Genomic DNA, 72,089 nt, shown 5'->3' with positions numbered 1-72,089 from the left:
CAGCATGACTAGTGATCCACATGTCTAGATGTTCAGATTATCCTAGCCTAAAACAGAGACAACATTGACAGACAGCACAGGTTGGCTGATTAGGGACAGGAAAGGAAAACTTAGTCATGGACATTTTATCTAGGATGTAAGTGCAACAGATGTCAAAAGCAGTGAGGAAGATTGTGACCCTCCATGATACCCCTGTAAGGTAACTCTCAGTAGGAAGGGGAAGGAAAACATACTTCTTGGGACATTTTAGCTTGCAGGATATTGCAAAAGAGGTCCTCAGCACCCAGGAAGATTGCCTGTGAGCTTTCCAAAAACCTCAGTGTACAACCTTTAACTGGTTGTCATCCTTTAATCTAATGCTTGAGATGCTGTTAATGCTAGAACCCCCAAGTTACAAGACATACTCACTACTACATGCTCTTTCTCTCACACCACACAATAATGCAATGCTACCCACCATTAGCCAGCCGTCTAACCCAGCACAAGCTCTGTAGGTCTTTGTGGGAATTTGGGAAAAAAAATAAGGAAGGGCATTTGGGTTGTCCCATAGTGGTGGGACAAAACTTAGCCCAAAATATTAATTCTTTCTCCTACCAGCCTTTAATAAACTTGACTTTAACCACTTCCACATCATAGAGACCTATAAACACATTATCTTCATGCATGTCCCTTGTGTCCAAGGTTGTCTCATCCTGTAAGATGGACAGAAGAACTCACAAATAGCACAGGTATGGAATAAAAGTGGAACGTAACTGTTTGTATGTATAAAGTATTAAAGCAGCACAAATGTTTTCTGGTTTGGCACACTGTTCTATGCATGATATGCATACATTGTGAAGGCCGAAATGATGCATATAGTGATATGGGTAGCATTAGACATATAAAATAAATAAATAAAGAAACAGCCTAAGTAGAGGTGCTATTTACATTTTTTTCTTACTGCTCAGATAACTGTGACTATGTATATTTTTCTCTGAATCACACACCATAGATTCTATCTTCCAGAAACACTTACTTGAGACCAACCCACACTACTGCCTGCAATGGGCAGACAACTTCCAGTAGGCATGTTTCTTTCCTAGCCTACCATCCTTTGTCTCTTTCTGCTCTTCTTTGTCCTGCATATGTTCCCACTCATCTTGTAGTGTCTCACAGGTAATAACCTGATATTACTACAGTGAGGATTACTCACCAGTAATAACCTGCTATTACTACAGATATTACTACAGTGAGGATTACTCACCAGTAATAACCTGATATTACTACAGTGAGGATTACTCACCAGCAATAACCTGATATTACTACAGTGAGGATTACTCACCAGCAATAACCTGATATTACTACAGTGAGGATTACTCACCACCAATAATAGGTTCATAGGTTCATAGGTTAGTACTAGGCTATCAGCCCTAGGGCCTATACAAGCCTAGCCATAACAATTCCCTGAATATTTCTTCCCACATTATTTACTTTCCTGGACCCCTGTCTAGCAGGGCGACTGACGTGATCCCTGGGGTGAATTTCCTTTCTCCCATCCAATCGTCAAGGTTCCTCTTGAAAAGGTCCAAAGAGGCACTCTGCTTGACATGTATGGGCAATCTATTCCAGAGTCTGGGGAGTCTCTGGGTCAGGAACCTATCCCTCCTATAACCTGATATTACTACAGTGAGGATTACTCACCAGTAATAACCTGATATTACTACGGTCAGGATTACTCACCAGTAATAACCTGATATTACTACGGTCAGGATTACTCACCAGTAATAACCTGATATTACTACGGTCAGGATTACTCACCAGTAATAACCTGATATTACTACGGTCAGGATTACTCACCAGTAATAACCTGATATTACTACGGTCAGGATTACTCACCAGTAATAACCTATTATTATGAGGATCATAATGGACCTCATAAATAAAGACATAGGGAATTTGCAGACTTTGGATCCATCCCAGTTTGGCTTTGTCAAAGGCAGATCATGCCTTCTAAACTTGGTTGACTTTTTCGAAACAGTCACCAAAGCCATTGATGAGGGAAAGGCAGTCCATACAGCCTACCTCGATCTGGCGAAGGCCTTCGATACAATACCCCACTCGGGTATCATTGAAAACTCATCAGCTTAAATGTTAACCCATACATCACAAGATGGGTTGCAAACTGGCTGAGTGACAGAACCCACAGGGTCAGAGTTGCTGGCGCCATGTCAGACTCAAAGCCTGCCACAAGTGGTGTACCACAGGGCTCAGTCCTGGGCCCACTCTTGTTTGGCATTTACTTTTCCAAGTACAAGCAAACACAGGAGGGTTATGGCTGACAAAGTTTGCAGATGACTGCAAACTGGGCCATAGTAGAAAACACATCTGACACAGATATCCTTCAGAAGGGTCTCACAGAAACGGATAACTGGTGCCAGAGCCATGGCCTAAAGTTAAATGCCAAAAATGCATAGTCATACCTTCGGGAAAAACAAGGTTACCCTAGCTACCAAATAGGTGGCAATCCACTGAGCACAGAAGAAGTTATCAGGGACCTGGGGACCCAGGTTGATAGTAGTCTGTCATTCGACACCCATGTAGCTAAAGTAGTTAGGAAGACCTTCTACATTGCCCACCTTATCATGAAGGGATTCTCATCTAGATCAAGGGAGGTCATAGTCTCCCTATACTCATCACTCATCAGACCAATGATTGAGTACAATGCCCCATTTGGAATGTATCTGACCCGACACTTGCAGCAGCTGGAGAGGCCACAAAAGTTCCTCACCAAAAGGATAAAGGGTCTCAAACATCTGTCCTATGCTGCCCGACTGAAAGAACTCCAGCTCTATTCAGTCGCCACCGCTTGCTCAGAGGTGACCTTTGCCTAACATACAAGGCCATGTCAAACCCAGATTTGATGAATATGCTTCACCTCAAAAATCTAGATCCGTCAGAGCCACAAGGGCGGAGACTTAAACCGACACGGCTATTAATAGGACGTGCTGGAGGGATAGATTCATCACCCAAAGACTCCTATGCTGTGGAATAAAATCCCGGTATATGTGAGGCAGAGCACCTCGCTGGCCTTGTTCAAGAGAAATCTTGACCAATGGATGGGAGATCGCAGATATACCCCAGGGATTACCTCAGTGTCACTGCTCGACAGAGGCACAGCAAAATAATGGGTATAGTTCCACATACTAAAGGGGTAGCGTAAGCCACAAAACTATGGGCTAGGCTTGTAAATGCCCTCGGGCAGATAGCCTAGTATGAACCTATGAACCTATGAACCTATTATGATGGTGAGGGTTACTCACCAGTAATAACCTGATATTACTACGGTGAGGATTACTCACCAGTAATAACCTGATATTACTACGGTCAGGATTACTCACCAGTAATAACCTGATATTACTACGGTCAGGATTACTCACCAGTAATAACCTGATATTACTATGGTCAGGATTACTCACCAGTAATAACCTGGTATTACTACGGTCAGGATTACTCACCAGTAATAACCTATTATGATGGTGAGGGTTACTCACCAGTAATAACCTGATATTACTACAGTGAGGATTACTCACCAGTAATAACCTGATATTACTACAGTGAGGATTACTCACCAGTAATAACCTGATATTACTACAGTGAGGATTACTCACCAGTAATAACCTGATATTACTACGGTGAGGATTATTCACCATAACATCAGTATTGTCTTAGAATCTAATATAATTCTACCACCATACCTGATTTGATATTATAGCAATAACCCATGGCTGAGTGTGATTAAATAAGTATTACCCACACCCTGCCATAGATTATTGCTATTATACAATGACATTATTTAAGAAACAATTACTTACTTTTCTTAAATAATGTCTTTGTATAATGGTGCTGTGGTGTTCTTCCATGCTGTTTCCGGATTCTGCCATTTGAAGATGTACTGTGCATGCATATGAGATTTAACATTCCCTGGCTTACACAGTACATCACTGCTTTAGAAAGCAAGCAATGGAGAAAGAATGATATGTGTTGCTATTTAAAAAAACTGTAACCTCCAGACAGTTTAGTGCTGCAAGAGAGACAGGAAGAAAATACAAGGAAAATCAGGTCTGTTAGTTTTGTTTGCAGAATGTACCTGATTTTCCTTGTATTTTCTCTTCTCATACGTACTTCTCAACATTTTATTTCAAGAATTGTAGACAAACCATAAATAATGAAGGGAGAATAATTGTGCATTCTCTGAAAGAAAGTCTGAAACTGAAATGCCTGTCATTATTTAGTGACTTTGTTCCTCAGTGATTTGTCATAAAAAACACAAATTTTATGAGGAGCAAAGTCACTAAATAATGACCTGCTTTTCAAGTTTCAGACTCTTTCCTTCAGATTAATGCTTGTCTATGACATACCAAAAAAAAAAATTCTGGCCGCTCAATGATACTTTAGTGGCTGGACTTTTGCTGCTGGTATGTGCTTGATTTACAGCAGACATGCTGGTTGGGCTGACCAGTCAGCATGCTTAGGTTCATAGGTTCATGGGTTCATACTAGGCTATCTGCCCTAGGGCATTTATAAGCCTAGCCAGAATGTGTTTGGCTTTCGCCACCCATTTTAAATTTATTTTGCTATGCCCTTTTTCGAGGTTAGTATACTGTGCCTCTGTCTAACAGTGACACAGAAGTGATACCCGGGGTAAACCTACGATCTCCCATCCACTCATCAAGATTCCTCTTGAAAAGAGTCAATGAGGGACTCTGCCTAACCTGGACTGGGATTTTATTCCAGAGTGAAGGGAGCCTCTGAGTTATGAATCTGTCCCTCCAGCATGTCCTATTTATTTCAGTGCTGAGGTTCAAGTCTCGAGCGTAGCTCGATGGGATTTGGATTTTCTGAGGTGCAGCATGTCCATTAATTCCGGGTTGGACATGGCTTTATACGTCAGGCACAGATCGCCTCTGAACAGGTGGTATGCCACTGAGTAGAGCTGGAGTTTCTTTAACCGGGCAGCATATGGCATCTGTTTGAGCCCTTTGATCCTCTTGGTGAGGTACTTTTGGGGTCTTTCCAGTTGCTGCAGGTGTCTGGTAAGGTACATCCCAAAAGGGGCATTGTACTCAATTATGGGCCTGATGAGGGATGAGTAAAGAGGCATGACGACATGCCCTGATCTAGATGTGAATCCCTTCATGATTAGGTGGGCTATATAAAATGTTTTTCTAACCACTTTGGCCACGTGGTTGTCAAATGAGAGATTGCTATCAACTTGGGTCCCAGGTCCCTAATTACTTCTTCTGTACTTAATGGATTACCACCTATGTGGTAATTTGTGGGCACTTTGTTTTTGCCAAAGGGGATGACTATACACTTTTTGGCATTTAGCTTGAGGCCATGGCTCTGGCACCAGTTGTCTGTTTCTATGAGGCCCTTTTGGAGGATGCTTGTGTCGACTGGAGAGTCGATTATGGCACCCAGTTTGCAGTCTCTCAATTCAGTGCCACACTCATGCCTTCTTCAACACTCATGCTTGACTGTCGCAGATCTTCTTTCACACAATCCAGCCACCTCTTTGCTGGATGTACTCACTTCCTCTTACTTTCTTCCTGTCTATCCCAAATCTTCCTCACCAGATTGTCTTCTGCTTTTCTACACATGTGCCCAAACCACCGTAATCTGTTTTCTTTGATCTTTTCTGCAATTGGAGCTACTTTGGCTTCTGCTCTTATGTCCTCATTTCTTCATCTGCCCCACGGTGTGCATCCTATCACCTTTCTCAGGCACTTAATTTCCATCACCTCTAGCTTCTTCAACTGTTCTGCCTTTACTGTCCAGGTTTCTTTACCATACAGTAGTACTGGTCACACCACTGTCTTGTACACCTTACTTTTCAGCTTCTTTGGCATTCTTCTGTCATAGACTACACCCGATACTCTATGCCAGTTGGCTGCAGCCCCTCTGATTCTAGCTTTGACCTCTTCATTCAGAGTACCCTTCTCCTCAACTACTCCTCCCAGATACTTGAAGCTGTTTTACCTGTTCCACTATCTTCCCTTCTATCTCTATTCTCACCTTCTTCAGATTTCTCCAAGTTGCTGCCATTACCACCCTCCTATCTGTGCTTAATTTCATCCCATGTGCCTTCAGATTTGCATTCCATTCTCCTATCCTTGCTGAAGTTCTAGCTCAGAGTCTGCCTGTACTGCTACATCGTCTGCATACAGCAGCTTTGTTGATCCGTCCCCTCCAACCTGTTTGCTAATGTAGTCCATCATCAGTATGAACAGCAGTGGGCTCAGAGCTGAACCCTGATGTACATGCATACCCACTGGGAACCCCTCTGTGAGGCCGAACACTGTCCGTACCTGAGTCATTGGGTCCTTGTACATAGCCTGCACTAATTCTACCAATGTTTCTGGGACTTCAAACCACTGCAGTACTGCCCAGATCAGCTTTCTTGGGACCTTGTTGTATGCTTTCTCCAAGTCTAGGAATGCCCAGTTGGACTCTCTCCTCATCTCCAGCTTCTTCTCAAGTATCTGTCTCAATGCAAACATCGGGTCAATTGTGCTACATCCTGATCTTAATCCAAACTGCTCATCTCCTATCTTACATTCTACTACTCTGCATACCCATTTATCAAGCACCCTTTCCAGAACATGTATGCAATGTGATAGGAGGTTGATGCCTCTGTGCTGAATGTTGAGTCCAAAATGAAAAAAGAAATCACTGGAAACCAGGGCAGAGTGAGCTAAAATTCTTTAATAATTCCAAACAATTTTTCCAGGTGCACAGAGTGAACTGAAGTTCTTTAATGATTCCAGGCAATTTTAAGGTACACAAGTAAAAACTTTCATCCCAAGGGCTTCCTCAGGATTTATGTGCCTGCATGATTTTAGCACCGCAGTTATGCCAGATTTGATAGCTTTGGCTTAGTATGGCCAGCCTTGTAAATGCACTGTTTGCTACTTGTTCCTATACTGTCACAGTAGAGCACATTGCATTCAGCCACTTGGTACATTATTTCTGTTTCTTATAGATGTCTCAGTGTTATAAGAACTAAAGACGGTGAAGCTAATAAGTGTTTTTTGCTGAACTGTTTTAGTATAAATGCTTAACAATAGATGTGTTTCTGCATAACCAATGACATTTCTGTTAAAACACAGTTTACAAAACAGCTGCCTACTGTTTTTTTCCTGATTTTCTCAGAAATCTACACTGTATATCTCTCCATATTTATTTCTGTCTGCTATCCATCCATCTGTGGTCATTTGTTCTCTAGAGCAGCATTATTTATCTTTGCTTTCCTCATTATATTTTTGGTGTGTGTGTGTGTGTGCGTGTGTGTGCGTGTGTGTGTGTGTGTGTGTGTGTGTGTGTGTGTGTGTGTGTGTGTGTGTGTGTGTGTGTGTGTGTGTGTGTGTGTGTGTGTGCGTGTGTGTATGTGTGTGTGTGTGTGTGTGTGTGTGTGTGTGTGTGTGTGTGTGTGTGTGTGTGTGTGTGTGTGTGTGTGTGTGTGTGTGCGTATATGTGTGCTTGTGTGTGTGTTTGTGTGTTGTGTGTGTATGTGTGCATGTGTGTGTGCTTGTGTGTTGTGTGTGTGTGTATGTGTGCGTGTGTGCGTGTGTGTGTGTGTGTATGTGTGCGTGTGTGTGTTTGTGTGTGTGTGTATGTGTGCGTGTGTGTTTGTGTGTGTGCGTGTGTGCGTGTGTGCATGTGTGCGTGTGTGTTGTGTATGTTGTGTGTGTGTGTGTGTATGTGCACGCCCCCGTGCCTGTGTGTCTGGGTGTCTCATTATTTCAGTTGCCGCTGTACTACAGCTTATGCTTCTTTCTTTTTTAATGTCTTCTGTTTATAACTCCATGCATACCTGCTGCTGTCTTCCGTAGTGACACATTCTATTGTTAAGCATTTATACTAAAACTCACTAAGCTAGGCATCAACCCCCTATATCACTAGGTGGGTTGCAAACTGGCTCACAGATAGAACACACAGTGTGAAAGTAGCTGACTCCAAGTCAGAATGCCGACCAGTCATGAGTGGAGTCCCAAATTGGGAGCCATTATTAACTGCCCAAGTGATGTTGACATCCTACAGAAAGGCCTCACTGAGACCAACGACTGGTGTCAGAACCATGGCCTTAAGCTCAATGCCAAAAAATGTGTCATCATCATCCCCTTTGGGAAAAAGCCAATTCTCATGAATTACCACATCACTGGTAGTCCACTGAACACAAAAGGCATTATAAAAGATCTGGGAACATAGGTTGACAGCACCCTCTCTTCTGACCACTACATTGCCACTGTGGTCAGAAAGTCCTTCTATGTGGCACATCTCATTACTAAGGGTTTTGCCTCCAGGAAGAAAGAGGTCATTGTCTCCCTCTACTCTTCCCTCATTAAGCCAGTCATCGAGTACAATGCCCAATTTGGTATGTACCTCACTAGACACCTGCAACAACTGGAGAGGCCGCAAAAATACCTCACATAGAGGATCCTAGACCTTAAACACTTGTCCTATATGAGCAGACACAAAATACTTACACTATTCTCTGTCTCATATCACCTACTTAGAGGCGATTACTGTTTGACTTCCAAAGCCATGTCTGACCCAGCTCTGTTAGAAATGCTACATCTTAATAAATCCCAGTCCCTCCACCACATGCTCCAGTGACCTCAACCTCATGAACACAATCAACAGAACGTGCTGGAGGAACAGGTTCATAACCCAGAGACTGTCCATTCTATGAAACAGACTTCCCATACATGTCAAACAGAGCACCTCAATGGCCCTTTTCAAGAGAAATCTTGATGAGTGGATGGGAAATAGAAACTTCACCCCAGGGATCACTCAACAGAGGCACTGGGGAGTAAGGTCAGGTGGCACAATGCCAGGGTAATCCTATGGGCTAGGCTTGTAAAGGCTCCAGGGCCATTAGCCTCGTGCACACCTATTCCATTCCTACTATGGTAACTGCAGGTGTCATCCTTCTACCTTTGCGTGGCACTCCTTTCTACATCAACACCCCATCACTTACGTGTCTCGCTTCCTTCTTCCAGTCATGTTAAATAACTCTATTGTATACCTTTCTTGGATTATATCTTTCTATCTCTACCTTTACTTTCCTTAACAGTAATTGTATTCCATTGTAGCATTTTTTAGTAACTGAAGCAGAGCTATGACTTTATAAGAATGTATTGACTAGCAGTGTGCTCCTACAACTAGGGCTACATCTAATGAGCCCCTTTTATTTTTTTTTCTTTTTCAGTCGTCCCAGCATCATGGTTTGTCCACCAAAACTTGCACTGAAGCAAGCACTTATCCTTGAACTTTTAACAGAGTCAGCATTCCTGAAAGGAAAGCTTTGCATCTTAATTGAAAGGAATTGCTCTGCTACATCTAAGACATTTCCATTTGTGACTAAGTATTTTTATGTTAATACTCTATTAATAACTTGGGATAGGATTAGATGGTGGGTCCCTCTATCTAGCATCCCCAAATGAACAGTTCTATACTCTGCAACATAACTGTTTAGTATAGCAGTGCTAAATGGCCTTGATAGGACTCCATTACAAAAAGATCCCTTGCAATTCATTACTACACATATGCTAATGTCTACACCTACACAGACACTACCTTAACATACCCAAGCAGCATAAGTAAAGATGCTATTTAGATTTTTTCTTACTGCTTCACTGATTGTAGCTATGTACATTTTGCAATGAATCACACTTCATAAATTGCTTCTTCCAGAAACATGTACTGGCTCAGCTGGATGCAACCCACTCCACCCAGCTTGGCTTCATTCCCTTAACCTACCTCTATCGCCACCCACCCACCACTCTCTACTTTTATATTCAGTAGACTCCGCCCATACTTATCACATCATTGACTGAAACTGCAATATTCTACATCACTTTGCATCACTACCTACCCAGTCATAACATCACCTCATGAAAAGCATAAACCTAAACCTCCACCCACACATATCACAAAGTCGCATAATGATTGTGGAGATACACTGTACTCTTTCACCATAATTAATATGTGGTACACCATCCCTTTCATATAAACAAAAAAAAAATTAATAAAACACCAGACAAATTCCTTCCAAGACAATAGCCTTTAATTAACAAGATTGAGTACATTCATCTATTCAGAATAGAGACTTCTTCAGAATGAATAAATGCAGCAAGGCATATTTCCTTATACTGTGAACAGTCACATGACATTTTATGTAAATGGTACTACTTAATATTCATTAGCTTATATTTCAACATGCAGGTTATAGAGAGATTATCATTAATACCTCAGGGTTGGTTAGCATTCAAAGTTATTTGCTAAAACAACTCCCTCCTCAGTAACAAATTAGTTAAATCTCCACCTCTGGGGTTATATTTAACCTTTTTCAGTAAAATAAAGACAAACTTATTTAAATGAAGGCATATCTCTGCATTTCTAGCTAAGGCATTGTTATCATTCTGCTTTTTATTAGCAGAAATATGCTGGAAATCCTTACTTTGAGACCCTTTACAGTTTTTCCTAAATACAATTTAGAACAGGATAAACAGCTTGCTACATATACAACTTCCTTGGTGATGCAATTGTACTGACCTTTGGAAGACTAGGTAGGTTTGTCTCCAACAGACACAAAAGTGCCTATAATAATAAAGTTATGTTTCTTGCATGTCCCACACATATATATGCCAAGTATTAAAGGGTTCTTTTTTTTTAGTCATGGGTGCCTTTGATTCAAAAAGCTGTTTCAAATTACAACTAAATTCAAAAACTAACTGGGGTCCTAAGCCAAGTCTGTTACCTGTGTCTCCACTCAATGTTATAATAGGCCCGTGTTGTCTAATAATATCTTGTATTGCTTTAGAGCAGTTGCAAAATCCTAGGCAAAGTGCTGTAGAGTACTGTGGCCATGTGCTCTCATCCTTTGTCCTATTCATGCCACACAAAATGAGTGGTACAAAGTCACTAGGTCACCTAATAGTCACCTCTGTCATAATATCATCCACCAAGCTAGTGGGGTACCCCAATTTCTACAAATATAGTTTTCAAAAAATTATACTCATAAAAAAATTACAGTCATTAAAAAACATCCTATCCTTTGATATCATCCTAGAAATTCTTATAGACTGCCCTTTCACTGCATTCCTTTTCATCTACAGTGGATGATTACTAGTTGAATGTACTTAGGAGTTTTTAAAAGACTTTTTTCTGTACACATTGGAAGATGGTTCTGCTTCTTTCTAATGTTTGCTAAGTTCCAAATCCATAAAATTAATAATATCATAAGAATAACTATATGTGAACACTAAAAGGTTATTTCTTCCACAGAACCAGACCACAGGATAAAAATGTCATCCAAAAATCTGACATATATCTTAATGCATCTAGCCAGCTACCTCCTTTTCCCATTTGCAAAGGATGAGGTCAGCAAAAACGGGGCTCATGTAGCCCCCATGCCTATTCCTGATACTTGTTTAAACAACTCATCCTTGAAGAAAAACACATTTTCAAGGACTATTTCCATACATTACAGATTAAATCAATATTGTCTCCCTGCAAAAATTAGTCAAATCCCCACCTCTGTGGTTACATTTAGCCTTTTGCAGTATAAACATTAGAGCTATATCATGGGGGATAACTGTATACAGGTTCTGTATATCAGCTGGGACAAAGAAATTTCCAGAGTCAATCTTTGTAGTGTGCATTAAGTCCAGGAGGTACCATGAGTCCCAAAGGATTTTAGGGAAAAGGTCTAAAATACCTTTCAATTTTCTATCCACCAACACTGCTAGTGTCTCAGTTTTGCTCCTGTTAGCTGAAATTCTAAGTCTAAATGGTGGTTTAATAAGTTTATTGGCCAATGCCTCATCCATTAGGCCACTGAGGCCTGAGCGGCCTGGATTATTCAGGTTCTTATGGGTTTTTGAAATCCCAACTATATGAAATGTTATTGAATTTTTGACATATAAGAACTAGTATATGGACTCCAAAATAACTTAAATTTAGTCTTAAATCATCCAGTCCCAAATCTGTTTTACTAAAGGCTACTTTAATTTCATACATAGACACTTGTCTATAAAAATCATCACTGTTAAGCATCATGCTCATGCTCATGCTGTTAATATATTCCTCAGAATCCAAAAAACATCCCCCACCTTTACCTGATTTCATAATATGAACTGTGCCATCCTGAAAAAGTTGCTTAAGGATGATGCGTTCAGCATTTGTGAGGTTTTTATAAGTTTTCCTGTGTTTCTTATTCAGCAAATGCCTCATGTCCCTTTCATATATTTTCTCAAACAAGTTAAGTACAGGGTCTGTCCTCCATCTGTCCTGCTCTGCCCTGAGAGAGAATGACCTTCATTCATGCTCACGCGCAGAGGAGACCTGGTGACCCTAAACCAAGGGCCAATGTCACCCAGATTTGATGAATATATGCTCACCTCAAAAAAATCTAGATCTCAGAGACAAGCAAAGGAGACTTAAACCGACAAATCGGGGCTATTAATAGGACATGCTGGAGGATAGATTCATCACCAAAAGACTTCCCTATGCTGTGATAAAAATCGGTATATATGAGGCAGAGACTCGCTGGCTGGCCTTGAGAGAGATCTTGACCAATGAATGGATGGGAGATCGCAGGATCAGGGATTACCTCCAGTCACTGTCTCAACAACACACAGCAAAAAAAATAATATGGGTATCCCCACTAGGGGTGGGGTGGCGTAAAGCCAAAAAACTGGGCTAGGCTTGTAAATGCCCTTGGGCAGATAGCCTAGTATGAACCTATGAACCTATGAACCTAAGATGTAAGTGGTGGGTTGAAGGTTCTACATTTCAGTTTTAAGACTAAAGGTATATTAGACCTTTTTCCTAACATCCTTTGAGACACATGGCACCTCCTGGACATATTACACAGTCCATTAATGCATTTATTAATTCCAAAGAAGTATGTATTCTGAAGAGACAGAATCTTGTGAATTAAAGGTTACTATGTTGGACAAAATTTACCTAGTGTTTTATACATTTGTGGATTGGCAGTTTTAGGGGATTTTGAACCTCATACTAATTACAGGGCTTGATTAACCATTGAGTAAAATAAGCATATGCTCCATCACTGGAAGGGGGGAAACTGCAGAAATTTTCCATTACCAGATTTACCATGGACCATATGGTGCAGATGAACCAGGTTCCACAAAAAGGGGTTCCCACCTTAAATGATAAAATTACATCTATATATGTATATATATATATATATATATATATATATATATATATATATATATATATGGGTCTATGTTTCTTGATCGAAATTTCACAATCTCAAACAAGAAACATAGAAACCACTTAAGCAAAAGTGCACTACATCGAAAGTGCACTTTTGCAAAAGCCGATTCAAAACAAACTACTTTAAGCACTATTTTGCCAGGGGGGCAAGTCCCCCTGCACCCCCCTACTTAAATATACTAACTCCAAGATCGCACTGCAGTGGAGAAATGGATATATTTTCTTATCCCCACAGTAATGTGCTTCGGTGAATTGGCTTTTGTGAAAGTTCACTGCCGATGTAGTGCACTTTCGCTAAAATGGGTTCAATCTTCTGTTTGTCGAAAAAGTGTGTCTTCAACAAACAGAAGTAGACCCATATATATATATATATATATATATATATATATATATATATATATATATATATATATATATGTGTGTGTGTGTGTATGTGTGTGTGTGTGTGTGTGTGTGTGTGTGTGTGTGTGTGTGTGTGTGTGTGTGTGTGTGTGTGTGTGTGTGTGTGTGTGTGTGTGTGTGTGTGTGTGTGTGTGTGTGTGTGTACAGTAATAAGAGTAATAATAACCTAGTAATAATAAGGGTTAATGACATATATTAATCTTGTTAAACACTGCTGCAGTGGTGGTGCTGTGGTAGCGTTGTCACCTCACAGTAAGACGTTGTCCTGTTCGATTCTCAGCTAAAGCGTCTTCTGTGTGGAGACATGCGTGAATGGGCTACCTTTGTTGAAGGTTGTGCATCAGGGCTGGTAACCCGGTACGTAAAAATCTACTGTCAATCATTAGCAGACCGGAGTTCCGCTGTGGCAACCCCTAACCAGGAAAAGCCTAAAGATACAACAACAACATTAATCTTGTTAAACAAACAAAATTAGAATCTGGTAACTGCCACATGGTCTACCGAGGCTCATGTGATTATCCTTGTCTTGGTCATGTCAGCTATCCCATTCAGTCATTCACTGAGAGTGAGGGCAGCACAGCACTGCCAGGCATATGATAATTATTGTACATGTATGATAAGTTATGCCATGTCCGATAATACATCGCATGCCATTGGTGTACACATTTTGTACGATAATTTGAAAACATTTTAATTTTGTATGATAAATTTATATGAAAACAAAATAAATATTTTTAATGCCATGTGTTTTGAATTTACACACAGAGATTCCACTTATTACTGTACAGGCATGTTCTGGTGCAGTGACACTCAGTAGCTCACTTAGCATCCGGCGTGCCAACAACACAGTGTTAACATTATAACTCTGTAAGTAAGCCGATTCCTTTTTTTTCCTATTTCTCCTTTCAATTTTTTATGACACTGACAATAAATAATATAATTAATGTTTCATAATTTTGTGGACTGGCAGTGATTATGAAATGTCGTGAAACTCATAAAAAATTATCAAATGCTGTATAGTGCTGCTTTTGGCTATGCATGCATTTTCTGATTTTTATTTATCCCGTGGTGGTTCACTGGGGATGATAACTGAGTTTGTATTTCATTACTTCAATTTATGTGGTGCTGGTGCATTTTTTGTACGTGTTACCATGGTGATGGTGGTGAAGACAGCATGATTGTTTTTTTTTTCAACTGGTGGTGGTAGTGACTAAGTTTATTTCATCACATGACACAGGGTGGCCTACATCCATGCACTACTATGCTGGTTCGAGTCCCGCTAATGATATTAATTTATACAGTACTCTCATCAACTTTACTTTTCAGTTTACAAATTGTAAGACAAAATCCATCTATATTAATTATAGCATGAAAGCATATGCTTCAGCTGTAAGCTAGTAATTAAATTGTTCGTATAGTTCTGCCTGTGATATCTGTAACTGTGTTGATTGCCACATAATATACAAAGCAAATATTCTTTTTATTTCTGCATTTTACAGACCTGAAGAACAAAGTGAAATATTTTCAGTTAAGTGGTGCACTAAAGCAAAAACTATCAAAAAAGAAACAGGAAAATACTTTGGATTTAGTCACCAAGACTTCAAAGCTGACTAATTTCTTCACATGAGTTCCACATGTCCTTCCTGCATTCGTGTGGGTTTCCTCCAGGTGCTCCAGTTTCCTCCCACATTACAAAGAGGCTGTTAATTTCTTTATTACAGTGCAGTTGCTCTATACCTTTTTTCAATCTCAAGCAGCCAGTGAAAAATTCTTAAAGGTTATATTGGAAATGAAAGTGTCTTAAAATCCCTGTCCGATACCAGATGGGAGGCACATGTTATGGCAACAGCAGCAATTTTGAAATCTTTCCTTAAAATTTTAGAAGCATTAGACTTTATAGCTGAAGACCAGTCACAAAAGGGAGACACTAGAAAAAAAGCAAATAATACGATGCAATAGCTAGAATTTGTTTTTATGTTGAATTTTTGGGATGAGATTTTGCAAAATTTTCATAGAGGAACAAGAAGGGCTTGCATAGTACACACTAAAGGGATCCCTCAAAAAAAACATACCACTGATGTAGGAAGACAAAAAACAGTCCTTGGGTGTAAATCCAAATGTAGACTTTATAGAACATGTTAAAAACATAATACAGTACAGTTCAGTACAGCTACAGAAACAGTTAAGAGCTTTCATAAAAACACAACACAGTACTGTGCAGAACAGTTAGAAAAACGGTTAAGTGCTTTCCCAAGGACTGTTTTTTTGTCTTCCTACATCAGGGGTACATTTTTTTCAGGGATTCCTTTACTGTACACAATGTGAGTCATTCTTGTTCATTAATGTTTATTGGTAGCTGCATGGACACACACTGTTGTGTGTTCTAAAAGTTTCATAGAGTAAGTCAAGTTCTCCACAATGAAGATGTGAACTTAAAAACATGTTGAGATCTATATGAATCATTAGCTGAGCAACTGTGCATGTCACTAGATGAATTTGAAAGATACGAACAGCTGCAAAGACAATTCTTCTAGATGTTGATTACAAGGCAGCTCAAACTCGCAAACTTATCAATAAGAAGGTACCGAATGACGAAGTTGCTTCAGAGGAATATTTGAATTCAGAGATATATTTCATATCACCACTTTTTACACAATTGTTGACAAACTTGAAACTGAGATGAGAAGAAGAGACCTCCAAGGCAGAAATGCACTTGACCACCTCAACACAGTGCAAACCATAAGACACATAGCTCACCTACACTGTGTGCCCCTCAACCTAAGCCCCTAAGGCAAAACAGCTTACCCAATACACTAATCATAGGCGACTTGATAGTGAGGCACATTGATGTCCCACTCACTAGTTTGAATAAGGAGAAGGTAACAGTCAGCTGTCAGTCAGGTGCCAGAATCTGATACATAACACATGCATTCAGGTCACTCCACAACAAGTACAAGTATGACTCTGTCACTGTCCAGGTGGTTGTGAATGACCTGAGGCACACCTCCCTGGACTACATGAAAAGAGACATGGAAGAGCTCTTAGATTATGTGGCCCAGGCAGGTATGACCCTAACACTGAGCAGCATCCTACCACAGCCCAGAATGATACTGCAGTATAAGCAGAAAATTATTGATTTCAACAATTGGCTAAGTTTCTGGTGTCATTCTAAGGGGATCCAGTATCTGTCTGCTTGGGATGACATGATTGACAGACCTGGATGCTTTGCCAGAGATGGTCTGCATCTGTCACCCATGGGTTTCCGAATACTGGCTAAGGCTCTTGCCACCCCTATAGTGCCTTTTTTAGGCAATATTCCAAAGACCAAATTACCACTGTGACTGCTATAAATAAATGCAACCTGAGAGTTAGGCTGCTCAGTGCTAGAAGTCTAAATCTCAAGATGCACTTGCTTGAAGCACTCCTCAAAATGGAGAACATTGACATATGTGCTGTAATAGAGAATTGATTTAAAGCAGCAGAAAGCACTCCTGAGCTACCAGGCTATAATTCATTCCACATCTTTTGGCCTCAGAACATAGACCAAAGCTCCAAAGGCAGTAGTGTTTCCATATTCATAAAGAATGTGCACACCTCCAGACTAGTAGCCCAGCATAACACATCTGAGATACTTCAGGTACAACTAACATTGAGTAAGATGGCGATTCAGGTATTAGCCTGCTATAGGTCCCCAACCATGTCCCAAGACTCTCACTCCATGTTCCTAAGCACCCTGGAAACAATTAGGGTCCAACCCAACACTTTCATACTAGGTGACTTCAACTACCCCTCCATCAACTGGGAAAACTACTCATACACCAATACACTGGCACAATGCTTCCTGGAATTCATCAATTCCAATGCCCTGGACCAGCTCATTCTAACCCCCACTAGAGAAAGCAACATCCTTGACCTGATTATTACTAACATGGGCAACCGTTGTTCTACACCAATAGTAAATTCCTCCCTGGTTAGATCCGAACACAAACTAATCACCATGGAAATCCACATCTCACCAACACCCCCTGCAAAGATAATCACAATGAAAAACTTCTCCAAAGCTGACTTGGGCTCCTAAAAACAGAGGTGGCTAACTTCACGGCACCCATGTCAATGGAAAATAGATGCATGACTGCCGAATCATACACCAATGCACTGTACAAACACTTACATAAATGCATGGAACTAGCCATACCCAGCAGAACCAAGATGCTCTCCTCCCAAAAAAGGAAGCCAATCTGGTGGTCCCCTGCCATTAATAAACTCTACAACAGAAGGAAGAAACTTTTACAAAAAATGGCGGAACCCAAGACTGGAAAAACTCCCAAAAACACACCTAAAAATGTTGAGATCCCTCATCAAAATCTCTAAAGCCAGCTATGAATGCAGAATTGCAGCAGACACTGAAAACAACCACAAAGCCTTCTATAGTTATATCAAAAATCTCCACGCCAATATCCTACCCAGGTTTGCTCTGAGTTACTGCACAATGGTACCTCCTATACTGAGCCAACAGATATTTCCAACATACTTGCCGAGATTCAGTGCCAACTCTACCCCCTCTCTCCCCCCTAAAGGACCAATCACAATACTGGAGAAATGCCAGGCACCCAGCATTACTGTAGCACAGCTTAAAGCTGCATTGTCCAAGGTCAAGAATGCAGCTTCCATGGGACCTGACAATATCTCTGGATATGTTCTGCATGAACTACAAAGTGAACTGGCACCACATCTGTGTGCCCAGTTCAATCACAGCCTCACCTCAGGCTTTGTCCCTACTGAATGGCGTACTGCTACAGTTATCCCGCTCCATAAAGGGGGAGCACTACAGACCCTGGGAATTATCATCCCATTAGTCTGACGAGTCTGATATGTAAGGCTATTGAGCATATCATCATGGACCTAATTGACAAGGATATAGGGAGTCTTCAAACTCTAGATCCCACACAGTTTGGTTTTGTGAAAGGTAGATCATGCCTGCTCAACCTGGTTGACTTCTTTGAGTCACGTCACCAGAGCTGTGGATGAGGGGAAGGCAGTTCATACAGCCTACCTCAATCTGGCCAAGGCCTTTGATACCATTCCCCACTCAGGAATTATTGATAAACTCAGCAAACTAGGCATCAACCCCTATATCACTAGATGATTTGCAAATTGGCTCACAGACAGAACCCACAGTGTGAAAGTAGCGGACTCCAAGTCAGACTGCTGACCACTCACGAGCGGAGTCCCACAGGGATCGGTCCTGGGTCCTCTTCCATTTGGCATCTGCTTCTCAGAAGTCCAGAACAACACAGAGGGATTCTGGCTGATCAAGTTCGCATATGACTGCAAGCTGGGAGCCATTATTAACTTTTCAAGTGATGTAGACATCCTACAGAAAGGCCTCACTGAGACCAAAGACTGGTGTCAAAACCGTGGCCATAAGCTTAATGCCAAAAAATGCATCGTCATCCCCTTTGGGAAAAACTCAGTTCCCACTAATTACCACATTGATGGGAGTCCACTGAACAATGAAGATGTTATAAGAGATCTGAGGACACAGGTTGACAGCAACCTCTCCTTCAACCACCACATTGTCACAGTGGTCAGAAAGTCCTTTTATGTGGCACATCTCATTAGCAAGGGTTTTGCATCCATGAAGAAAGAGGTCATCATCTCTCATTACTCTTCCCTCATTAGGCCAGTCATCAAGTATAATGCCCCATTTGGCATGTACCTTACCAGACACATGCAACAGCTGGAAAGGCAACAAAAGTACCTCATGAAGAGGATCATAGGCCTTAAACACATGTCATACATGGACAGACTCAAAAAACTCCAGCTATTCTCTGTCTCATATTGTCTACTAAGAGGCAATCTCTGCTAGACTTACAAAGCCATGTCTGACCCAGCTCTGTTAGAAATGCTACATCTAAAGAAATCCCAATCCCTCCACACCACAAGCTCCAGAGACCTCAACCTCATTACTACAATCAACAGAACACGCTGGAGGGACAGGTTCATAACCCAGAGATGCCCCATGCTCTGGAATAGACTTCCCATACATGTCAAGCAGAGCACCTCACTGGCCCTCTTCAAGAAAAATCTTGATGACTGGATGACTGGATGGGAAGTATAAGGTTCACCCCGGGATCACTACAGTGGGTCTACTTGATAGAGGCACTGGGAACTAACGTCGGGCGGCACAATGCCGGGGCACTTCTATGGGCTAGGCTTGTAAAGGCTCCAGAGCCATTAGCCTAGTACATACCTATGAACCTATGTACAAAGAAATAGCAGAGAGATTTTCATTTCCAAGTGATGCGCCACATAATGTCACTTCATCATCTACTGAAAGTGAAAGGTATTCTCAGTATTGTCAAAAGCTGATTGATGCTTACCCAGAGGACTTGGACACTAATTTCTCAGCTGAGCTTCAGCAGTTTTACTCATATGTGTGTCAGATGTTCAGTGCAACAAAAAATGTAAAAACAAGATTCAGTCATGCTGACCTTTATAAAATAATTGTAGAATACAACATTTTATTTGCTTACCAGGAATGCCGAACTGGGTCAGAGACCATTGTCATCAGAGGCCCAGGGAGAAACACTCTAGAAATATCTTTAGTATGTGGGAGGAAACTCATGTAAACATAGGAAGGATATGCAGACTCTGCACAGAAAGCACCTGAGCTGAGAATTGAACCAAAAAACCTCTTACTGTAAGGTGACAATGCTAACCATTGCACCATCCATATCGTGTGCCTTTCCAACTGTAGACATTTGCTTTCATATATTTTAACATTAATGGTGACAAATTGCTCAGCTGAGCATTCATTTTTGCAGTTGAGGTATATTAAAAATACCAACAGAACAACTATGCAACAAGGCAGACTGGATCATGATGCCTTATCTCTAAGTATAGAAACAGATATGTTATGTAAGATTACTTTTTGAGCATCTGATCAAAGACTTTGCAATTAGAAAAAGTAGGAGAAAACATTTCAAATATAAATAAAGTGGAAGTATATAAAAATAAACAGACCTCCAGATTCAGCAAGCTCTGCATGGAGTGCAGGAATAGTGCAAGAGCTGCGGCACGCAATATGGCCTACGACTGATCCAGGAAAGAGCTCCCAGGACGTGCACGAGCGCTCCTACACTATTCCTGCACAGGCACCACAGCTATATGCTAATTACCCCATTTGCAGGTGAAAAACATGCAAATGAGGTAAATTAGCGATCCAGGAAGCAGGCAGGCGTCTGTGCAGGAATAGTGTAACATGCAGAAATGTATTCCGTTACTAACCAAATGCATTTCTGCAAATTACAAACGGAGGCATGACAGCTCCAAAGAAAGCATGAATTCAATGTAGCAGGCATGCCAATGGCCAAATATATGGCCACTGGCATGAGAAATAGTTGCAAAATTATAAAAAATAACTTTTATTTTTTTTGGTTGATTTCAGCTGTTTAAGCAAAGGGAAGAGGTGCGCAAACGGGATTGGCCCAAAAATAAGAAAACAAGTTGGAAATAAGCTTTTAAACGCAAATCAACATTTTGCCTTGATAGTCAATGGCATGCATAAGACAACAATACAAGGAATAGTGGTTGCTAAGGGGGAAGGCTCAATGTGAGTGTGGTAACTATGAATTAGCATTCTGTTTTATGCAAATGAGGGGACTGATACTGAATCACAGATTTCCTCTCAGTGTTACCTTGCACCCAACCGTGTAGGTGCAGCAACACTATAGTATAGGCATAAGAGGTAGATGACCTCATAAGGGGGGAGTGTCATGCATGCTGTAAGCTTATTGGAGCTCTGTGGCCCATGTTTGCCCTTAGCTAAGCACAGCTAAGGAAGAGGATGTATCTGAGGCTGCCTAGCTGTGTTTACATTGCCTAAACGTGTGTGTGCACTGCACACCGGGTTTTAAACAAAAAAAAATAAAAACAGGAAATAGCAGCTCTGTTCACATCTGAGCACTGGGTATGCGTGCCATGCCTCGAGACTTAAACAGGAAGGCAATGAGAAGGGAAACAGCGGAAGGAAGGCAATCAAGGAGAACTAGCATAGCTGGCAGGTGAAATGTATCAGAATCAGCCAGTTAAACATGGAACAGCCTAGCACAGCATACTACTATAAACTATGCAAACACCTTCCAGTCTGTTTCTTCCCACAAACTCTACACCACCGGTGTACACAGATGGGGAAATTTTACCTGACAAAACTTAGAAAATGGTAGGGGCTACTGTTGCTCTCATACATCAGTATGTGGAAGAGGCTGTTGGTGGTGAGGATGACAATGCTGATGACCAACCCACAGTGAGAGAAGGAGAAGGAGTGTACAGACCCAGGGTAACCTACCAAGGGCTACATGAGCTGGAGATAGTGGAGTGCTATAGGGTGGACAGGGACATCCTACAGCAAATTGTTGAGCTGTGCCGGCCACACATCACACACAGAACCAACAGAGGGGAACCCAGTGGATACCAAAGTATGTGCAGGTTTAGGAATATTGGTCACAGGTACCTTCCAAAGGCCAACTGGGGATATCTTGGGGATCTCAAAGGCATCAGCATCCAGGGTACTCCTCCAGTTCCTGGATGCCATGTCAGCACATGCCGGTGAGCACATATATTTCCTCAACATCCATGAGGTGTTGACCAGCAATATGTGTCTCTTCCATCAAATAGCAGAATACCCTGAGGTAGTGGGTGCTATAGACTGCATGCACATACACATCAAAGCACCACCTGGTGAGCGGGGTAGGGTCTACATAAACCACAAGGACTTCCCCTCCATTATCTGCCAAGTCATGTGCATGCCCATGGCATTATAATGAATGTGTGTGCTGGCAGCCCTGGGAAGCTATCACAACTCCCACATCTGGCATTTGACACAGCTGTACCAGAGATTTGCCAGTGGGGACATCCCATATGGCCATCTAGTGGTGGATGCTGGTTACGTACTGGAGCCATGGCTGATGACACCCCTCAGAAATGCACACACATCTGAACAAGAACTCCATAATGAGGCACACGCACAAACCAGAATCATAATAGAGCATGTGTTTGGGATGCTCAAGTCACAGTTCCGATGCCTGGACATATCCAATGGAGACTTGCAGTACTTTCTAGCTAGATGTACACAAATGTTCATAATATGTGCCATGCTACACAATATGATCCTGCAAAAACAGCTACAGCAGGAACAGCACGGGGCAAGGCTACACAGCCCCCCACCATTGCTAAGGCCATCACAGGCACACAGGGACTCGGAGGAGGAACAACCTAAGCCTGCCCATGTAGGCAAAAGGAAGCATGCCCAGTATGCCCAGGCTTTGGCAAAGAAGCAACGCATAGCACATACACTGACACGGTAGGGACCCAGGGAATGACACCTCTCTCTGACTCGCACATACGGTAAAAGGGAAACATGACACTACCTGTGCTTAACCATGTATAGAGAGTGTACTATGTGCATCTAACATAGTCAGCCCTCCAGCACTGTCCTCAGTACTGGCACAGCCGCAAAATAAGTCACTCTTCAAATCAATCGCTGAATGGAGTAGTATGTCCTGATAGTTGTATCTATGGTATGGATGTGAGCATGCAAGGGAATTGTGTGGTTGAATGGGTTGGCAGCAGATAGTGGATATCTATATGGGCAGCATGAAATCCATAACAAATACTGGTGTCAACATACTAGGCAGTACTAGACAAGGTGAAAAATCCCACTGCAGTACATGTGGTGGCCCAAATGTGTGTCCATAGGACACACACATTCATGTCAGTGAGGCTCAATTACCCAACAGACTCAGCCAGCAGGACAAGTGTAGATGACCACAAAGAAAGGCTGGGCTAAGGCCTCCAATTGATGGCAATGGTGAACAGACCCCCTCCAGAACTTCATAGACAGACTACAACAGGTCTGGCAGTTGTATGTTAGTTCTGAAGGGTAAGAAGTCTGAAACTGAAATGTAGGTCAATAAAACCTAAGATCTGTACTCTATTAATATGTCTCCAGTGTGCATGATAGGTCAGAATAAAAAATAAAATGGAAGCCAACAGAGTACCTGAAATACCAGTACAGTCATAGCAAATGTTTAAAGTTGTCAGCTGCCCCCCCACACACACACACACACACACACACACACACACACACAATCCTATGAATAAATTCAGTAACATGTACATGTGGGTTTAATAACAGTGGAGCTCAGATTACCTGAGCTGGCCCAATCTACAGGATAGATTGTTGCATGTGTACAATATGCAGGGGTTCATGTGTTAATTTGTTGTGTGTTCTATATTGTCTGGAAGTGGTCAGAATGTAGGCATGGAGGGCTGTGTCTTGGTGGCCTATGGCCAGTACTGTTGATGACAGGGTCATGTTCCAACAACTGCAGTGCCAATCACAATGATTCTCAGCAATACCCATGTCAGCAGTTGTCCATACTCACTGTCCAGATGTCAATATCTGTCACCGTCTGAAAGATGGACATGCCATGAATGGGGGCCCAGTCATACACACAGTACACAGGTGGAAGTACCCTAGACAGAGTCCATAAAATGTGACTGTCAAATGCACACACCTTTAGAATTGTACATACAGGTTAGCAGCACATTAGTTGTCTGTGTAGTATGGAATATTGATGGAGTCTGGCCAATTAGTGGCAGACCACAAAAGGCACAGTTATGAAGTAATGAGAGACTGCCTATGTCCCTGCATAAGGCAGCATAAGGGGAATGTCCCATGCATATCTATGAGTCAGTTACAAGAAGCTTCCATATCACACATGCACTCAGCTCACCCCACCATCAGCCACAGGTTTATCACAGGTCATATCCTTGCTGTTGGGAATGAATACAGTATGACCCCCACTTATGTATGGGAATACCCACAGAATGCAGCATGCTAAAGAGGTGTCCCATGCAGGTGTGTCCCTAGCTGTAAGCAGCACCCTGCCAGCATCCAGACCAATGGATTAATATGGACAGGAACTATTGCCATTAACACCTTGCACACTTACCCTGTCACCCCAGGGGAATCCTGTGGCTCACAGCCAGGGAATGTAGGATTGACAGAATGCACTGGCCTGCTACAGATGGCCTGCATCACTACCAAATGGCCTCCAGTCCTCTGTCAAATGCATGTGCCTCACCCGTAGTGTCAATGTATGTTATCCCATGGGGTCCCAACTAACAACATAACACAGTCAACAGAACACAAATGCAAAGCCAGGTTGAAAAATCCCAGTAGCATGTCCAACATGTCCTACTGCATGAACTGTGGACCAACACCTAAATACAACTGGGATGAAGGGACAACTATAGGGATACTTCTCAGATATTGCTCACATAATTTTAGGAAGAGGAGTGTATGAAGTTTGAAACTCTGATGTGTGCCCATACTATCCCTGCCTGCAAACCCAGTAATGGGTGGCTACAAACCTGCTTGTAAACCACAATGTGAAGGAGAACTGACTAGATATATGAGCCCTGCCTCTGGGTAACCTGGGTGATTCTGTACAATTGAGAAGTATGGCCATAGCAGGATATGGCCATTCTGTTACATCAATATATGTAGAAGAAGGGGATCCTCAGCCACCATAATACCAAGGTGTTGGACTATTTACAAAGACCCATCATCAAGTGTCTGCAGCTACCCTTCCAGAATGACATGAGTGTGCAAAATATGTAAGCTGCAGACCACAATACTGGACACAACTTCATTCATCTTGTATTCTCCAGGAAATAACTGTGAGCAAATAAGTTATATCTGTCACCCACAGGGTTAAACAGAGAATGCCATTGGAAGTGTTTTCATTAATTAGCACTAAAATTAAGTGGATCTAATTAAATTACTTTTAATTGAATATGGAATATAAGGCATGCTGTTAGAACAAAAAGGTGTACTCTGAAAAGGCTTTTGGCCGAGGCACTAGAGAAAATACTTTTGTCTGTTTTTTTATGGACTGCATTCTACTATAAGAGAAAGAAATGTCTTTTTTTATGGGCTGTACTCTACTATAAGGCAGAGCATTTGCTGAACTTTTTATTGGATTTTTTGCTGTTCCACAAGTGTTTTAATAAATACTGATGGTAATCAGTGGCTTTCTTTTCTTTTTTTGGACTGTGGTTCTATATATTTATATCTGTCAGTAGTTGTTGACATAATACATGACAGTGTAAAACAGTACATATCTCTGAATATCTCTGCTAACACCAACTATGTAACACAAGCAGCACAGACACAATAGTTACAGTATCCCACAATCTGTCGCCCATTGTGACTCCATATTGTCAACTTATCTACAGATATCCTGCAGAACCAGTTTGCTAGCTGTAGGTGTAGAACACAAAATCCTGCACTGGAGTACAACCTACCTGGAATGGATTCAGACACTCAGTAAAGAAGCTAGGCATTCTCCTACACTTAGAGAAATGAAGCCCATGTCTGACAACAACAGTGGACTATACATATCTGTTAGTCGCAGATGTCTGTGCACACACACCACATTGCACACCATTCATGCTTTGCACACATTGGATAGGAATACACACATATATCCAAGGACAACACACTATAATAGGTCAAACATTTACACACAGAGATGTGGTGAAGAGAGAGACAGTGGCTGAGAGATTTCCATCATGAGGCCTGTCCCATCCACCACACATCCAATTTGCCGATATCATATGATGTGCTGATGTCAATCACTGCAGACATTGCTTTTGTTAGCCCTCAGCCCTATAGTGTCTGTGGTGCTTGTGATAACTGTGTAACAAGATAGTACAAATCAGTATTCATCTAGCATTTGTATACCCAGTCCTGTCAAATGTAAAGTTGTGCGTGACTATGTGTGTGTGTTTCCAGAGGAATGGTTTATGGCCAATTCATACACACTGAACTTCCCATTGCCCATGTTAGCACTCCTGCTGATGTCAGTCACCTTGAAATAATCCTCTGGCCAAGTCTCAGCCTGATAAACTGAGTGGTGCTTGCGATAAGTGTGTAATACTGTAGTGTAGAAAACTAGTTAGGTAGGAGTTCTAATCCCAAACATGGCAACTGTGAAACTGTGTGCGAGAGTGTGTGTGTCTTTGATGATACCTGATTTTATGGACATTCACACATACTACTCTCCCCTTACCCCTCCTTTTGCACTGCTGCTGATATTATTCACCTTCAAAGATACCTTGGCACAACTCTCCAGTATGTAAGCTCCATGGCAAGTGCCATAAATGGGAACAATGTAGTAACAGTAACTACATAGGTATGGGTTTGAATCTCATCCATGGCAAGTGTTTGTGTGTACATATGTCTACATATATATGTCTGCAACTCTTTGACCCCATTTACACCCAGTACACATCTCAGAGCCTGACTTTAGCAGTCCTGCAGATATCATCCACCTTAGATGTACCTGTTCCCAACCCTAAACCATGTAAGGTCAGTAGTGCATGTGGTAAATGTGTAACATAATAGTGTAAAGATTGTTATATAGAGGTTTGAACCTCACCCCTGATAAACGTAAATGTGTGTGTAGGGTAAAATATTTTTTGGGATCTGTCACCCACTACATTACCCAATGCCAGTATTTACAAGAGCTGGTGATGTTCCTCACCTTAGAAGTACCTTTGGGCAACATCCATCCTATAAGTTATGTGGCACGTGCGATAAATGCGGTACACTGTAGTAGTAATACATAGCTTGGTAGGAGTTTGAATCTCAGTACTGGCAAGTGTGTGTGTGTGTGTGTGTGTGTGTGTGTGTGTGTGTGTGTGTGTGTGTGTGTGTGTGTGTGTCTGTGTCTGTTATCAGTATCCTGTGTGGAGGTTGCTGTGATTGTGTAAGAACAGGATCTATTGTGGGGAGGGGTTTTGCTAAATTATTATGTTGAGGACCTAGTATATGTCACAAATTCCACCTTACAAGGACAACAGATGTCAAACACCAGAGTGGTTGGTGTTGACAATCCATAGCCCTACATGTGACATTATGGATTGGTGAACAATATAGACAACCCTTCTATTACTCAGAGAACACTCTCCACCCACGTCTCATACACAAACACACTTAGCTAGACAGCAACCACTATATTCGTAGTTCTCTGCATATTGCCTCACAGATAGTAACCACAGTGTGATTACAGTGGACTACATGCCTGTTGACCACAACAGTGCCACTGACATCAGAAAGTACTTCGATTTGTTATATCTCCTGACTGTGTGATATCCAACAAGTAAAAGGACATGGCACCCTGTTCCATCCCCTCAGTAGGCAAATAAATATGTACAGTGGCCCTTTTGCCATGTTCCCCACTGGACGCCTGCAACAACTGTAGAGTCTGCAAACATAACACAAAAAGGGAAAACCATGCCTTATACACATGCTCTGTATGGACAGACACCACTAACTCCACTGAATACCCGTATCATGCTGTCAGTGAAGGTACAAGCACAATCTCAATTACATGGCCAGGTCTCACAAAATGAGGTCAGGAATGCTACATCAGAAGTTAACAATCTGTCCACACAACATGCCCCAGAGACCTCAGGTACACTTCCACATGTCAAAGAACATGCATGTGGGACATGTGCACAACACAGACACTGTCCATGTTATGAAATATAGATCACATACATGGGAAGCAGTGCACATCACTGGCACCCACAACAGTAACCCAGATGAGTGGATGGTGAATACAATACCCACCCCTGGAGATCACTCCAAGGACTACACACCAGAGCCATACTGGAGACTATTGTCATGTGGCCTGATGCCAAGGTATTCCCTTGGCCTAGCCTTGTAGATCCTTCAGGCCCATTCACCTACTACACACTTGTGAAGCAATGAACCTATGTATCTCAGTACTGGCAAGTAAGTGTGTGTGTGTGTGTGTGTGTGTGTGTGTGTGTGTGTGTGTGTGTGTGTGTGTGTGTGTGTGTGTGTGTGTGTGTGTGTGTGTGTGTGTGTGTGTGTGTGGGTGTGTGTGGAGATGAATGATTTTGAAGCCATTCACAGTCACTACACCTCCCATTGCCATACTTTAGCATGACTGCTGATGTCAGTCACCTTGAAATAACCCTTTGGCCAAATTTCAACCCTATAAGCTCTGAGGCCCTTGTGATAACTGTGCACTACTATAGTGTAGCAAATTGGTTAGGTAGGAGTTCTAATCCTGATCTGGCCAACTGTGATAATGTGTGTGTTTATGTGAGAGAGTGTGTATGTGTCTTTGTTGACACCTAATTTGGTGGACATTCACACTTACTACTCTCCCCTTACCCCTCCTTTAGCACTGCTGCTAATGTCACTCACCTTCAAAGATACCTTTGAACAGCTCTCCAACATGTAAGCTCTGTGATGTGCAATAACTGCGTAGCACTATAATAGCAATACATAGTAAAGTAGGGGTTTGAATCTCAGTACTGGTAAGTGTGTGTTTGTGTGTGTGTTACCAGTATCCTGTGTGGGTGTTGGGGTGAATGTGTAATGACAGGATCCATTACAGTGTGGTTTTTGCTACATCATTATATTGAGGACCTATATGTCCCAATGTCCACATTACAAGGCCAACAGTTTTCAAACACTGTAGAGGTTGTTGTAGACAATTCACAGCCATAAATGTGTACTGCCATATGCAATTACTATGTTACAGTATGGATTAGTAAACAATATAGGCAACCATTATAATACCCAGAAACCACTCTCCACCCATGGATCATACACAAACGTGCGTGGCTCTTACTCCCTTGCTTTCTTACTTTGTGTCTGTCTCTGTCTGTCTGTCTGTCTGTCTCTCTCTCTCTCTCTCTCTCTCTCTGGTGGATGTGGAAAAGTACATCTGTTTTCCATAGGCAGCAGCTTGACTTTTGTAGGTATTGCTCATGATCAGCTGATGGCCTGAGCATGAATTGAAGTCCCCCACTTGCTAATTGGAACAGCTGTGGTATCATTCTACAGCCAATTGCATAGAAACACACTCCTATAACTATGCACTTCATGTGGGTATTGGCCCTTTTCCTTCACTGTGACCAGGATGTCATGTAGGTGTCAGACAAACAGCATCACAGAGGGTAGTTGGAAATACCTCTTACAACATACACTATGGAGACAGGCCAACAAACAGGAGAGGGATGTTCCAGACATCGGGATAGAATGTAAGTATTGCTGTTCTACATTTGAAGTAATTTTGGTTTAACAGGATTTATGTGATATGGCTGTTCTACATGATTTAAAGTCTGGCATGACAGTGTTATGTGGTTGAGGAAACTCTCACCTGTAGGGTTATCTGCAGACTGGCCAGAGTTTTGAGTCTTAGATGTGGTGTTACTCTCACATTTCCTATCTTTAAAATGCAGTAGCATACTTTGATGATTGCAGTTACTAGATGGTGACATCCATGTGTGTTACTGACTCCATATCCCTCAGAAGAGATATGTCACAACAAACCCTGTTACATCAGGACATTTTCCCAGTTTATCACAGCAATATGTCAATATTGGCCCTGTGTTTGTGCCTCTGTCCCAAGTCTGTCACCCTTTGTCCATATGTCATGCAGTAAGAGGTGCATATGTACAGTATGTCATTATTTACTGACAGCATTCCTGATAACAAGCCAGTGATATATCAGACTGCTAGACATGTTATGTATAGTAGGCCTTATATTTGAGGACAAAACCTGGACATTCTGTTGTAGTCTGTAAAGTAGTGAGGTCTGTGTACTTATGGTGACAGAGTGGCAGTATTGTGTAGCAGTGTATTGTGAATATGTTACTTGGCCTGTGTACAGAGTGGGTAGATGTTGGTGTTCTTGGTCCTGTTCTATCTGACGTTGCATGCTGCTCCAGTTTCTGGTACCCTATCAGCGTATATGTTTGCAGGTTCAGAATGAGACTTGTCACATACCACAGTAAGGCATCAGACTACACTGTGAATTGGGCGAGTATATGTAGGGTTAGTGTGTGAGTGGCAAATATGAGGTTGGTTTTGTTCACACAGTCCATATACTGTACTATTAATTAGGCTTACCATAATGTGACTGTGTTGAGATTGGTTGTGGGTATGCACTTTCACACTGGTGTCTGTTACTCTGTGCTGCTCCATGCCTGCAGTGCCTGCTATATTTACAAGTACATGTGTATTCCCCCATAGAAAATATGGGTCAGTGTTAGGGCAGTCTGTCTGTAGTTTACACAGTGCTTTGCGACATGCCTAGCAGCTCAGTGCATTGACCATAGTGTGATGCTATGTCCAGATATTTTATACTGTTGCCTGACCACCATATGTGTTGTGTATTTCTGAAAAAGCAGTGGGATGCTGTGAAGATGTATGTCACTAACTAATGGGAAGTATGTGGGCTTGGGACCTCTGCTCCTCCGGTTAATATGTGTTAGGACAGACAGGAGAGTGTGACTGCATCAACTGTGTGAGCTTATCTATTCCAGTATTTGTGTGGTATCCTCATTTTCATGGGTGTAAACATCCCCTTTCTCAGGCTTGGTCTGCACTTCGTACACTAAGGAGTTATGTGTATATCTCTGGACTGACCAGCTTGTTCCAGACTGTCCATGTTAGTTGGTCATATTTCTGCTGTATTTCATAGGATCATTACTGTGATTTGTGTGGTAGGTACTTCACTATGATGATTTTATGATGTCTGTCAGTAATTGATGGCGTACATGTCAGTTTCAGAAGTGATTTCCTACACATGTCGATTGACACAACCTCTGTTATTGTAGCAAAATTCTACATTTATAACTGCAATACATACATTGCATTCCCTTGCACTAAGAGGTTGTGACTTACAGTGCTGAGGTATGACTTCACTACATGTTATGGGCATACATTATATATACATACATATATATATATATATATATATATATACATACATATATATATATATATACTGACAGTCATGAGGAGAAGGTAAACATTTGCAGCACACCACACTCATCACATAGTCTCACTACATCTACACCACCAAAATCCACACATAGAAATTCAAAAACATTCACGGAGGCTCTCAATAATAATATGCCTAAGCAACAGAGACCTCCAAAGCAGAAACGCAAGCAACCTCCATCCCAGAAACACAACCCAAATGACACATAGCCCACAGACTCAGTGTGCCACTCAAACACAGCCAATAAGGCAAAACAACATACCCACCACACTAGTCATAGGTGACTCTATAGTCAGGCACACTGATGTCCCACTAACCAGGCTAAACAAGGAGAAGGTTACTGTCAGCTGTCTGTCAGGTGCCAGGATCCGCCACATAACCCACGCACTCAGGTCACTCCACAAGTACAAATATGACTCTGTCATTGTCCATGTTGGTGTGAATGACCTGAGACAAACCTCCCTGGACTACATGAAAAGAGACATGGCAGAGCTCTCCGATCTTGTAGCCCAGGCAGGTATCACCCTAGCTCTGAGTAGCATACTGCCATCGCCCAGAATGATACCGTAGTACAAGGACAAAATGATTGACTTCAACAATTGGCTAAGCTTCTGGTGTCATTCTAAGTGGATCCAGTATCTGTCTGCTTGGGATGACATGGTCAGCAGACCACGATGCTTTGCCACAGATGGCCTGCACCTGTCGCCCCTGGGATTCTGGAAACTGGCTAAGGCTCTTGCTGCCCCTATAGTGCCTTTTTTAGGCCGGGTTCAAGTAACAAATTCACCACCATACCAGGAACAAGCAAGCAAAAACTGAGGGTAATGCTACTCAATGCTAGAAGTCTAAATTTCAAAATGCACTCACTCGAGGCACTCCTTAAAATGGAGAACATCAACATCTGTGCAGTGACTGGGACCTGGTTCAAGGCTCCAGAGAGCACCCCTGCACTACCAGGCTTTAACTCATACCACACTTTTCGGCCATGTAACCTGGAACGAAACACCAAAGGTGGGGGTGTGTCCATATTCATTAAGGATATCCACACCTTCAGGCTAGTTGCTCAGCATAATGCATCCAAGGTTATCCAAGTGCAACTAACTCTTGGCAAAACTGCAATCCAAATTGTAGCTTGCTACAGATCCCCCAACATGCCCTAGGATTCCCATTCCTCTTTTCTTGATGTACTGGAAAATATTAGGGTTCAACCAAACACTCTAATATTGGGCAACTTCAACTACCCCACCATTAACTGGGAAAACTACTCATGTACCAACTCCTTAGCACAACACTTTCTGGAGTTCATAAACTCCAATGCCCTAGATCAACTTATCCACACCCCCACCAGGGGCAACAATATCCTAGACCTAGTCATTACCAACATGAGTGACCGGTGTTCCACACCTGAAGTCAACTCCTCGTTGGTCCAATCCAACCATAAGCTAATCACCCTTGATATCCACATCCCACCACCACCACCCCCCCCATTAAGGAAACCACAGTAAAAAATTTCTCCAAAGCCAACTTCATGCTTCTTAAGACAGAAGAAGTTAACTTCATGACACTGATGCAGATGGACAATACAGTTACAACTGCTGAATCCTACACAAATGCACTCTATAAGCACTTACATGAGTGCATGGATCATGCTATCCCAAACAGAACCAAGATGCCATCCTCCAAAAAAAGGAAGCCAATCTGGTGGTCCCTTGCTATAAACAAACTGTACAACAGAAGGAAGAAACTGTTGCAAAAGAGAGTAAAATCCCATGAGAGGAGGAGGTAACTGGTCAGCCTCAGTAAGAATCTGAGATCCCTTTTAAGATCCTCCAAAGCTAGCTACAAAAATAAAATCACCACTAATTCCAAGGACAACCACAAAGCATTCTATAGCTATATCAAGAATCTCAATGGCAACACCCAGATCCGCTCTGAGTTACAGCACAAAGGCATGAAAATTACACAACCAACTGATATTTCCAACATCCTGGCAGATAGGTTCAGTGCTAACTTTACCCCCCCTCACCACCTAAAGGGCCCATATCTATACAGGAAGAATGCAGAGTCCCTGTAACCACAACTACGCAGGTGAAAGCTGCACTCTCTAAAGCCAAAAACACAGCATCCATGGGACCGGACAACATCCCAGACTGCGTTTTACACGAACTTAATGAACTGGCTCCTCACTTAAGCACCATGTTCAATAATAGCCTCGCATCAGGCTTTGTGCCCACTGAATGGTGCACAGCAACAGTTATCCCACTCCATAAAGGGGAAGCCACCACTGAGCCCTGGAACTATAGACCTATTAGTCTGATGAGCATGGTCTGCAAGGCCATGGAACGTATCATAATGGAACTCATAAACAAAGACATTGGTAACCTCCAAACTCTGGATCCCACCCAGTTCGGGTTTGTGAAAGGCAGGTCATGCCTCCTGAACCTGATTGACTTCTTTGAGGCAGTCACCAAAGCCGTAGATGAGGGTAAGGTGGTTCACACAGCCTATCTTGACCTCGCCAAGGCATTCAACACCATCCCCCATTCTGGAATTATAGCTAAACTCAATAAACTAGGCATAAATCCCTATATCACAAGATGGGTTGCCAACTGGCTCACTGACAGAACCCACACTGTAAAAGTTGCAGACTCCAAATCTGACCTCAAACCAGTGACAAGTGGCGTACCACAGGGTTCCGTCCTGGGACCGCTCCTGTTTGGTATATACTTCTCTGAAGTACAGGCTAACACAGAAGGCCTCTGGCTAATGAAGTTCACAGATGACTGCAAACTAGGAGTCATAGTCAAGTCCCCAAATGATGTGAACATCCTACAGAAGGGCCTCTCTGAGACAGATGCCTGGTGTCAGAGCCATGGCCTCAAGCTCAATGCCAAAAAGTGCAGTGTCATCCCCTTTGGTAAAAACTCTGTACCCATGAACTACCACATAGGCAGCAATCTACTTAACACCGAATGCGGGATAAGAGACCTTGGGACCCAGGTGGACAGTAGTCTTTCCTTTGATAGTCACATCGCCACAGTAGTCAGGAAGTCCTTCTACGTGGCACACCTCATCATAGAAGGGTTCTTATCCAGGAAAAAAGAGGTCATCGTTCCCCTCTACTCGACACTCATTAGACCCATTATAGAGTACAACGCCCCTTTTGGAATGTACCTCACAAGACATCTGCAGCAGCTGGAAAGGCCACAGAAGTACCTCACAAAGAGGATTACTGGACTCAAACAAATGCCCTACACTGACTGTCTCAAAAAACTCCAGCTTTACTCTGTAGCATATCGCCTACTCCGAGGTGATCTCTGCCTAACATATAAAGCTGTGTCAAACCCAGAGCTGTTGGACATGCTACACCTAAAGAAATCCCAATCCCTCCAAGCTACATGCTCTAGGGACCTAAACCTTGTCACTACAATAAACAGGACATGCTGGAGGGATAGATTCCTATCCCAGAGACTTCCCATACTCTGGAACAGGCTACCCATCTATGTCAAGAAAAGTTCTTTATTAGCACTCTTCAAGAAAAATCTTGATGAGTGGATGGGAAATAGGAAATACACAAATACACCTCGGGGATCACTTCTGTGTCTCTGTTCGACAGTGGCACAGGGAAATAACTTTCTTGGGTGGCATAAGCCAGGGAACCTTGTTGGCTAGACTTACATAGGCCCTTGGGTCGATAGCCTAGTACCTACCTATGAACCTATGAACCTATATATATATATATATATATATATATATATATATATATATATATATATATATATATATATATATATATATATATATATATATATATATATATATATATATATATATATATATATATATATATATATATATATATATATATATATATATATATATATATATATATATATATATATATATATGTGTGTGTGTGTGTGTGTGCGTGTTTGTACATGTATACATATATCTACAAATATATATATATATATATATATACATTTGTAGATATATGTATATATATATATATATATATATATATATATATATATATATATATATATATACTTGTTATGTGTAAACATGAGTGTTGTATATACCTTCTCAGATGTATCCCACCATATTTATCTGATATGTGTATATTTAGATAGAAAAACATGACTGATTCAACACTATTTTCACTAACAAGTAGTAAACAATTGTAGTAGTCAAAGCAGTTGTTCACTACTATTCAGCACGTGTACTGAATGATATATTCGAACAAGCAGCAGATGTCTGTACCACTTAGTGGTTAAGTGCTGTGACTATAGTCTAGTGGATCCTGGGTTCAAGACCTGCAAGGGCTGTTTATTTTGTTGCTAGGCAGAAGAAGGACTGTTGGATACAGAGTGGTTATGGCAGTTTTGAGCAGCTTTAAAAAGGTTTAGGCGGGTGTGCAAGTCAGTAAGCTTCTATGTGCTGTCATTATAGTAAAAAGGGGTGTGAGTATACTGTATGGGACACCAGAGTATATATGGCTAGTACCACAATATTTTCTCTTTGTATGTGTTCCTTACATGGGTAGTATCGCAGGTTATATGCAGTCACACTTGCATGTATTGTATCATTACATTACTACTTTTAACAGTGCTTTTCCAAAGGAAGAATAGATTGCAGACTGTAGTACTGGAACCATACACCCCTGCATGCAAAGCTGGACTCTGTGTACTGACTATCGTGTTCTTGGTGTGTGAGCTGTATGTTTATAAGTATCTCCTATTGGATATTGATCTATGTTGATATTAACTGTAGACTACTATGTGTTTAGGACATGTCATTGAGGACTGCTCTCATGCAGTAATGGCGTACCTATCAGTGTCAGACGTCTATCTGTCAAAACATTCATCCTAATGCATACCTGTTGGCTAGCTAATTTCTGTCTGTCCTCTGTACAGATGTGCAGATGTCAGGTATCCATTTCAGCTGCTTACAGACAATCTCTGATTGACTGACACTGACATGTCTGCCCAGCTGTGTTATGAATGTCACAGCTAGGAAACCTCACCCCATATGTACCACATGCCATGGATACCTCAACCAGACTACCACAGTCAACAGAACATACTTGGGTACAGGTCTCTAACCCAGACACTGGCCATGTTATGCAATATATGTTGCATACATGTCAATTGGAACACCTCACTGACCCACTGCATAAGAAAACCAGATGATTGGATGTTGAATTTAACTGTCACCTTGGGGATCACTCAAGTGGCATCATTTGATAGATGGCCTGCTGATAAATGTCAGGTGACATGATACCAGTGTACCCACATGCCCTACTCTTCTCATGTCTCCATGGCCATTAATCTGGTTGTTAAAGAAAACACAAAGATCAATGCACGTAAGGTTCAAGTAAGGCACCCTTTATTACTTGCAGCAAGGAGACAAAGCATGTAGGTACAAGGTTTGTCTGATTTTCCATGGTTCAGCATGCTATTCTTATACAGTTCTCTGCATGTACACAACAAAATATTGTTAGTTTAACTGCTGACATGGTCAAAAAGGAAGACATTGTTAGATTTACTGCTGACATGGTCAGAAAATTGCTGTCTTGCAAAACATGTTTGAGAAAAACAACCTGGCCTTTTCAGCCCTCCTTTGTTTCTTACATTTCTTCAGCTGTTCAATTCTTGATATGATACATTTGCCCAGGGTCAAGATACAACCCGGCCTCAATACACATTCTGCTGACCATGGTAGACTTTCAAGTGTCAATTGTTCTCTTATTAAGGTTTTCTGCAGCTGCACATATTTCACACAGAACAAGCAGAATAAATGTATTAATTTCTTTTTTAACCCTAAATGCATCTAAGCTTGCACATTGCAGTCATTCATTTTCTTAACATTTCCCTCTTTTTAATACTTTATTCTGCCTTCAAAACAAACATAAACAGTTCTTCTTCTTCTCATAACCATTTTCCACTTAGAATTTGCAGTTAGAGAGTCATTCAGTTTAGGCTTGTGAAAGCATTTTTTCAGTTTTAAGTAATTCCTCAAATTCAGCATCTTGGTATAAAGTTTTTGAAACTGAAACATCTACTATATTCTTAACTAGTCCTTTCATACAGGAGATGCAGCAGCATCCACACACCATCAGTAAGGCTAGTCCTACACAGATGGCAATCAGAATGTTCATCAGGATGCTGCCCCAACCCCCAAACCATCTTTAGAAAAAGTCTGTCAATGGGTTTGGTCCTGGTTTGGTCATGGCCGACACCTGCTGAATTGCTTCAAGATGGTTGTCTATCTCATGTTTGTTGTCAGGAATGTACAAACAGCACTCCTCCTGGATTAAAGCTCATGCACCTCCTTTAGCCGCTAGGGTGAAGTCAAGAGCCATGCGATTTTGAAGCACCACTGTTCTCATGGCAGTCAGTTCATCGCTTACCAATTCTAGGGCAGAAAAGGTTGCATTACTCATTATTTCAAGAAGTTTAGATAGTTTTCTCAGTTCCCAGATTGATTTCATTGCTCCATATGCTGGTAATATGCCTGCCCACAATATTACGTCATCACCCAGATCCATGTGCGATAGTCCTTTGTTATTTCCAGGGCCTAAGTCATGATGGTATTTCCAAGGTGCATTGATTTGTCCCACTGGATTAGCAGGCTTTTTAATTTTTCGGACATTCCGAATTTTCCCTTGAGGTAAAACTGCCGTGTGCTGTATGACCGGAACCAGGTGCCCCAAAAAACAGCTACTGGACCAGTTTTCAGGTAGCCATTTATATGCTTTTCTTCCGCATATAAAGTAACAATCTTCTACTTTAGTGGTAGCTTTACTATAAACATACACTTGTCCTGCGTGAAACATTTTTCTGTAAATTATAGACAGTTTGTAGAGAACAGAATCATGTTTTACTTCCTCAATTGTTTTATGCATCAGTTCAAAAAATGAATCATAGTTTGTATTGCAATAAGATCCAGTGGTATCAGGTTTAGTGTAGCATCTATAAGGAACTGTCACATTGCAATGGCTCCATCCTACCCTGACTGTATCATTCTTATGAAAACACACAGTTCCCTTTTGACGAATAGACAATTGTAATGCTAATTTATCTTCTGATGTAACATTCAATGTGTCATGAATTAGGTTTTCCCAGATCTTATTAGCCTCTATGGGAACTGAAGTTAGCAGTAATCCTGTATATGCTGTTGGTAAAGCTGTGCAGATCCAACAATTCGAAACATTGAAGGTTTCAGCATACACATATTTGATTGCCTTGTAAGTATTGAAGTTCGGGTGCCACTCTGCACTCTTACTTAGTTCTACTTGTGCAGCAGGGAAGAGAAACAGCCATAACAAAAGGATTACTGTTACCATGATGGCCAATAGGATGGTCGTGCAATATTTCTGCGGGAATGGTTGCTCCATATTGCCCTTATCTTCTCCATTCTTCCCAAAGGGATGGAAATCAGTCTTCATTTTGGGTTCTGTTGATCTTACTCTCTTCCCTAATAGGACCATCAGCACCGATGGTGGCTTCACTGGGGTTGAGATGAGCCAGTTCCTATTGATCTGACCCCCCTTTGTAGCCAGACTTTGTGCTTAGGGTCTCGATGGAGAGGTAAGATCTTTACCCAACTCAAAGTCTTTTACTGGCTTGCAGTGTGTCAGATGGATCCACGAAGCCCAGTCTGTGATCTTAACTGCAGTTGGTGTTGACAGAAGTACCTGGTAGGGACCTTCCCACTTTGGTGATGCCCAGTTTTTTCTCTTCACAATTTTAATCCACACCCAGTCTCCTGGCGCCACTGTCACTTCCGAGGTTTCAGCTTGCTTCTGACCTGAAACAGAATTAAACTGCAACAGATGTTTAGAAATCAACAACTTTTTCATATATTCAGCTAGTGTAAAATCAGCTTCCTGGTCTGATGACATGAGGGGTTTCCACTGGGGTGTGTAATAAGCCCTTCCATACAGCTTTTCAAAAGGAGTCAGTCCTTTTGCTGTAGGGACAGTTCTCATGCTCAGCAATGCCAAAGGTAAACAGTACAGCCAGGTTTTTCCTGTTTCAGCTATCAATTTCCTTAGTTTGCTTTTCAGTATGCCATTATGCATTTCAACCAGCCCTGCAGACTGCGGATGATATGCACAATGATTTTTAAGAGAAATACTAAAAAACTTAATCAGCTGCTGTATGGTTTGATTTACAAAGTGCGTACCGCTGTCACTATATATATTCTCCGGAATGCCAAACCTAGGAATAATTTCCTTAACAAGTACCCCTTTGCTACTGTAGCTGCATCTGGATTTTTGGTTGGAAAAGCTTCTACCCACCTGGAGAACATATCTATAATAACAAGGTAGTACTTCTTGTTTTCACATTTGTTTAGCTCTATGAAATCCATACAGATAGTGTGAAATGGATATGGTGGTGTGGGAAAACTCCCTTGCTTAGGCTTTATCGCCCCCTGTGGATCTGGCATTATAGGTGCCCTTGGTATTATTGTATCATTTACAGCTTGTAAATCCTGGACCATACGCCACTCTCCATTGGCTTTTTTAACTGGAAATAAAGTTGTATTACACGGGGAATCGAGAGATTCCACTAGCACCCTCCCTTAAGTAATGCTGCTATGATAGGTTTTATTCCTGCCTCTGCATCTTTTCTTAAGGGATTCTGTCTCTTTTGTGGTCTAAACGCTGACTTTAGTGTAATACTAACTGGTCCTGCCATATGGATAAGTCCTACATCTGATTTCCCTTTTGACCAGAGGGTCTCTGGTATGCCCCGTAAGGCATTTTCTTCCGTCAACAGGAGTACCCATCAGCTATCTTTGTGAGACTGCAAATGTACAGCTGGGTTGGCTTGAGTTACCCAATTAAATTTTTGTACTTGTATTCCCTGTCCTGACAACTCCAGTTCTGCATGTTTTTCCCATCTTGTAACTCTCTCCCCTAGGTCTGTCCACCGTATGTTTTTATTCTTGGTTAAGCTTACACGTGGTAGTCAATTGGATTTATAAAGTGTCAAAAACTCCAGAGGCAGCGAACAGCTGGCTACACTATTCCATTCTGTGTCCCAGTATAAGTTTCTTAGTACCAATCTGTTTGTACGATGCTTAAATAATTCTTTTTCATACTCATTATCAGGCCCTGGTATGCTACAAAAATACAGGGTGCAATGCAGCAGGTGCTGTTTATCAACATCCTGGGAGGTAAACTTACTGATGGCTACATTCATCAGTTCTTTGGTCACAGTCCCTGGACCAGTTGTAACCAGGTCCTGACTGTACCAATAAAACATTTCACTCCCCGATTGAACCAAAAAGGTGTCAGTTCGTCACTGCGCTTCCATGCCCTGCATAGTTGGAACCACCGCTATGCCAAATACTGCATAAGATCCCTGCCCAAGAGATTTACTGGGCATTTCACAGAAACTACAATCTTACTTATTTGTGTTAATCCTGAAACAGGATCTGTTATGGTGATATTGTGGGAGAGGGACTCCTGGTATAGCTGCCCATTCGATGCTTTAACCAATATGTAATCAGATGACTCTGAATTGACTGTTAATTTGGAGGGGTGTATCAGGGTCTGTGATGCCCCTGAATCACACATAAATTTAACCTCACTGCCTTCCACTAAAAGGTTAACTTCCAGTTTTGTATCTGCTAAATAGAGCTCCAGGCTCAATAAGGCTAAATCTAGTACTTCATCTTCTTCTGCACCATCATTGATTTCCTGTACTTCCTCTATTACCCTTTTCACATCCTCATTTGTCCTTTCTCTACTGGTTTCTTCTTGTGATTCCTGACTATCATATAGTCAGTCCTCACCTTCTTTATCTTCTGCTGTTGCTTTCTTATTTTTCCTGCAGTCCCTTTCCAAATGTCCCTTTTTACCACATTTAAAACATTCTCCCCTTTTCTTACGTCCTTCAAAGTCTTCTGATCGCTGATCAGACTGCTTACCTCCCTGTGTGTTTTTCCTGCCCTTTTTCCCGGGGTGCACTGCATAAACTTCTGCTCTGTCTTCTACGGAAAATACCTGAGCCTTCTTCTTCTTTTTGCTATTAAAATACCTTTCAGCATGTCTAGCATATTCAAGTAGTGAGTGTAATCTGCTCATTCGATGATCGACCATGTGTTATAGGTGTACTACTACCTTTTAGAAATGCATTTTTCAGCTGCTGTTCATATGGGGAATCTTGTTTTTGATCTTCAGGAACCTGCATTTCACAGTGGTTGTTAAAACATTCTAACAGTCTAGCAAAATATTGGTCAACTGATTCACCCTCCTGCTGGACACATTGATTAATGCAAGTCCAGTCTGCTCTAGGTTTCCATTTCTCAGAGATGCGTTCTGTAAGTCCCTTCACTCTAGTGTTTAATTCTGCACTGCTATGTGGGAGGGGTTTTTGTGCAGCATCACGAGGATTCCAGTTGCCACAAATCATGTACCAATCTGGTCCTACAATCTGTCAAACTACTTTTTCTATCTTTTCCCCATTAAAGTTATAACTCAGCCTCATTTCTTGTAAATCTTCTGAAAATTTTCTGAAGTTAAGTTTCGGATGGAGAATTCCTTCTGTAGCTTTCCGGATATCTTCCGGAGTCCAAGGTCTATACACTAGGATAGTTGGAGTCTGATCTTCCTGTCCTGCCTGAGAGTTTGGAACTTCTATGAGTGGGCATATTTCTTCTTCTACAGGTCGTATATCCCTAGCTACCTGCCATAATTCAGAGCCTTCTTCTTGATTATTTGCCTTTGTTCAGGACCTAGTTCCGATGGGATCCCTAACTTTAGTTAATTTCAGTTTTAAGCTGTCCCTATCTCCAGTGAGCATAGGATATAATGGGGGTGGATCAACCTGTCCACTCGCTCCGTATTCTGGTAAAGGAGGGGGAGGCGGAGGTGCCGATGCCATTACCAAATTATTGTCTTCCTTATCTAAAAACATTGCCTTCGAATCTTTGTTCTTTTGGTCTCTGCGGTTTGCTTCCTCTTGCCACCTGTGTGCCTGGGGAATTCCTAACTGTCGTTGCTTTTTTACTTGAACCTTAGAATCGGTTTTGAGTTGCTTGATAAACTTGATAAGTGAGGACTTTTCTAATTTCCCGTCAAAGTCATACTTAATAACCCATTTTGAAAAATATCTAACGTCTGCGCGCTGCGACTGCATGTATTTTGCATCTTCCGTCAACGGTGGGTTTCCTGGTGTCTTTGCACAATTATTACCCATTTTTCCATATTTTTGTTTGCTATGTAGACTGTACAGAAAATATTATCTGATGCCTTCAAATTTTTACATGTACCACGGATTTTGTTATAGTCTCTTCAGAATGACTGTCTAAAGCCTACTGATCTGTTTCACCTGATCTATGACAAGACTGTACCTTTTTCTATCCATGACTGTAAGAAAATGCAATCTGACAGAAACAATACACATCTAATCCCTGATTTTGAAACAGAAAAAGTAGATTCACCTTACCTGAGCCCACGTGATTGATCGCTGATTCGCAGAAAACCCGTCCTTCAGTCGCAGATCAGAAGGTGACTGGCCTCTTTTGACAACAATTCAATTGGAGGTCTTTATACTGTAGAAGAACCGATTTGGTTTCTTCCCCGTATGGTTTCAGCCACCTGGCCATCTGATCCGTGGTGAAGAGAGGGCTCCAGCTCAAAGGACCAATCTGTAAAGGAAAACACAAAGATCAATGCACGTAAGGTTCAAGTAAGGCACCCTTTATTACTTGCAGCAAGGAGACAAAGCATGTAGGTACAAGGTTTGTCTGATTTTCCATGGTTTAGCATGCTATTCTTATACAGTTCTCTGTATGTACACAAGAACATATTGTTAGTTTAACTGCTGATGTGGTCAGGAAAGAAGACATTGCTAGATTTATTGCTGACATGGTCAGAAAGGAAGACATTGTTAGATTTACTGCTGACATGGTCAGAAAATTACTGTCTTGCAAAACATGTTTGAGAAAAACAACCTGGCCTTGGGCTAATTTCAGCCCTCCTTTGTTTCTTACATTTCTTCAGCTGTTCAGTTCTTGATATGATACATTTGCCCAAGGTCAAGATACAACCCTGGCCTCAATACACGTTCTTCTGATCATGGTAGACTTTCAAGCGTCAATTCTTCTCTTATCAAGGTTTTCTGCAGTTGCACATATTTCACACAGAACAAGCAGAATAAACGTATTAATTTCTTTTTTAACCCTAAATGTATCTAAGCTTGCACATTGCAGTTATACATTTTCTTAACACTGGTACACTCCTAGGAACACCTGCACCTATGAACCTCAATACTGACAAATGTGTCAATGTGCATTACTGAGAATAATAGTGTCTGTGTGTTTGTAAACTTGTAATTGAAAATACTCTGAGGGCCATCTCACCCACTACACCCCCCATTGCTATACTTAGAACAGCTGCTACTGTAATTGACATTAAATGTACCTTGTTACACTCTTCACCCTATGGGCTTCCTGGAGCTTGCAGTACCAGCATGACACTGTTCTACAAATGGGTAGATAGGTGTGGGTTACCCTCTGACTCCTGGCAAATGTGAGTATGTGCATATGTGTGTGTGTGTGTGTGTGTGTGTGTGTGTGTGTGTGTGTGTGTGTGTGTGTGTGTGTGTGTGTGTGTGTGTGTGTGTGTGTCTGTGTATGTGTGTGCTTACGTGTGTTTGTGAATGTGTGTGCAATTGTGTGTGAGTGTGCATATTTGTAGGAAACAGCATTCTGAGGACACATTCTACAAATACAATAAACCTTGCCATACATTATAAGGGATGGTGATGTTGCTGACATTAGAAGACCCTTGACAAACCCTCACCCTACTATCCCTGTGGCATGTCCAATAAATGCATATCCCTGTAGTAGCACTGATTAGATAGACAAGGGTTTGTATTGCAGTCCTGGTTAATCTATGATTGTGGGTTTCAGTGAGTACAATATCCAATGTGGGGTATGGGTGCTGGGTATACTGTCTTTACACCATGGTACACACAGTACATGTCCCAACGTCCACTGTATGAGGACCCCTGTCACCATCAACCATACAGGTAACTGATTACACTATCCAGCCAAATGATGCATGTGCTGTGTGCAAAAACTCCATAACAGTACGGACTCAATGATAAGGTAGTCAGCACTGCTAAACCCAGGTCTGTCAAATGTGTCTATGACTGTATGTGTTTGTCAATGTGTATATGATGTTATGTCATACTATGTATTGTTCATTAACACCCAGGACATCCCCATTACTATACTGTACAAGGCCTGGTGATGTTCTTCACTTAACAGGAAGCTTGGGACACACCTCATCCTAAAAGCTCTGTGGTGTGTGTAATTAAGGCTAAACACATTAGTAGCAATAAGCATCTAGGTAGGGGTTCTACTCTCAGTGTTGCCAAGTAAGTAGTAAGTGTGTGTGTGTATGTGAAGGGATCTACTTCAGTTAGCAGAAAATATATGTCCCAGGAGATCATTTGTCCGAGAACTAACTGGCAAATGGTAACATTTCAAAGCAATCATCTTGTGGAAATTCATTCCATCAAAGCTAGTAGTGGATGTGTAAATGCCCTCTTCCCCACTGTACAGCTGTACAGCAATACTGGAGTTGGTACATATAGTTGGGTGTCGTTGTTGTTGTTAGCACAGCCACCCACATTGGGGTTATTGTTGTGCGTATCCCCCGCTTAGTGTGCTGTTACATTGTGTTAACAGGTTAAGTAGTTGTTAATCACCACCCCACACCCTCCAAAGTGGGGGGGCTGTGCCACCAAGACCAGCACATCTATGTTTGCCAACTCCAGGATTCCAGTACATTGGGGAAGATGACATATACCCTGCCAATACCATCATCAATGACATTAAACTGGCAGACTGATTATTTACTGATGTGATGTTTTGGCTTGGCTATTGGGTCTGGGTGGAATTACATATGCCAAAATGAGTTCACTGCAAAATGAAGTACATCCATGTGAACAGTATTCTCTGTGTATTGCATCAACACCAAAGCCTCTGTGTGTGTGTGTGTGTGTGTGTGTGTGTGTGTGTGTGTGTGTGTGTGTGTGTGTGTGTGTGTGTGTGTGTGTGTGTGTGTGTGTGTGTGTCTGTGTGTATTCATAAACATTTGGTATGTGCCACCCAGTACACTTACCATTGTCCACTGTAGAAGAGCTGCTGACATGAGCCGCCATGCACTCACCTGTATGCACCCCTCAGTCCCATCAGCCATGTGGCACATGCAGTAACTGTTATACAGACCTGTTACTTGTGTTCAGCTGTACCTGGGATATAACACAGTCAATGTGTCACCACAGTGCCATTCCCCTTGTAGGAAAGGACAGCAGACCAACATCCTGCTGACACATAGACACCTACAACACAAACAGAATATATTCTGGAGACCACAGTCAGTCAGTGTTAATAACAGCTATAATGAATCATGGCTGGACAGCTACACACCCTGACATGTAAGCATTAAACAGTCCAGCTGCAAACATGTTAAACAGCATTACATTGCTAAACCTTAGTACATTCACCCTGTGCATCACAACATTAGCATTTCCCTGCATCAATGGTATGGATGAGAGGGATGTGGCACAGGTATCATCATATGCACACGGTGTGTTGTGGGTTTGCCAGAGGCCTAGGCTGAGCCATTTGGTTGACATCATGTTTGTGTTAGGGGGTTCTTTATCAAATGGGCTGTGCAGATGGGGTGTGTATAAATATGGAGGTGCCCTAGCAGTGTTGGTGTGTGTGTGTGTATGTATGCACACAGTTCTGCCATGTGGCTGCCCTATACAGGAGTTTGTTGGACAGCTGCAGACCATACATGGCAGGGTGTACAGTTCACCATGTCTGGCAATGGACTTGGGAACTGTGCCTGCCAGGGGTTCCACAGGCACTACCAGGCAGAAGCCCAAATATGCTACTCTCCATGATGATGATAATTGTCCGCTGGATTCGCGTCCCTGTTGGGACTGGCCAAGACCATGTGCACGTGGCCTGCTGCATTGTGGTGTGGACAGCACTCCCACTGCAGTGATGGTGTTGGTACTGCCACAACGGGAGCTGCTGTGAGTTGTTGCACGTCCACGTAGACCTCCACCTGTTGATGTTGCTGACTTATGTCCACATGGCTGACACCCTACTCTCACCACATGCTCTAACACAGACACCACAAGGTCAAGGATTCCCACCATCTCACCCAACCATCTATCCAGGACCTCTGCAAAATAATGGTGGGCACCTGCAAGATCATGGATGTTGTTAAGTACAGCAGAATGAGCAGCCCTCTGGAGCCTCAGACTCTGTCTGTTGTAACATTCCATACATGCCTGTGCCTCCATGATGGCCAGAAACATGTGTCTGGTGACACCTGCTGTGGCACTTCTGCCAGGGGCATGATGGCCAGCAACCCTCCTATGAGCACCCATGTACATCTGCCTGTGTGGTACTGCACCAATCATCTGGCTATGGCTGCTGTGTACATACACACTTGCCATAGTCCTCACTCTGTCCTGTCCCATGCCACCACCCACCAAATGTCCCTCATCTATGGTCACTGGTGATGGGGTATGTATGGGCATTTTAACTGTGTGTGGGGGTGGGGTGGATAAAAGTGGGATGTCAACCAATGGCACAGCTTCAGACCCTGACAACCCTGCCTGTGCCTCAGATGCATATCAACATTGTCAGAGTCTGCTTGGTCACTAACATCAGTTTGCCAGCAGGAGGGACCCTGACCCACCTCGCCACATGGGAGGGGCAAACAAAAAATGTAATTAAAGACCTGTCCATTACCTCTACACACACTCACACACACACACACACACACACACACACACACACACACACACACACACACACACACACACACATACACACACACTTAACAGGTGAGGTGGCACAAAGATATTACACAGACCTCTCATTGCCCAACAGTCAACATGCATGACGTATGGCACTCAACAGCATGCACTGCAACCATACTCAATCCTTGCTACCAACATTATATATCTCTGTGATGCATAAGTTGTGTAAGTAGGTGATACCTCTTCCCCTAGAACACACTGCACCCATGTACACAGTATTGCTGTGCACCTGTACAGCACACTGGCATGTACTGTGCACCATCCCTCATGAGTGTACATGCCATTGCTGAATGTGTATATGTGTGGCAGTTATGTTTGCTCTGTTGCTCATAGCCCCTATGTGTTTATCTGACTGAGTATGGCTGCAGTGCATGCTGTTGAGTGCCATATGTCATGCATGTTGAGGTCATTGTTCCCCTCTACTCGTCACTCATTAGACCCATTATAGAGTACAATGCCCCTTTTGGTATGTACCTCACAAGACATCTACAACAACTGGAAAGGCCACAGAAATACCTCACAAAGAGGATTACCGACCTCAAAGAGATGCCCTATGTAGACCGTCTCAAAAAACTGCAGCTTTACTCTGTTGCATATCGCCTACTCAGAGGCAATCTCTACCTAACACACAAAGCTATGTCAAACCCAGAGCTTTTAGACATGCTCCACTTAAAGAAATCCCAATCCCTATGAGCTACACGCTCTAGGGTCCTAAATCTCGTCACCACAATAAACAGAACATGCTGGAGGGATAGATTCCTGTCCCAGAGACTTCCCGTACTCTGGAACAAACTACTTATCTATATCATACAAAGCTTGATGCTTTGACAAGTATGGGCCACTCATGAGTGCTATTTTGCAGTGTTCCAGTTTCAGAATGCCATGTCTACCAGCCTAGTTCCTGCTAATGAACAGCAAACCTGAAGGTGTACACTAGCACTAGCAAGGTAAAAATGGGTATGGTGGCCCAGACGTGGGGTGAGGTGTTGCTTGTGCACAACATGTATCTTTATGAATACTGTCTGTATGTTTCAGCCTTGGTCTCATCACACCATTACACATTGCAACACATGCCATTGGGAGTCTTGATGTTATGCATATGCTACCTGTAGAGAGCCCTGGATGATGTTTCCTGTGGAACAACTCTTCCATTTGATTACCCTAAACCATAGGCCACACTTATGCAGATTCCAGGTGATTGTTGACACAGGTACTGCACAGGCAGTACTTGCTAGACATTCCTGCAAGTCCCTCAGTGCTGTTGCATTTTTCTGGGCAGCCTCCATGATCAGTTTGCAACATGTGTTGTCATCTGTCTTGGATGGGCATCTGTTTATTTTCTGCATTAATGTTGTCCCATACTTCAAACACACATACATGACTATCTGCACTGTTTGCCAAGGTATATGCAATGGTGAGGTAAGGCTACTTTTCCAACTTCTGAGTGCTACCTTTCAGATATGGGATCCATTCCATGGTTTGTAAGATGTGTGCAAGCCATGGCTGCCTCTGTTGCAGGTGAGTGGGCAAATGTCATGGACATACTTCTTGGACAACAGACCATTACTTGGTGTGACATTGAGGATGGAAGGTGTGTACTCAAGAAGAGTGAATGCTGTCAGTACCTCACAAGCTGCTTCCACAATATGTTATTTGGTGTGTGTGCACACATATGCTTCCAGTGTTTGTTAAGGTATGTATTCCCCCATATTTGTTGTCCTAACATAAGATTCCATATTACACATTAATTGCTCATGTTAGGATCACATTACAGGTTGTAAAAGGTGTGAAATGTGGTATTGTGATTTGCTGTTGTTTAGATCAGAAACAGTTGCCACTGTAATGGTGGTGTATACACTGCTGTAGCCACTGTATAAGGGTAATGTTTCAGTCATGGCCCTACTGTAGGCCATTTGTCCCACCCATTTCTGTCTACACATCTTGCACTGACAGGTTGTTACATATACTGCAGGACTCTTGCATACCCTTCAGATATGCCACCATGGTGACCACTGTGATGCAGTGCAGTTAACAGCAGCAATAAGTAAACATGTACAGCATGCATTATGGGTAGGTGTGTTAAATGTGTGCATGGCAAATACCATGGCCATAACATGGCCGGTGTATTGGCAAACCTGAACAAAACAACTCCATACTCACCAGCTATAGGCTGCTGCTCCAGTTGTATACCAGAGAGATGTACATAGTTGTGTGAGAGACATAATGTCAGTAGCCACACCTCTGGCATTGGTACAGGGTGGAAGCAGCATTTCAGTACATCAACAGTACAAACCCACAATACTAGAGATTATGCACATCTGTTCATTACTACACTGCAGCAACAGACTATGTTATCTTTAACATGCATGAAGATACTTTACAGATGAAGATGGCTAAGCAACAGTGGTTTACTAGTGTGCCCTGGGGCCTTACCTGCATGCTCCTCATCCATTGTGTGTGTGTGTGGCACTCACCTCCACAATGCTATCTTCAGGTTGCTGGCTTGGCTGGTGGGTGAGTGCCCCAAAGCTGGTGAGGAGCTACTCAGCATGTGTCAGTGGGGGCTGAATGGCATGACCCCCACCTGTGGCCAGCTATTCCCTCCTAACTGCAGCAGCACTCTGACGGGCATGGCAGATCAGATCTGTGCACCGATACCACACCTGCTTATAACTGCGGTTATGCAGGCCAACATAATTTACCCTGTGGACGAGCTCATTCCACAAGATGGTCCTCTCCTGCAGATCCTGGGCCCTGTGCATGAAGAGGATGGTATGATGGACTACAAGAAACTGGATTATTACATAATTTTCCAGAGGTGTGTATTTGGGGAGATGTTCCCGGGACATTGTACCTGGAAGAAATAAACAGGAAAAAATCTCAGAGGACCTCATACTGCAAGAATATATAAGTTGTTAATTGACACCCCCACCATATCTGCACAATAATCTAAACACACAAATAAATGTGTATGTTTACACCAAACCTACTGTTGGGACATATTTCCTATTGTTCAACAAATATTGAAATGTGTTTCTATTAAAGTTCAATGTTGAAACACAATCATTGGTGGCATGTTGCAATCAATGTAACCTGTATGCTGTTGTAATGGCCACTGTGGTTCCATATATGCATGTGTTCTGTTTGCTATGCAACTGTTCCAAATCTGGTATTTTGGGTTAATGGGAATATCTATGCATGCTGTTATAACTAATCCTGGATTGTGCTGACTATTACTAACCCACATATGTTCTAAAACTGCAACACCAAAGCATGTTTGGGAAGGCCGGTCCCAGCAGACCCACCTCTTCCACCTCATCTGCCCATGACACCAGTCCCCAACATTTCTGGGACCCACCCCAGGACCTCCACGTCCATTGGTCCTGCACCAACTTTGGGTGGAACAGCCTCAGGGGATGGGGCTCATCACCCCCCCCCGGGGAATGGGCGTGAACAAGATACTGTCACCCGAAGTCAGGTCTGGGGATTGGTGCATAGCCAGCTTCAAAGAGAGTTTGGAGATCTGCTACACCAGCTTGAGGGCCATGTGATGCAATTAGAGAGTCAGCCTGCCCCTCCTGCTCAGCCACCAGCACAGCCACTTTTGGGGCCATGAAGGTGCAGTGGTGACTGCCCATGGGTGGGGACCTCATTCCCACTGTTTCCATTTGGGGGCTCATGGGCTTCCGATTTCCAAACACCCCTCCACGTCCAAGGTGTTTACCCCCACATGTGTCATATACCGCCCCTGTATGCTGTCTTGTCTGTCTAGTCTTTCTTACTACCCAACCTTCCTCCCCAAATATACCTGCTATCCTTCCCCAACATCCTACTCTCACCTAAAAAACAAAAAAGAGGGCAATCGGTTCCCCCAAAAAAATTTTCGCCAATACATAATAGTCCATTTCGCACATGTCCACTGGACACATGCAATCTGGTCTAACTGGCTTCACAACACATTATTGTTGTCCTCACCCCTCTCTCAGGGGTTTGAGTGTCCAAATATACCTCCAAGTTCAGTATATATATGTATATATATATATATATATATATATATATATATATATATATATATATATATCGCTATTGCTGTAGAAGAAATGGACAGCTATGGACCTTCCCTACACCCGTCCTGCACATCCCTAGCTACCTTTCCTCTTGTCTTTCCCTCTTTGTGACCTCTTTTTCACCACTTTCCTATCACCCCTTTTTTCTTTTCTTTTAACAAAATTAGCTAGGGGGTAAGTGGGAGTAAGCTCTTTTAAGCAGTAGTAAGTGGGGATTAAGCCTGTTCGCATGGTGCTAAGCAAAACCTACACAGATTAAGCACTTTTCCAGCTAACTGTCTGTAAGCATATTTAACCGGAAGTTAGCATTGCTTACAGTCACACAAATCCATGCAAACCCACTTACAACTGCTTAAAAGTGCCTTAATCACTCTGTATCCAACAGCCCTTGTTCTTCCAAGCAACAATATACCCAGCCCTTGCAAGTCTTGAACCCAGGACCCTGCATACCATAGCCAGAGCAAGTTACCACTAAGCCATCTGAGCTGTAGGTAAATGTGATGTTTTCTCAAACATATCATGCTGCACAGTCATTCAACAGTAGGGAATTATATATATATATATATATATATATATATATATATATATATATATATATATATATATATGTGTGTGTGTGTGTGTGTGTGTGTGTGTGTAAGTATATGTATATACGTAGACATACATATCTATATATACATATGTCTAGATAGATATATATATATATATATATATATATATATATATATATATATATATAGGTTCATAGGTAGATACTAGGCTATCTGCCCTAGGGCATTTATAAGCCTAGCCAGAGTGTATTTGGCTTCCACCTCCCTATTAGATTAGCCTACTGTGCCTTTGTAAAGTAGGTCACAGAAGGTACCCTTTTAAGATTAGTTTACTGTGTCTCTGTCTAGCAGGGATACAGGAGAGATCCCAGGGGTGAATTTGCGATTTCCCATCCACGCATCCAAATTTCGCTTGAAGAGGGTCAGCGAGGGGCTATGTCTAACATGAATTGGGTTTCTATTCCAGATTGAGGGGAGCCTCTGGGAAATGAATCTGTCCCTCCAGCATGTCCTATTTATTTTTGTGCTGAGGTTTAGGTCCCTGGAGCATGTAGCTCTAAGGGACTTGGATTTTTTGAGGTGGAGCATGTCCATTAATTCTGGGTTTGACATGGCTTTGTACGTCAGGCATAGATCGCCTCTGAGTAGGCGGTAAGCAACTGAGTAGAGCTGGAGTTTCTTTAGTCGAGCTGCATAGGACATCTGTTTGTAGCCCATGATCCTCTTGGTGAGGTACTTTTGGGGTCTCTCCAGTTGCTGCAGGTGTTGGGTAAGGTACATCCCAAAAGGGGCATTGTATTCCATTATGGGCCTGATGAGTGATGAGTAGAGGGGCACAATGACCTCTCTTTATCTAGATGTGAACCCTTTTGTGATAAGGTGGGCTATATATAAGGTCTTTCTAACCACTTTGGCAACGTGATTATCAAAGGAGAGATTACTATCTACGTTGGTCCCCAAATCTCTAATTACTTCTTCCGTACTTAATGGATTACCACCTATGTGGTAATTTGTGGGCACCTTGTTTTTCCCAAAGGGGATGACTATGCACTTTTTAGCATTTAGCTTGAGGCCGTGGCTCTGGCACCAAGCATCCGTCTCTGTGAGACCCTTTTGGAGGATGTTTGTGTCAGCTGGAGATTCGATTATGGCCCCAGTTTGCAGTCATCTGTGAACTTTGTCAGCCATAATCCCCCCGTGTTAGCTTGAACCTCAGAGAAGTATATACTGAACAAGAGAGGTCCCAGAACTGAGCCCTGTGGGATGCCACTTGTAACTGGTTTGGATTCGGACATGGCACCTGTGATTCTGACCATGTGGGTTCTATCTCTGAGCCAGTTTGCAACCCATCTTGTGACATAGGGGTTGATATTTAAGCTGGTAAGCTTATTTATGATGCCCGAGTGGGGTATTGTGTCGAATGCTTTTGCGAGGTCCAAGTAGGCTGTGTGGACTACCTTGCCCTCATCTATGGCTTTGGTAACTGTTTCAAAGAAATCAACTAGGTTTAAGAGGCAAGATCTGCCCTTAACAAAACTGAATTGGGTAGGGTCCAGTGTCTGGAGGCTCCCAATGTCTTTGTTTATGAGTTCCATGATAATATATTCCATAGCTTTACAGACCAGACTAGTCAGGCTTATGGGGCGATAGTTTCCGGGGTCCATTGTGGCACCACCTTTGTGGAGTGGGCCCACTGTAGCTGTATGCCATTCTTTGGGTACATATCCTGTAGTAAGTCTAAGTTTGAACAGTGACTTAATGTGAGGGTTCAGTTCTTCTTGGAGCTCGTGTAAGACACAGCCTGGGACACAGTCCAGTCCCATAGATGCTGTGTTTTTTGCTTTGGAGAGGGCAGCTTTCACCTGTGCATCTGTGATGTTAGGGAGGTTACATTCAGTTGGGATAGGCATTTGCTCCTTTGGGGGGGGAGGGGGGGGAGAAGTTTGCACTGAATCTGTCTGCCAGGATGTTGGTTATGTCTGTAGGTTCGGTATATTTTGTACTGTTATGCAACAATTCAGAGCATATCTGGGAGTTTCCGCCCATGTTTCTGACATAACTAAAGAAGGCCTTGTGATTATCTTTAGTGTCTAGGGCAATTTTTCTTTTGAAACTGGCCTTTGATGATTTTATGAGGGATCGAAGTTTCTTGCTAATACTGATCAGAGATGCCTTCCCTTATATATATATATATATATATATATATATATATATATATATATATACAGCGTGCATTCGGACATCTGATCCACACTTTGAACCTCTCACTGCAAAACATCTGACCAAAGGCACTGTAAATGGGGGTGAAGGGGCCCAAAATAGGGATCTCTTGTAATTATTGCCATTATCCCTTCCTCCACAGCTGAACTGTTCTGCCTTGCAACAAAATAGAGCATCACATGTGGACAAAGCCTAACATTAGGGGGATATATAGGGACAGATTGTTAATATGCCTATTACAAACCTATGAAGTTTGCGCATGATACATTTCACATTACCATGACTGTTCTAAAGATGGTGGGGTTTGAAACTCATGTGTCTGTCATGACTTCATTACTTCCACCTTCAGCTATTTGCCAGACTAATATAGATGCTTGGAGGAACAGAACAAACAGTATGATGGCTAAACCTTGACATTCTCTGCAGATCTGCACAGTTGACAGGTACAGCCCACTGCAGACAGAGTCAAATGCTATGTCCATAGCATTTGTTCAGCAGGACATCATTACAGCAAGTATTGATGGCACATATACATTTTTCATAATCATGTATCCCATTATTACAGACCAAGTACTACATTCAGTTACATGCTTACGTGTTTCACATACCTGGTTTATCTTCAGGTTCCTTCTGTGTACAGGAGATGTCTTCTTGTTTCTTATTTCAAGGTTTTCTTTATGTGTGTGTGCGTGTGTGCGTGTGTGCGTGTGTGTGTGTGTGTGTGTGTGTGTGTGTGTGTGTGTGTGCGTGTGTGCGTGTGTGTGTGTGTGTATGTCTCTCTCTCTCTCTCTCTCTTTCTTTCCACTACTGGGATCAAGCTTGATTGAGTAGTTTGAAGCATGGCTTTTGGAAGTGATGCTCATGTTCAAGTGAAGGCCTCTGCACCAGTTGCTGTTCCCCACTTGCTAAGTGCATGCAGGCAGCTGTGTAGATCTTCCAATAACCAATGTCACAGCAACCCACTACTATAAATAACTACATCATGTGGGCATAGTCCCTTTACCTTTCCTGTGTGGAAGACATCCTTCCTGTGTGTGGGCAGCAGTGTTACAGACAGCAGGTAGCAATACCTCCTACAACAGGACTTGTGGACACAGGCCAACTACATGTTTGTATAAGGTTCCAGACCTAGGGACAGTGTGTGAGTATTGCTGTTATATGCATTTGATACTGCTAGTTTTACAGGGTTTGTGGGTACATGCTAGTTTTGTATGGAATGCAGTCAGTCTGCATAGCTGTAAACTGTGGGCCTATCCACATGATGGCTAGAGAATCGGCTGTTATGTTTTATCTGCTCTCCACACAGGTCTTGTCCTGACATATCAGTGGCATTCTCTTCGTTGATTGCTATCAGTACATGGCAACATCCATTTGTGTTTCTCACTTCATATTCCTGAGTAAGGGTATGTTTCAACCAATACTGTAATAGCAGCAACATTCACAGTGTATAACAGCAATATTTCAAATATGGCCCTGTGATTCAGCCTCTGTCCTCCACCTATATACCAGGCTTTGTACAGACATCACCCAGTAAGAGGTTGATAGGTATGGTCTATCATTATTTAGTGCTGACATTCCTGCTATCATTCCAGTGATGTGGATTAACACACAAATTGTGGGGTAGGGTCCATATATATGAGGGCTACAGCTGGACAAAACATGTGTGACCCTGTACAGTCTGGAGGTCAGTGCATGGAGAACACTGTTATATGCCCTTGTACGACATTTTATGGGGGAGGGGTATTAAATGTTTTTTAACCTAGGCTGTTACATCATGTGAGGGATATCAGTAATAAGAAACATTAAGGTATATGGCTGTACATTTTCATACATTTCACCATGGGAACAGTGGTGGACTAGAACTTACTGTCTTGCACACAGTTCTGTTTGTCAGTGTGATAGTGATGTTTTAAGTTAAACATTGTTATGTAACGGATACATTTACATTGTGACAACTGATACTTTTCCCCCTAGGGGTTGAGTACAGAGTGTAATTGGAGGCTGTTGAACTACATCTGTAATTAAGTGTTGATTGATTCTTATCTTCAAAGCAAGTGTGTTTTTTACTGTTGTACTACTTGAAGGCTTTAGCCTAGACAGGAAAGTATGTTATGTTTTGCAGATTACTGTATATGTTTTCTATGAGAGTTGCATTAATCAGTTATTCTGTATTTCAAACCCCTAAATGCTATAAGAAATGGCATAAACAACTGAAATAGTACACAAATAAACATTTATATGTATGCAAACTGTGTGTGGTGTCATATCCTTTGCATTGTGTGTGGGTATATTTTTCATAGGTTCATAGGTTCATAGGTAGGTACTAGGCTATCGGCCCTGGGGCCTATACAAGCCCAGCCAAAAAGGTACCCTGGCTTTTGCCACCCAAGAAAATTATTTTCCTGTGCCACTGTCGAGCAGAGCTGCAGAGGTGATCCCTGGAGTGAATTTCCTATTTCCCATCCAATCATCAAGATTTTTCTTGAAGAGTGCTAATGAGGAGCTTTGTTTGATATAGATAAGTAGTTTATTCCAGAGTATGGGAAGTCCCTGGGACAGGAATCTATCCCTCTGGCATGTTCTGTTTATTGTGGTGACAAGGTTTAGGTCCCTAGAGTATGTAGCTTGGAGGGATTGGGATTTCTTTAAGTGGAGCATGTCCAACAGCTCTGGGTTTGACATAGCTTTGTATGTTAGGCAGAGATCACCTCTGAGTAGGCGATATGCGACAGAGTAAAGATGGAGTTTTTTGAGACAGTCTGCATAGGGCATCTGTTTGAGGACGGCAATCATCTTTCTGAGGTATTTCTGTGGCCTTTCCAGTTATTGTAGATGTCTTGTGAGGTATATACCAAAAGGGATGTTGAACTCTATAATGGGTCTAATGAGTGATGAGTAGAGTGGAACAATGACCTCTTTTTTTTTCTGGATGAGAAACCTTTTGTGATGAAGTGTGCCACATTGAAGGATTTCCTGGCTACTGTGATGATGTGATTATCAAAGGAGAGACTACTGTTCACCTGTGTCCCAAGGTCTCTTATCACACTTTTGGTGTTAAGTATGCTACCGCCTATGTTGTACTTCATGGGTACAAAGATTTTACCAAAGGGGATGACAATGCACTTTTTGACATTGAGCTGGAGGCCATGGCTTTGACACCAGGCATCTGTCTCAGTGAGGCCCTTTTGTAGGATGTCCACATCATTAGGAGTACTGAAATAGTACACAAATAAACATTTATATGTATGCAAACTGTGTGTATGCAAACTGTGTGTGGTGTCATGTCCTTTCAGGTTCCTGAGTTCAAGACTTGCAAGTGCTGGTTATTTTGTTGGAAGGCAGAACAGTTCAGTTGTGTAGGAAGGGATCATGCAATAATTCTCATTTGTGGGAAAGAATCAGACACTGGCCATTTGAAAAGGTGGAAACTGTAGGAATAATGGCTGTTTGATATGCTGCGCACCCTCAATATATACTCTTTTTTTATTTATATATATATATATATATATATATATATATATATATATATATATATATATATATATATGTATGTACATGCATATATGTGTGAGTGTATATGTCTCATTAGAAAGTTTAGTGCTTCCACATTGTACAGTCCCTATGGTAGACTGACTGTTCTGCATGACATGTTAGAGAAATCATCCCATCATTTTACAGCTGAGATGGCTTACTGGTAACTTGTGGCTATGTTGTGCAGGGTCCTGAGTTCAAGACTTGCAAGTGCTGGTTATTTTGTTGCAAGGCAGAACAGTTCAGCTGTGTAGGAAGGGATAATTACAAGAGAGCCCTATTTTGGGCCCCTGCACCGCATTTACAGACCTTTGGTCAGATGTTTTGCAGTGAGAGGTTCAAAGTGTGGATCTGATGGGTGAATGCACTATATATATATATATATATATATATATATATATATATATATATCCACATATGTATCTATATATATATATATATATATATATATATATATATATATATATATATATATATATATATATATATATATATATATATATAAATATATATGTATACATTTTCCCTACTGTTGAATGACTGTGCTGCATGCTACGTTTGAGAATACATCACACATATCTACAGCTACAGCTCAGATGGCTTAGTGGTAACTTGCTATGGTGTGCAGGGTCCTGGGTTTGAGACTTGCAAGAGCTGATTATTTTGTTGCTGGGCAGAACAAGATCTGTTGGATACAGAGTGATTAAGGCACATTTAAGCAGTTGTAAGTGGGTTTGCATTATGGTAAATAATGCTAACTTCTAGTTAAATATGCTTAGGTTCATAGATTAGTACTAGGCTAACTGCCCTTGAGAGCCATTTTAAGCCTAGCCAATTATCCCTTGTGAGACTCAAACCCTGCACCTTGTGTTTGTAAGACAAACACCTTAACCATTAGGCCACCCTCCCAACTTACAGACAGTTAGCCGGAAAAGTGCTTAATCTATGTAGGCATTGCTTAGCACCATGCAAACAGGGTTAATCCACTTACTACTGCTTAATAGAGCTTACTCGCACTTACCCCCTAGCTAATTTCTTTAAAGGAAAAGATAAAAGGGGTGATAGGTAAGTGGTGAAAAAGGGGGCACAAAGAGGGAAAGACAATAGGGAAAGTAGCTAGGGATGTGCAGGACAGGTGTAGGGAAGGTCCATAGCTGTCCATTTATTCTTCAGCAGCAGCTGTGCATATATATGAATTTTGTAGATATATTTGGACATCATACCCCTGAGAGAGGGGTGAGGACAACAATAATATGTTATGAAGCCAATTAGATCAGATTACATGTGTCCAGTGGACACGTGTGAGAAATGGACAGTTATGTATGGGGCAAAATTTTTTTTTTTTTTTTTTTTGGGAACAGATTGCCCTTTTTTTTTAAGGTAAGAGTGGGACGTTGAGGAAGGATAGTAGGTGTATTTGGGGAGGTAGCTTGGGTAGGAAGACAGACAAGACAGCATACACGGATGGTATATGACACATGTGGGGGGTAAACACCTTGGACAGGGAGGGGTGTTTGGAAATCAGAAACCCATGAGACCCCAAATGAAAAACTCTGGGACTGAGGTCCCCACCCATGGGCAGTCACCACTGCACCTTCATGGCCCTGAAGGTGGCTGTGCTGGGGGCTGAGCATGAGAGGCAGGCTAATCCTTTAATTGCACTAAGCAGCCCTCAAGCTGGTGTAGCATATCTCCAAACTCCCTCCGGAGCTCGCTACGCACCAATCCTTGGACCTGACTTCGGGTGACAGCATTCTGTCTGCACCCGGTCCCAGAGGGGAATAAGCCACTTCCCCTGAGGAAGACGGTGCAGGACCAGCAGACGAGGAGGTCCAGGGGTGGGTCCCAGACATGCTGTGGCCTGGTGCCACGGCCAGATGAGGTGGGAGAGATGGGTCTGCTGGGACCAGCCTTCCCAAACGTGCTATGGTGTTGCAGTTTTAGAACATTGTGGGTTAGTAATAGTCAACACAATCCAGGATTAGTTATAACAGCATGCAAAGATATTCCCATTATCCCAAAACACCAGATCTGGAACAGTTGCATAGCAAACAGAACACATGCATATATGGAACCACAGTGGCCATTACAACAGCATGCAGGTTACATTGATAGCAATAGGCCACCAATTATAGTATTTCAACATGGAACATTAATAGAAACACCTTTCAGTATTTATTGAAGAATAGGACATATGTCCCAATAGTAGGTTTGGTGTAAACATACCCATTGATTTGTGTGTTTAGATTATTGTTGCAGATATGGTGGGGGGGGGGATGTCAATTAACAACTTCTATATCCTTGCAATACTCACAACTTTAATGATCATTGCTCTAGTCATTACTCTACAGGTATTATTACAATACCCTGTGGCCTTTGTTTGGGCAGTGGTATGTTTGTACACAGTGTAGACCTGTGGAGACAATGTTTGTTAACACTACCTGACTGTTTCTACACATATTCCCAGATTCCTAGTTGTAATTATGCGCATACCTCTCAATCTCTTAATGCTTAATATCTGGACAAAGCTTGACAAATGGGGGTACAAACAGGGACATATTTTGAATATTGCTCTTATAACCTTTTAGACAGTTGCTAGAGTAACAGGATTTGTTTTAATACACATTTTCTGAAGGATTTGAGGTCTGAAAATCAAATGCATGTCATTATTTAGTGACTACAATTCTGGGATCATCCCAGTGATTTGCCAGGGAGACAGAGGAACAGGCCAAACATATGAGCCAATTATCTGGACATTCTGCGAAAATCTGTACAGTTGAGAGGTATGATAATACAGCTTACTATCACTTTTAAGTACATAGGGACTGTAAAGCTCTTAATCTAGCCCTGTTGATTTATATAAGCAAATAAAAGACATCCTCTACCAGACATCTGAGCAACTTACCAAAACAGCAACACTATAGTAAGCACTACTATGCACTTACTCAGACTTCATCAGAGCAATGACAGAACAATGAAGGAACACATCATCTATTTACAAACATTTTGAAAAATCACATAACATTGAAAATATGATTACATGACCTAAACAGGTTGCTCATTATTAAAAAAAAATCTGTTTACATAGAGATTAAAAAATGCACACTATGAATATAAACACCTATAATATTGTATTTGTTACAATTTAGTTAATCTTTGTTTTAAAGAACTTCAAATATTCTTTGATTCATTTAAGACTGGAGGATTATTGGCATTAGTTCTCAGTTACCATATTAGTTTCTTATATTCTAAATTTGTTTCCCCAAATACCACCCTCAAGATCCATAATGACTTTATCTAATATTAAAAACACACATTCAAATTTGAGCAAAACTGCATGTGTTTACTGAGGGCATTTTTATCATTGCGTCTACACCCTGAGGCTCCTCTCAGTTTTGCTTATATAAAATGCTTCACAGGATGTCCCGGTGGCTATATAAACCACCACTCTATTGGCATAATTGTTCATTCTATCATACCACATTTACCCATACAGACACACACACACACACACACACACACACACACACACACACACACACACACACACACACACACACACACACACACGTGCAAAAATATACACACACATGCATACACACACACACACACACACACACACACACACACACACACATGCATACACACATATGCACACACACACACACACACACACACACACACACACACACACACACACACACACACACACACACGTACACACCTATCCTCACCCCTCACTAACCCTCCCCACTGCGACCTCTGAGGCAGACACACACTCACACACATACAATCGTATATACAGCCCCTCGTATATATACACACATGCACCCACCTCCTAACCTTACCTTACCACTAAACTCCACAGCACGTACCTCTATTATGATGGAAAAACACAGCCTTTTGGCTGTGTTCACTATCACCAGGTGCTAGGAGCAGCCATACTAATCTACATGGTCAAGCAATTCAGTGAACCACTTGGTGTGTAGATCTCTTCCAGATGCCAGTTCCGAATGAAATAGCACATGGCTAATGAGCATATGTCACTCCCCCAGAAGGCTGCCTTATTAGCATGTAGCATGGCTGGGGAGGCAGCCCAACATGTGGCTGCATGGTTTCATGTAAAAGCACCACCTCTTGGATACCCTGAATACACCTTTATGAATCTGGTCCAGCCTCCCACTATCAGAGGAGAAAGTATACATTCATATATTAATGTGAATAACAGTGGGAGTATTTTATAAAGAATTCTACCATCTGGTATGACGACATGTAACAATTGTGCTAAGTGGGGGTGGGTGTATTTTGCCACTTGCACCTCATATGAAGAATTTTATTAAGTTTGTGTTTTTAATATTATTATTATTATTATTATTTATTTATTTATTTATTTATTTAACATTTTGTTTACCAGGAAAGTCCGACTGAGACAGAGCTCATTTTCAGCAGAGGCCAGGGCAGAAACGCTCTTTGGAATGAAGGCAAGACAGATCCTAGGGTGTGGTGTAGTTGGGGAAACAAGTCTGGAATATAAAAAACTAATATGGCAAATGAAAACTAATGCATATGACCCCCCCCCCTCAGGTTTAAACAAATCAAAGAATATTCAAAGTGTTTTAAAAGAAAGATCAACTAAATTATGACAATAGTTTTTTATAGGTGTTTCTATCCACAGTATGTAGAACCCTGTTTATTACTGTACGTATCTGTACATAACGCTCTTTCAGGCCTTGTCTTTAACCTTCATTATTTCCTTTCTATTTCTCTTTCCTTACACTGATGTGTGAATCGGCATCCCATCTCTTTGCTTATCTTCTCTATTTTTCTTTCCGTTACTCTCTTTCTCTCTTTATTCCATCTTTACTTTCTCATAGATCTTTTCTTTCATTCATTCGCAACAATCGACAATAAATCTTCCTGATGCCCCCCCTTTATCGCCCTTTTTTACTTTTTCCACAAGATGCCCATCTTTCACAACTACTTTCTTAGTCTTCTCTTCTTTCCTTTTCTTTTCTCCTCCCCCTATTTTTCATTTCCTTTAAGAATAAGGCTAGTGATAAGAACTAAGGTATATGTTTACTTTTGTTAATGGCTAGCGTAGTTTGTTATTATTTATATTTTTCACTAATTTGTTCTTAAATAATTTTCAAACTGTTTGATGTAGTCCTTATTTCCTAATATTTTATCAGACTGTGACTATGGAGCTCCCCCACCTCCATCTCCGGCATTTGTTGAAAATGGATCTTTCATGGCCCATCAGTTTCCCCAGTAATCAAATGCAAAATAAAATAAAATAAATAATAAATAAAAGACCATCAACTGTGTATCATGGTTTTATTCAGAAGTAAGCAAGTGATTCATTGTGCTCATATTTGAATCTGTATGTATGCAATAGTAGTTCAGACTGATGAAGTCTCACAACAGGTGGGAAAAACACTTCTGAATTAAACCAGTGTACTTTACTACATTAATCAGTTGTTAGCATATTTGTTAGTAATTTATTTGTGCTCTACTCATTTGATTTGCATGGGTTGCCTCATTTCTTAACATTAGGTATTAATTAGTTAGTACAATGGTATGTGAAAAGACAGAAGTTCATTCTGACAAACATATTGTTATACTGTATTACACACATCAGTGAAGTAGAAACTGGCATCGCAAGTTATTTTCTTCTATACTTTAAACCACAATGAGATTGATTTCATAGTTAAAACTATTGTCAAAGGCACTGCTGATAAACTTTAAGGAGAAGTAACTATTCTGGAGTCTGGAAGTTAGAGCAGGGAGTAAAAGTTATGAGCTTTCAAAAAGTTGCTTCTTCTGGTACAGGCTTTGAGTCTCTCAGCTTTTATTTGTCTTTTGTCTTACCTTGAACAAGTTGCTTAACCAGACAATAAACTGAGAAATTGGGCTGGGCACTTCAGTAGTTTCCTGGACTGCATGCCTAATAGCTAACTATATACCTGAGTGACAGTATGTGTAGCATTAAAATAAAAATTACTTCTTCATTCTCCACACCTAGTACCATTAAAAGCTCTGATAAGTGACTCCTGTAGACATTTGTGTCATGTGTTTGATCTAAACAAGCCCTTAAAAAATAAAAATGTAACAGCTCCTCAAGTCTCCAATGCAGTTCAGGAAAGCTGGTTTTGTCATGCATGACAACGGTGCAGTTTCTGATACTTCTAGATGTCTCTGCTTCAAAGTTTAGAAGAAACTATGAAGTTAGAACATTTTGAAAACATAATTCCCATTATAAATTGAGTGGTTCTCTGGGGAGCTAAGCAGTGACGAATAAAGCCTAAAATACACTTCTCTAGAAGGCATATAGTAATATGTCACTGTAAGAAATGATTTACAAGGTGTGCAACAAAGTAACTCAATGTCTGTTGTTTAACTGCGCTAAGCAGAATGAAACATGAAAACTCATAGTCATGCAAACAAGTATAACCCCAGTGGCACAAAAGTGCAAAACAGAGCTCTGCCTAATGACAGTACACAAAGATTTTTTATCATGCTCTTTTATTTATGTGACTTGAGCTTATAAAAACAATAAAATTAAGCCTTTAAACTAGTTATAAACTAGTAGCAAAAATGTTTAAATCTGGCTCTGATCTAATGTTTGTATTTTATAAAGACATGAGATGTGCCAATAAATTTAGTTATGAAAATTGCAGGATTGTGTACAGGCTGTCTATTAGTTTTATTAATGGTATTAACTTTATGTAATTGTATTATGTTTATATTTGTTTATTTGTTCTTTTTTAATTCATATTGCACTGTATTCTGAGGCTGGGATTAACAGAGAACCAGAGTACTTTTGCATAAGAGCTGTGTAGCTATGTGACACCGAACGGCATGATAGGAAGTCATTAAATATCCGAGTGACATGTAGCTCTTGCAAGCAGATAGCTGGACTTAACGGTACATAACTGACCAGTAACTATGCAAGCAGATATATTCATGTAGTACAAAACAGTGGTGTGACCAGTACTACTGTATGGTACAGAAACTTGGATAGTAAAGGTGGAGCAGATGGGGAAGCTAGAGGCAAAAAGACCAGATTATGGTGGTTTGGACACGTATAGAAAAGCAGATGACAACCTGGTGAAGAAGATTTGGAGCAGACAGGAAGAAGGCAAGAGGAAATGAGGGCATCCAGCAAAGAGGTGGATGGATTATGTGAGAGAAGATCTGTGGCAGGCATTGAAGAAGGCAGCTGTGTGGTACTGAAGTGACAGAGATGACAACAGTTAACATGACAACCTGAGCCCATGTAGAATATGGGAAGTAGGAGGTTGATGCTGCTAATGATGATATTCATGCAATGAAACTCATACCCAGAAGCACAAGAAACAGTTCACAGACAGGTTGAATGCCAGCGTCACATTGTGCAATATATATATATATATATATATATATATATATATATATATATATATATATATATATATGGGTTCACTACATATGACCGAAAGTTCATATGACCGAAGCCCATTTGACTGAGACCAAATGACTGAAAGTTCATTTGACCGAAAACCCATATGACCGAAAACTCATTTAACCAAAAAACAGCACTGGCAGGTATATGCCCTGTTCCCCACTGTAGTGCAACCCTGGAGTGAGAATATAAAGTTAGGGGAGTGTGGGGGGTACAACCCCCCACATTGGGGGGGTGGGGCATAGCCCCTACATTTTGCAACCAGTTTCTACTGATGTTATATGTTTTAATGCATTTGTAATGGATACACATGTATGTAATAGTGCATAAACTACAATTATGTGGGGGCTTCATCCCCCACACCCCCTCTAACTTTATATTCTCACTCCAGGGTCGCATTACAGTGGGGAACGGGGCATATACCTGCCAGTGCTGTTTTCCGGTCAAATGAGTTTTCGGTCATATGGGTATTCGGTCAAATGAACTTTCAGTCATTTGGTCTCAGTCAAATGGGCTTCAGTCATATGAACTTTCGGTCATATGTAGTGAACCCATATATATATATATATATATATATATATATATATATATATATATATATATATATATATACACACGTTATAGGAAAATAAGGGAAAAGGGTGAAAGGCAAAAAAATGTAGGAACTGGGTGATGGGACATTTGCAGTGTAAACAGACACCTACATAACAATGCAGACAGAGACAGATGTGTACACACTAGAAAGGGAAACATGGGATTACTGAAGAAAAAACAAAGATAGAAAAGGGTTGATGGGGAGAGTTGAACAATGCATAAGGTATGAGGTATGACACAACACCAAGGGGGTACATATGACTTGGGACAGGGTGGGTATGAGCAGCAGCGTGCAATCTGCCTTTGTGTATTATCTGCATCACTATGTGATGGATCAATGTAGCCGGTATATATTTGGCTACACACTCCCCCCTGGTGCCCAATGGTAGAAGCCAATTAGGTGAACAAATCTGCTATCTACTCAAGCAAATGCTTTAATAGTTGTACTAGCTTCAATGCACATTATGGCAATACATACGTGAGAGCAAACAACAGTGCAATAGGGTAACATACAGCAAACAGTACAATAAGCAAAGACATGCAGATGACTGCAAGCTGGGAGCCATTATTAACTCCCCAAGTGATGTAGACATCCTATAGAAAGGCCTCACTGAGACCAGTGACTGGTGTCAAAACCATGGCCTTAAGCTTAATGCTAAAACTTGCATCGTCTTCCCCTTTGGGAAAATCTCAGTTCCCACTAATTACCACATTGATGGGACTCCACTGAACACTGAAGGCATTATAAGAGATCTGGGGACGCAGGTTAACAGCAACCTCTCCTTCGACCACCACACTGCCACTGTAGTCAGAAAGTTCTTCCATGTGGCACATCTCATTAGCAAGGGTTTGCATCCAGGAAGAAAGAGGTCATCATCTCTCTCTATGCTTTCCTCATTAGACCAATCATCGAGTATAATGCCCCATTTTGCGTGTACCTTACTAGACACATGCAACAGCTGGAAAGGCCACAAAAGTACCTCATGAAGAGGATCCTAGGCCTTAAACACATGTCATACATGGACAGACTCAAACACATCCAGCTATTCTTTATCTCATATCGTATACTAAGAGGTGATCTCTGCTTGATTTACAAAGCCATGTTTGACCCAGCTCTGTTAGAAATGCTACATCTAAAGAAATCCCAATCCCTCCACACCACATGCTCCAGAGACATCAACCTCATCACCACAATCAACAGAACATGCTGGAGGGGCAGGTTCATAACCCACAGACTGCCCATGCTCTGGAATAGACTTCCCATACATGTCAAGCAAAGCACCTCACTGTCCCTCTTCAAGAGAAATCTTGATGAGTGGATGGGAAATAGAAAGTTCACCCCGGGGATCACTCCAGTGGCTCTACTTGATAGAGGCACTTGGAACTAACGTCAGATGGCACGATGCCAGGGCACTTCTATGGGCTAGGCTTGTAAAGGGTCCAGGGCCATTACCTAGTACACACCTATGTACCTATGAACCTATGTAGTACAAATGTGCGTAAAGTGTCAGCATATTGTAATAGTGAAGAATGTTAAGCATACTCAATGACATAAGACATAATAATATAGGCATGATGCTTTAACATTTTGGTAGACAAATAACAGAAAAAAAGGGATTAATTATTTCATTGGTCTGGAGACAGTAGGGTCATTTATTTTATTTAACATTTGTTTACAGGGAAAGTCTGACTGGGTCAGAGCCCATTTTCACTGAAGGCCCGGGATGAAACGCTCCAGACGCATGTCTTTGGAATGTTGCAGGAAACCAGAGCACCCAGAAGAAACCCAAACAAAAGCAGGGAGGACATGTTAGACAATGCATAGAGAGTACCCCAGCTGAGAATCAAACCAGAGAACCTTCAAGGAGTAATAAACAAATCTAAAAAAACTCTTATACACTCAAAGCTAAAAAAATTATTCAATAAATTAATTAATTAACACAATTAAATCAAATATTTCCAATTGCACTCAGAATTCAATCCTTACGGCATTAAAGTCCCCTACTTTAAAATGAAAATAGACTCATTATATAGCAGTTTATCTTTAAATGTGCAATTTTTCCCTAATTTAACTGTCACTTGTTCAAGAATAGTACCTTGTGGCAAAGAAGAATCACCCCCATGAAACGGTTTAAAATGCAAGACTACATGACTTTCAAGTTTTTGTTTCTTAACATCTCTAATATGTTCTTGTTGCCTCAATTTAAAGGCTCTTATACTTTCTTCTACATAAAACAATTTCCATAGACATTTTAGGGCATAAATAATGCCCTCAGTGATACATGTAAAAGTATTCACAGGATAAAATTTAATACTACTAATTTTAGAAAAAGAACATACAATGAACTTACAAATGCAGAAATCCCTGCATGTGAAAGTACCTACTAAGGATAGATGTCTATGAATATAAATATTAGTAGAAACAAAAATACTATGAACTAACATTTCTCAAACTTTGTCCACACTAATAAGAAATAGAAGGAACCTTATTTAATATCTTAGATTTTGCAATTTCTAACTAAAAATTGCCAATGATAATTCAATAATTCAGTTAGTGTGTCACTAAGAATATTATAAGTTGCAACAAAATATATTTTTCTTCTTGTGTTAATCTTATCATTCACTATCCTTATTTCTATTATATATTTTACACACTTTATTGTCATTTTGTTGCCCCATAACTTTCAGAAGTGCTTCTATAACTGCATCTTGTGTATATCTCCTAGTGATGAACATAACTTCATTAATAAAATACTGTTCATTGCTACATATTGCATGTAAATGTAACGATTCTCCATAAGGCAATGTAGAAATCAAATGGGGAGGGTGACAGCTATCTCCATGTAGATACTGCCTACTATCTAAAAATGTTCTATGCATACTAGTTTTTATTTTACCAATATTTAAGCCTTGCAGCTATAAATCAAGAAAAACAACCTCTTCACCACACTGGAGGCCAGCAAAAGCCAGATTAATTTTTTTCTTCTGTAAATCTTGAACAAATTTACTAACTTCATCATGGCCACCCTCACAGATGAATATCAAATCATCAATGTATCTAAAATAAAGAATAACATGTTTATTCATAAATTCATGATTATACATACATTCAACCTCAAATAAGGCCATCATTAAATTGGCATACATGGGGGCAAAAGGAGCCCCCATGGCAGCTCCCTGACCTTGATGATAAACATCATTGTCAAAAACAAAAAATTTATTAACAAGGAAAACATGCAGCAATTCAATAGGATAACTAGAAAGGAGACTATCACCCAGGAAGTAATATAATGCCCATATGCCATCATCATGTTTAAAGAGCACTATCTCGTTCCTAAACTCAGAATCTTGACTCAGACCAGGAGTCAAAGATGGCCACTGTTCTGTAAGCACTGCTAGCCCTCAGCTCCTCTAACTATCTGGAAAAAAAACTAACCAAGAAGATAAACCAGAACCAATTTCAACAAAATATCTTGAAATATCAACTCTAATTAACACCTAAATAAAATCTACAAGAAGAAGTGGACTGTTCTCGCTACTAAACAACAAAGATTGAAACTGATACAGTGAGGCAAGAGCAAGCCGTGTTCCTTTGAAGCTTAACATACTGAAAACTATACCCAATCTTGGGGCTAACATCACTGCAAGATGTAGAAAGAAGATAAAAATATGGATACTACTACATTCAAAACTAAACTTTCTGACCTACTATCTCATGAAAAAGACATAAACTCCAAGAGACAGAAGATAATAAAACAACCAGATACCTCTAAAACTAGAAATAAAAACAAATCTGAACAACCAGCAAACCTGGAGAATATTAAGTCAGCTCTACTACCCATTCAAGAAGCAATAAAAGATCTATTTTTGCAACTACAATCATTTGGTGATACCTTCAACCAAATAATAGGCAGGTTGGATAAATCTGAAGCCAAAATCATCGGAAATGAGGAGAAAATAACTTTAATAACAAAAAAAAACTGACTCACATGATAAAGAAATCCAAAATCTGCAAGCAAAGATTATAGATCTGGAAGCAAGGTCCAGAAGGAACAATATCATCATAAGGGGCATCCCAGAATCTGTAACTCCCAATGAACTGATACCTTCCATCACCCAAATGATCAGTATCTTATTCAAAGAGCCAGGAAAAGCCCAGCAAATAATAATAGAAAGAGCAGATAGAGCTTTGAGAGAAACCCAAGTATCATCTAAACCCAGACTAGTATATGCAAAACTACTAAACTTTCAAGATGTTAACACAATATTGCTTGCTGCTAAGAAAAATGGAGGAACTATTACCTGGATTAATAATACAATCTCATTGGCTCAAGACCTTCCCCTCCAACTAAGACAAGCCAGACAACTTCTTTCCCCCTACTGCAAATTCCCGATTTAAAGAAAAATAAAATTTCAAATGAAATATCCAAACTTACTAATCTTCTACTTGGAAGGAGTCAAGTATGTGATCACTAATCCAAAAGAAGCCAGAGAAACCTTTCTAGCTGTGTTTAAAAAAGTTCCCTCACTAGACCTTTAATTACACTCACCAGAATGATAAATGGATCTCGAGTGGATGGCTGCACTCACTTCAATGCTCCTAGGTCTGTCATTGTCTTCTGGTACTATGATGGGCCTTCTTAGGCCTCTACCAATGTTTTTTTCCTTTTTTTTTTTTTTTCTCTCAAGCCACGAGGCACTGCTGCGGAACTGCGGAACTGCTTTTGCTTCTGTTTTCCCACGCTAGGAACCAAAATGCTTCTGCATCTCTCCTAACATGCTTCTATAAAAGACGCCACTTCCGGGACATCCAACCCGCTAAAATGATCCCCCTATGATCGTATACATTATTGGAATTCCTTAAAGCATACAGTGCGAAAGCTGAGAACCCTCCGGCTATATGAAGAAGAAATACCAAGACTGTACAAAATGTCATTTTCTCATAGCAGAACCTCGGGATAAGTTCTTTGTTTTAGTAGAGAAGCTTAAAACTGGACTTTTCAAGCCATCTTGACTTAATGGTCAAACTGAAATAAGGAAGGGGTAGTTCTGAACAGTTTTTTCTTATGAAGTATAAAATATAGGCATTTAAACAGAATGGTTTAGATTTAATTTTAAGGGGTTGCTTTGTGCTGTTAAACAATGGAAAAATTGTATAGTTACAATATAAGTATTGTTACATGTACAAATATATGTGCATATGTATGTGTGTGTGTCTAGGATCATCCTGTACAATGTACAATATAGGTTATTGGCTCGTTCTTACCCACAACTGGTTAAGCAGCAAACCTGCCTCCTAAAGCGCTTGATGCTACACTTGCCAGGGTGTACCCATGAATGACTGATCACTCGATCCGACAACCATCTAAGGCAAATACTTTGGATGTTGCCCCCACCAAACCAGTTTCACCACAATCTCTATACCAATATTCCAGATCCCCAATTCTGATTTATTATATTAAATAAGCAGGTTCACCTCACAAACATAAGAATTACTAACCTGCCACAAATCTTTTCCACATCTGAGTAAAACGACACTCCATAATTGCCAGAATGAATTGTTTCTGTGCAAAGTCAGTGCTGGAATGTACCATTGCTCAAGTTACCATAGAGCACTTACTTTTTTAATTATCTAATACTCCAATATGCCAATACAGAAATAAGGCACATAGCCATACAGGAAAAAATAGACCTGCCTAACCAAAAATAAAAGGAAATTTAAATTTTCCTCATTAGTATTCAACCGGAAAATATTAGACCGGACTTTCGCCCCTATTACTTGACTTATCAATAGTAGCTTCCTAAGCCCATGTAAACTGAAGCTTCTGCTTTTATTTATAATAATATGAAATGCACCTAGCATTCTCTTCCCTCCAGGAAGCTAAAAAGAGACATGTTTAAAGCAATAAGTTATTGTAAAGGTAGCAATATATATATCCACTAAGGTTCAGATACTAGCTCTGTAGATTATGCTATTTAAATTGTGATTGTCTTGAAAAATCCTGTTTATACGTTTTTGTTCTTTACTGAAGTGGAAATGTGATTTACTGTTTGCTGATAACTGTAACATTGGTCTTTCTCAATATTATCATAAACCTTCTTAACCTTTCTACCTTATTTTTGGTGAGAGCAATATCACCCTTATATTATTTAGTACCGAGACAAACGATAAACTTGTCTCATTGTGAACATATGCTTTTTGCATTGTAACTCAACACTGG

Source organism: Protopterus annectens, chromosome 2.part1, assembly GCF_019279795.1.
Source record: "Protopterus annectens isolate FY-2018-M chromosome 2.part1, PAN1.0, whole genome shotgun sequence".
Taxonomy (NCBI): domain Eukaryota; kingdom Metazoa; phylum Chordata; order Ceratodontiformes; family Protopteridae; genus Protopterus; species Protopterus annectens.
Note: the sequence above shows the minus strand (reverse complement) of the source record.